The following is a 72,089-nucleotide window of genomic DNA, read 5'->3' as shown; positions in this document are numbered from 1 at the left end:
TCTCCATAACCGCGGAGGTACGGCGATCCGAATCGATTATACTCAGCTGAGGATCTCCGATCACACGACATATGTAGCACTTAACCCTTGCATATGTCAACCCGCCACCGGGGTTCTTAAGACCAGATCAGGTTCACGCAAACCGAGAGCACAGATACACCACCGTCCAGCCTCTTGCCACGGAGGGTACACGCTACTCTCGCCACCGCTCCACGCCCATTTCGTGTTATCTTATTCTGGCCTTAGTCCACCCGAGGCAAGGCTTACCCATGACGAGGCATGTGACCAGTTAAAGGGTCCTCGGTCATCAAGCCTACATCGACAAGGTCCTTAATCGACTCAGACGGAGACACTACACCGAGACTCTCTTCTCGTGCAAGTCACCCGCCCGGTCTCAGCTTAATCATTTCAACCCAAAAACTTAGTACCTGGCAGAGCTACATCTTTTCTGATGTTGAATCCATCATGGCCATGATGGATCCACCATCAAGTTTTATTTTTGAAAACAACCCTCCCACTTTGCCAAACATCTTTTGTAAAACAAATCCTTTTGTTTTTCTAAAGCAATACTAAGCATAGGAAAACCTTTTTGTAAAATCAGGGTTTCAAGGAAGGTAATCAAGTTCAAGGAAGGTAATGCAGGAATTGTTTAACCAATCAACTCCTATCACCTAATGCAGCAAGCAAGTGAGAAAGATTTTAAACACATCAAGGGAGGTGGCAAATGCACCGGGGCTTGCCTTCGTTCACAGGTGAGTCTGGCTCGGATCCACAAATATCAAAGTAGAAGTAGTTTCCTGCCTGAGAATCCGAGGGTGGTGGTGTCCTTTCTTCAGTGACTTCCACTTCTTCTTCGCGTTCTAACATAACCATATATATACATATATAAGAATGAATGCCATGTAATGCTCATGAGAGTGTGAAGATAATAAAGATTTATTATCTAAGTCTTGAATATAACTTTCCTTCACGGAACTCCGAGAACTTAGGGTTTCCGGAGTCGGTAAAGGAGTTCAAAGGGCAGGGGGGTTTTGGGTTCTAGTTATCAAACATGGTCCAAATCAATTCAAATTCTACCTAAGGCTTCTAAATAATGTGGGGAGTTCATATAAAAATTTTGAACATTTTTGGGATTACCATTTATCTTTTAAAAATTCAGAACTATTTCTTTAAGCTATTTTAAATGCCCTAAAATTTCTTATTTAATCTAAAAATCATGAAACTATTTTTATTAAATTCTAGGGAAAATAAGAAACCTAGGAAAATTGGTTTCACAATTTTAGGATTTTTCTACATTTTTCCATGGATTTCTAAAGTCATTCTAAAAAAGAAAAGGAGAAAGAGTGAATAGTGTTGGGCTGATTCTAGCCCAATCAGCCCAGACCCAGGCAGAAACGCGCCCGCGCGCGCGCCCGCGCTGGCCGTTTTGCACAGAGGACCCCGCTGTTTTGAATAATCTGAAGCGGGTCACAATACTATTCCACGGAGTCACTGACGCTTTGTAAATAAACCCTCCATGTTTTATTTCTTCGCAGTGGGAGGTCCACAACGGCGACGCGCGCGACCGAGCTCCGGCGAGCACCAAGACCGGCCAAACGGGGCAACGACTGGTTCCTAACTTCGGCCGAAACCAAATCCGAGTCCGTATGAATGTTTCCCCCAATTAAATTTCAAGAATAGTCAACTGGTTAGCTCTGGCCACGGCGACAGTGTGGCTGACCAAAGGAATAGCATGTTCCCGATTATCTAAGGCAGCTCGGTTCAAATGGGCGGGTCAAGGAGCATGAGGAGGGCCTAGGGACGCTAGGACAAGAGACGGAGAGCCTTGGACTAACCTGAGTTAGGCTGGCCGCGGTGAGGGTGTTCTTGCGGTGGCGCAAACCGAATTTGGGGAAACTGTGAAATTCAAGCTCGCTGGCGATCAACTAGGGGGCAATACTGGGTGTTGGGGTACTTGACTACCCTACGGAGCTTGCGGTGGCTTCAATTTATAGAGAAGTTAAGCGGTGGCGTCCAATTTTGCGCAGAGAGACCGGCGGCCGAGACGAAGGGTGAGTCACTGGTGGCCGCGCAACGTGGCTTTTACCGTGGCGGCACCTCCGGCGATCACCGGATATGCGTAGCACGGTTAGCCGCGACGTGGTAAAGTGTCTGGACACGCGGCGGGCAACAGTGATGGCTCAACAGCGGCGGAAATCTATCCGAGTGACCGATGAGCAAGGGGAGGGAGGTACGGTGGCTAGCTGGAATAGTTTACTGACCGGGCTTATCCACGGCGGCGTGTCATTGAGTGCTATCCGATCAACCCGAGCATGAATCGAAACAGCGGTGGCACGAATCACGGCGGAGGTCGTCGGTGGTGAAATGCGCTGGCGTTCTGATCCGATCGGCTACTGTACCATGGCGAGTTCTTTTCAGATGAACTGATAGAGAGATTTGAGGCTCGATTTTCCCTTAATTTCCAATGACAACACAAGTCCCACTCTACAGCAAACTTGTAGAGCACTATACCAACTACAACTTTGCTATATGGTGTTGTCACAAAAAGTCATTGAATCATGTCTGAAATTGGGCTTGAAGTTGGTGGTAGTTCACTGATAGTCTGAAAATTCAGACCAAATCAGCCTGACAGCCAAAGTTTGAGCATGATTATCTCTAAATTTCTCACAAGAACATGGCTTGCCCTCTTCAGCAAAATTGTTCTCCTATGATTGGGCTACAATTTTGATGTGGTGACCTAATATGAATTCTCACTATTTTGAAAGCTACACAGCTCTAAAGTTGGGCCTATAACCCTGATTTCAGACTTAGCATAGGAATCACAATTGGGGTCCTTTTGCAAATAGGTCCAAAACTTAGGGTTTGGCTTGTAAATTCAAATATTTGTGACCCAAATGACTTAAGATACTTATTTAACTTGGTTTTTGCACTTTAGTCCAAAAGTGGACTAATTTTGCACATAAGCCCCTAGGGTTTGGTTTTAGGGTTTTCCAGGGTTCCAATTAGGGTTTCTGGTATCCCAGGGGTATAAATGTGATTCAACTTTATTTTTGGGGATATTTTACAACTATTTCCCTAAAGCCTTTAGGTTTTCTCAATTTGGGTTATGTTTTACCCCTTTAATCCCTATTTAGGGTTGAGTTTCCTATTCCAGGGTCTTGTTTGCAAAACACCAAAACAGTACAACTTGTTTGATTTTTTTTGCCTAGTGAATGCACTCTAGGTGTGTCAAACATATGCAATGCCAATGCTTATGATGCCATGCTCAAGTTTTAAATAAAATAACACCAGGGGTGTTACATCCTTTCCCCCATAAAAGAATCTCGTCCCGAGATTAAAAGTCCTAGGGTAAGTAATGGAAAAGGAAACGCGACATACTCTTATTTCCTTATTTCTGATACAAGGCAGGGGTGGTTTGGGAATCACTCCTTTATTACAACAGCTATACAGGCTTTACAATTTACAAGAGGCTAAAAAGCCTGGGAAATTCTTATCTAAAAAGTCTTGAGTTTCCCATGTAGCCTCATCTTCAGAATGTTGGTTCCACTGTATCTTATAGAACTTGATAGTTTTTCTTCGGGTAACCCTGTCCTTTTGATCCAAGACTCGAATAGGGTGCTCAGAGTATGTCAAGTCCGGTTCAAGGACAACATCTGTTACTTCAATGGTTCGATCGGGAACTCGAAGACACTTCTTCAATTGTGACACATGGAACACATTATGTACAGCAGACAAAGTTTCGGGGAGCTGTAGTCGATACGCCACTGGTCCACATTGCTCAAGTACCAGGAATGGACCAATGTACCTAGGTGCAAGCTTCCCTTTAACCCCGAAACGCGATACTCCCTTCATTGGTGAAACTTTCAGGTAGACATAGTCCCCTTCATGAAAATACAAGGGCATTCGCCGTTTGTCTGCATAACCCTTCTGACGAGCTTGTGCTTTCTTCATATTATGAATAATTTTCTGAACCTTTTCCTCGGCCTCCTTCACCATATCAGGCCTAAAGAAGTACCTTTCTCCAGGTTCAGACCAATTTAGCGGAGTTCGACATCGTCGCCCATATAAAGCTTCAAAAGGTGCCATCTTGATACTTTCTTGATAGCTATTATTATATGAAAACTCCGCCAAGGGCAAACATTCATCCCATTTCTGTGAGAAGTCCAGAACACATGCTCGCAACATATCTTCGAGTACTTGATTAATCCTCTCAGTCTGTCCACTCGTTTGGGGATGATAGGCCGAACTGTGGAGCAACTTAGTACCCAAGGATTTGTGAAGTGCTTCCCAAAACTTGGCTACAAATTGAGGTCCACGATCCGACACTATGGTCTTCGGAATACCGTGCAAACTGAGGATGCGGGCAATGTACAACTCTGCATAGGTAAGTACCGGGTAATATGTCTTGACCGGCAGAAAGTGAGCAATCTTTGTAAGTCGATCAACAATCACCCAGATAGAGTCATACCCTTTTGCGGTCCTAGGCAATCCCACGATAAAGTCCATACTGATGTCTTCCCATTTCCATGTTGGGATCGGTAGTGACTGTAATGGACCGGCAGCTTTCAAATGTATGGCTTTGACACGTCTGCAGGTGTCACATCTAGCCACATAGCGTGCAATTTCGATCTTCATCTTTGTCCACCAGTAATGTTGCTTCAGGTCTTGGTACATCTTAGTGCTTCCGGGATGAATAGAGTAGCGGCTAAGATGTGCTTCATCAAGAATTTGCTGGCGAAGCTCTTCATTCTTTGGCACCACTATGCGGTTATTAAACCATACAACGCCTTGATTATCTTCTTTGAAACATTTGGCTTTTGCAGCCCTTAACTTCTCACGAATGTGTCTCATGCCCTCATTATCCTTTTGGGCATCAATTATCCTTTTCAAGAGGACTGACTCAAGTTTTAGCTGATTCAAAGTTCCTTGTCGGACAATTCCCAGGTTTAGCTTCTCCATCTCTTGACATAAAGTGTTGTCAGAGGTCTTCACCGTAAGACAGTGACAGGAAACCTTACGGCTTAGTGCATCTGCCACAACATTGGCTTTGCCTGGGTGATAATGAATTTCCAGTTCATAGTCCTTAATAAGCTCAAGCCATCGCCTCTGCCTCATATTCAATTTTGACTGGGTGAAGATATACTTCAAGCTTTTATGATCTGTATAAATGTGACAGATATTTCCCAGCAGATAGTGACGCCAAATTTTCAAGGCATGAACCACAGCAGCTAGCTCCAGATCATGAGTTGGGTAATGCTCTTCATGTCGGCGCAACTGCCTTGAAGCATATGCAATTACTCGGCCCTCTTGCATTAATACACAGCCGAGTCCACTGCCTGATGCATCACAATATACATCAAAAGGCTTGGTGATGTCCGGTTGAGCCAATACCGGAGCAGTGGTTAATAATGTCTTCAATTGTTCAAAGGTTTCATCACACTTCAAAGACCAATTGAATTTAACATAATTCTTCAATAAACTTGTGATTGGCTTCACAAGCTTAGAAAAGTCTGGTATAAATCTGCGGTAATATCCAGCCAGTCCAAGGAAACTTCGGACCTGATGAACAGTGGCCGGGGGTTTCCACTCTAAAATGTCCTTGACTTTGCTGGGGTCTACCGCAATCCCTCTGGCAGATAGAACATGTCCTAGAAATTGAATTTCCTCCAGCCAAAATGCGCATTTGCTGAACTTGGCATATAACTGATGTTCCCTCAGGCGCGTTAACACGATCCGTAAATGTTGGGCGTGCTCCTCTTCATTCTTGGAATATATCAAAATGTCATCAATGAAGACCACCACAAACTTGTCTAGCTCGGGCATGAACATCGAGTTCATCAAATATGTGAAGTGGGCCGGAGCATTGGTTAACCCAAAAGACATTACCAGATATTCAAACAACCCATACCGCATAGTGAAGGCGGTCTTTGGTATATCTTTGGGCCGAATACGGATCTGGTGATAGCCCGATCGGAGATCAATCTTTGAAAATACCCTAGCTCCAGTCAATTGATCAAATAGAATGTCAATCCTTGGAAGAGGGTACTTGTTTTTGATGGTGACCTCATTCAGGGGCCGATAATCCACGCACATTCGTAAGGTTTGATCCTTCTTTTTGACAAATATGGCTGGACAACCCCACGGCGATGAGCTTGGCCGGATAAATCCTTTCTCCAAGAGATATTGTAATTGAATCTTCAATTCTGCCAACTCATTAGGAGGCATCCGGTACGATCTTCTAGATATTGGAGCCGTACCGGGCTTCAACTCTATTAAAAACTCTACCTCCCGCTCAGGTGGCAATCCCGGCAAATCCTCGGGAAAGACATCAGGGAACTCGCATACTACCGGGATATCCTTGATTTCCGGTACCATAGCTTCGTAAACTCTGCCAGTAATTTTGTTTGGAATAGGGATGGGCAAAAGAATTTCTTCTTGATTATGACTCAACCTGATGGTTCTTTGATCAGTATTGAGTGTTGCTTTATGCTTGGCCAACCAATTCATACCCAAAATAACATCTATGTCTTGACCTTTCAGGACGATCATATTGGTAGGAAAGTCCTGTCCGGCCAATGATACGGGCACTTGATAGGTCACTTCTCTAGTAAAGATTTGTCCCCCAGGTGAGTGTATTTTAAATCGCTCTTTTGATTCATGGCATGCAATGTGATGTTGCTCCACAAACTTCTTGCTAATAAACATATGCGAAGCACCAGAATCAAAAAGAATAATTGCAGGGTGACTGGCCACGAGAAACGTACCCATCATCACCGGTTCACCTTCCGGTGTAGTGGCCACTTGGGTATAGTATACGCGTCCCGTCTTCTTGAAATTTTTGCCCTTAACATTTCCCTTGCTTTGTGATGAATTCCCCGATCCTTGCTGATTATTTGCTTGATTCTGCTTGGGATATGGGCAATCCTTGATGAAATGTCCAGACTTGCCACAATTAAAACACCCGGTTGAGGAGCTGGGCAAAGCAGGGAATCGAGTGCCTGGGGCACCCGGCTGACTTGGGGCAGTGGGGGCTTTATTGGGACGAATAATTATCGGCTGCTTGAAAGGGAAGGTTGGTGCACGTGGAGGAGTCTGGTTAGAAGGCCGGAGAATAAACCGTTGCCTTTTTGCCTGGCCCTGATTAGACTTTTCACCACCAAATCCCTTGTTCTTTCCGGAACCTGCATATTTTGCTTCAACAGATAGGGTTGTGCTGACAGCCTTTCCATACGTGAGATCTATGCAGGTGGCCATTTTTCTCTGCAATCGATCATTTAATCCTCTCATAAAGCAATTTTTCTTTTTCAGATCAGTGTTCACCTGATCGATTGCATATTGTGATAGATGATTGAACTTGTTGAGATACTGATTAATAGTATCTCCTCCTTGCTTTAGCTTCATGAACTCTTCTTGCTTCATATGCAGAACACCTTCGGGTATATAATGCTCGCGGAAGGCTACTTTGAATTCTTCCCAGGTTACTTGATGATTGGCCGGCTGAACGGCCACAAAATTACCCCACCAAGTGTTGGCAGGTCCGCGTAGTTGTTGCGCTGCGAATAAAGGCTTCTGTGTCTCTGAACAGCGCAGAAGACCAAATTTTTGCTCAATAACCCGTATCCATTCATCGACTTCCAGTGGATTTTCAGCTTTAACAAACAAGGGTGGACGTGTCTCCGAGAAGTCCAGATAAGAAGTTTCACGGGGGCCCTGTTGATAGCCCCGCCCACCAGGCTGCTGGAACTGTTGGCCCGCCATTTCTCTCAGAAAGCGGGTATTGTCAGCAGTTGCGTTCACTAAGGCAGCAATTGCCTCAGCCAATGTGGGAGGAACAGGAGGTGGATTGGGTGTAGATTCCCTTCCCCGGGAGGTACCAGCTCCGTCCTGAGCTCGAGTCTTGGAAGGCATCTGTGGCAACAACATTTGAAAACAATATGATATGCCAAAGAAAAAGCCATTCCATTTACATTACCAAAAGTAATGTTACAGACTCAAGACTCTTACAACAAGATACAATACCTAGTATACAATAGCACTACCTATTATACACTAGTACAACCTACAATACACTACACTACTTCTATACCACTAGTCCTACTTCCCATTGCTCTTGGCGGCCTCGTCGTCGGGTGTGGGAGTCCATACGTCGACCAGCCTCATGGAAGGAGGGGGCTCAAAAAGGTCTAACTCCCCACCAAGTGTGTGTCCCGCAACATGGGAGGGTCCGGCTTCCGCCTCAACAGGGTGCGCAGGTGCACTAGGGTGTAATTGCGAATACAGTACATGGACTTCCTCATGTAACGTATTGCAATAGACCTGCAGGTCATCGACAGCTGAGCTAAGTTCCTTGATTCGGGCTTGAGCCCTTGCTTCCTTAGCACACGCCAGCAAACGGGACTGGACTGCCCAGTCGAGCGCCAAGTCCCGATCAGCAAGCTGATCCCGCAGGTGGCGGATGTCCCTTCTTAATTCGTTTATTCTATCTCCATTCGCAACCCATGCATTGGTCCTGTGTTGCAACTCTACTTGAAGTCGACTTACTCGGGCTTCAAGATCTCCTATTGGATCATTACTCCCGCTGCTACTGTTCTCATGTCGAGGGGCCAGTTGATGTCGAGGCACACCGATTGGTCCAGTTGACTTGTGCGCCGTTTTCCTTGTGCGCGGCGACATCTTTCTAAGGGGGAAAATTTTATTAGTATAATTCTTAGCATGATGCATGTGTAAGTATAGAATCAACCTTAGTTGATTCAACCTTCTATACATTGCACTCTTCCTATTTGGTCTTTAAGATAGACTCTTCAGAATACTAAGGTAAGAAGAGAAGAGAGTTTCTAGGTAAGACTTTTTAGAAAATCCTTTTGAAGATGCCTCATAATATCTGCAAAGAAGGGCTACGCTCCGATACCAGCTGTGATGGAACCTCCCAAGTAATTAGGCCCACCTACAGTTGTCCTTGTCCAACGGACCTCAGACACCCTGTAGATGTTCCTAAGTCACTTGACAAGTTCGGTATCTTTCCTTACCTTTCCAGGAACGTTTCACCCGTCTTGCAGACATTACAGAACATCGGAGATAAAGAAATGCGGAAGCGATTACATAAACTTACATTTATTAAAAAGTAAGATCAAGTTGTTTATTACAGACCAGAAATATAAGCGAGTGCAGAGTAGTATTATTACATAACTAAGGGAGGCAAAAACTCCTCCCGATAAGTTTTTCACAAAAGTTCTATATGGAGGACCAAGTCCTCCCGCACTTCAGTCTTGTTTCTCCTCCTTAGGAACCACCTTGGTACAGAAGCAACAGAAATCTGCTACTTCCTCACCTAAAAACAACGAAGGGATAAACCCTGAGTATGGAATTACTCAGCAAGTCTTACCCGACTAAGGAAAAGACTCTCAAGGGTATGCTGGCTTAAGGGAGTCAAGGTAAGGCTTTTCAATAATCAAAGACTCTGTTTTGTAGAAATGCTTACTAAAGTGGATCCTTAAAAATCCAATTTTATGTGTCAAGTTAAGTACAATTACCTGCAACTAGAGTTGTTTCTACCCTAGTTCAATCACTGGTCCTGCACTAGCCAATTTCTTAACAAAAACCCATCATCTTTAGTGGAATGCTACGTGTAAGTCAGTGGCCAAGTCTCCATAACCGCGGAGGTACGGCGATCCAAATCGATTATACTCAGCTGAGGATCTCCGATCACACGACATATGTAGCACTTAACCCTTGCATATGTCAACCCGCCACCGGGGTTCTTAAGACCAGATCAGGTTCACGCAAACCGAGAGCACAGATACACCACCGTCCAGCCTCTTGCCATGGAGGGTACACGCTACTCTCGCCACCGCTCCACGCCCATTTCGTGTTATCTTATTCTGGCCTTAGTCCACCCGAGGCAAGGCTTACCCATGACGAGGCATGTGACCAGTTAAAGGGTCCTCGGTCATCAAGCCTACATCGACAAGGTCCTTAATCGACTCAGATGGAGACACTACACCGAGACTCTCTTCTCGTGCAAGTCACCCGCCCGGTCTCAGCTTAATCATTTCAACCCAAAAACTTGGTACCTGGCAGAGGTACATCTTTTCCGATGTTGAATCCATCATGGCCATGATGGATCCACCATCAAGTTTTATTTTTGAAAACAACCCTCCCACTTTGCCAAACATCTTTTGTAAAACAAATCCTTTTGTTTTTCTAAAGCAATACTAAGCATAGGAAAACCTTTTTGTAAAATCAGGGTTTCAAGGAAGGTAAACAAGTTCAAGGAAGGTAATGCAGGAATTGTTTAACCAATCAACTCTTATCACCTAATGCAGCAAGCAAGTGAGAAAGATTTTAAACACATCAAGGGAGGTGGCAAATGCACCGGGGCTTGCCTTCGTTCACAGGTGAGTCTGGCTCGGATCCACAAATATCAAAGTAGAAGTAGTTTCCTGCCTGAGAATCCGAGGGTGGTGGTGTCCTTTCTTCAGTGACTTCCACTTCTTCGCGTTCTAACATAACCATATATATACATATATAAGAATGAATGCCATGTAATGCTCATGAGAGTGCGAAGATAATAAAGATTTATTATCTAAGTCTTGAATATAACTTTCCTTCACGGAACTCCGAGAACTTAGGGTTTCCGGAGTCGGTAAAGGAGTTCAAAGGGCAGGGGGGTTTTGGGTTCTAGTTATCAAACATGGTCCAAATCAATTCAAATTCTACCCAAGGCTTCTAAATAATGTGGGGAGTTCATATAAAAATTTTGAACATTTTTGGGATTACCATTTATCTTTTAAAAATCCAGAACTATTTCTTTAAGCTATTTTAAATGCCCTAAAATTCCTTATTTGATCTAAAAATCATGAAACTATTTTTATTAAATTCTAGGGAAAATAAGAAACTTAGGAAAATTGGTTTCACAATTTTAGGATTTTTTTACATTTTTCCATGGATTTCTAAAGTCATTCTGAAAAAGAAAAGGAGAAAGAGTGAATAGTGTTGGGCTGATTCTAGCCCAATCAGCCCAGACCCAGGCAGAAACGCGCCCGCGCGCGCCCGCGCTGGTCGTTTTGCACAGAGGACCCCGCTGTTTTGAATAATCTGAAGCGGGTCACAATACTATTCCACGGAGTCACTGACGCTTTGCAAATAAACCCTCCATGTTTTATTTCTTTGCAGTGAGAGGTCCACGACGGCGACGCGCGCGGCCGAGCTCCGGCAAGCACCAAGACCGACCAAACGGGGCAACGACCGGTTCCTAACTTCGGCCGAAACCAAATCCGAGTCCGTATGAATGTTTCCCCCAATTAAATTTCAAGAATAGTCAACTGGTTAGCTCTGGCCACGGCGACAGTGCGGCTGACCAAAGGAATAGCACGTTCCCGATTATCTAAGGCAGCTCGGTTCAAATGGGCGGGTCAAGGAGCATGAGGAGGGCCTAGGGACGCTAGGATAAGAGACGGAGAGCCTTGGACTAACCTGAGTTAGGCTGGCCGCGGTGAGGGTGTTCTTGCGGTGGCGCAAACCGAATTTGGGGAAACTGTGAAATTCAAGCTCGTTGGCGATCAACTGGGGGCAATACTGGGTGTCGGGGTACTTGACTACCCTACGGAGCTTGCGGTGGCTTCAATTTATAGAGAAGTTAAGCGATGGCGTCCAATTTTGCGCAGAGAGACCGGCGGCCGAGACGAAGGGTGAGTCACTGGTGGCCGCGCAACGTGGCTTTTACCATGGCGGCACCTCCGGCGATCACCGGATATGCGTAGCACGGTTAGCCGCAACGTGGTAAAGTGTCTGGACACGCGGCGGGCGACAGTGATGGCTCAACGGCGGCGGAAATCTATCCGAGTGACCGATGAGCAAGGGGAGGGAGGTACGGCGGCTAGCCGGAATAGTTTACTGACCGGGCTTATCCACGGCGGCGTGTCACCGAGTGCTATCCGATCAACCCGAGCACGAATCGAAACGGCGGCGACACGAATCGCGGTAGAGGTCGTCGACGGTGAAATGCGCTGGCGTTCTGATCCGATCGGCTACTGTACCATGGCGAGTTCTTTTCAGATGAACTGACAGAGAGATTTGAGGCTTGATTTTCCCTTAATTTCCAATGACAACACAAGTCCCACTCTGCAGCAAACTTGTAGAGCACTATACCAACTACAACTTTGCTATATGGTGTTGTTACAAAAAGTCATTGAATCATGTCTGAAATTGGGCTTGAAGTTGGTGGTAGTTCACTGATAGTCTGAAAATTCAGACCAAATCAGCTTGACAGCCAAAGTTTGAGCATGATTATCTCTAAATTTCTCACAAGAACATGGCTTGCCCTCTTCAGCAAAATTGTTCTCCTATGATTGGGCTACAATTTTGATGTGGTGACCTAATATGAATTCTCACTATTTTGAAAGCTACACAGCTCTAAAGTTGGGCCTATAACCCTGATTTCAGACTTAGCATAGGAATCACAATTGGGGTCCTTTTGCAAATAGGTCCAAAACTTAGGGTTTGGCTTGTAAATTCAAATATTTGTGACCCAAATGACTTAAGATACTTATTTAACTTGGTTTTTGCACTTTAGTCCAAAAGTGGACTAATTTTGCACATAAGCCCCTAGGGTTTGGTTTTAGGGTTTTTCGAGGGTTCCAATTAGGGTTTCTGGTATCCCAGGGGTATAAATGTGATTCAACTTTATTTTTGGGGATATTTTACAACTATTTCCCTAAAGCCTTTAGGTTTTCTCAATTTGGGTTATGTTTTACCCCTTTAATCCCTATTTAGGGTTGAGTTTCCTATTCCAGGGTCTTGTTTGCAAAACACCAAAACAGTACAACTTGTTTGAATTTTTTTTTTGCCTAGTGAATGCACTCTAGGTGTGTCAAACATATGCAATGCCAATGCTTATGATGCCATGCTCAAGTTTTAATTACAGTAACACCAGGGGTGTTACAGCGTCGTGTGCCTATAAATAGATGAACAGTAACATCGTACTGTTCACACTGTCTGATATTCACTCGCACGTCACTCTTGGATTCTTACCTTCTGTCAGACCGAAGGTACAAATGTAATTCAATATCATTAATATTTGTATTTGATCATATAATGAGAAGATAAATAATCCAATGACTTGACATGATCATGTTCTCCATATGTCTCTTATATTCCTGCTTTTTATTATTATATATTGATATTATGAGGGTTTATCCTTCATAACCTTCGTCTGAAGATCATTATATCCTAAGGGAGATAATGATTAGGAGGACGAAGGTCTTTAACCATTAACATTCGTATTGTCTTGTTCTTAACTCATAGCATTTGAGAACAAGTGACCAACAATATGGCTTTGAAGTAGTTCCTCTTCTTGACCCATTTTCCGCGACATCTCAAATGCCATAATTTTTCCAATAACAATCGTCGGGGTCATTTGTCTCAAGTCTTCAAGATTGTGAAGGATGGTAATGATGCTCCCATATCTTTGTTGTGGTAGAAGGGAGATGATCTTCCTCATAATATCCGCATCACCTAGCTTATTAATTCCAATAGAGTTGAGCTCATTAATCACAAGATTTAATCAGGCATACATGTCTCTAACAATCTCATTTTCTTTCATAGCAAAAGAATTATACTCATTTAAAACTAGGCAATATTTGTGCTCACGGACATTAGATGTGGCATCATGGAGCTCATGCATTTTTAGCCAAATCTCATTAGCAATTTTCAAGGTGAATACTTGATTGAAAATTTTCATGCTAAGAGATTCATACAAGCAATTTTTTACTCTAGCATTCAAATGAATTTCCTTTTTGTCACTTGTGGTGAGCTTCTTAGGATTCTTAGGTGGTTTCATCATGTCACGAGTGACTCTCCAAACACCTACATCAACCGCTTCTAGGTAACAAGCCATTCTAGCACTATAATATGGGAAGTTAGTGTCGTCTAAGTGTGGTGGCCTATGTGTATCCATCCCCTTCCTCTAAAAAGTGTCGACTCGATTAGCGGTGAAGCTAAAACATTTCAAATGAGCCAAACCAGGCTTTGATACCACTTATAGGAAACGGTGACGCCTAAGAGGGGGTAAATTAGGACTTTTAAAAACTTCTTTCTAAACTAGGCCACAAATAAATCCCTAAAACAAAACCTATGAAAATAAGCAATCTAGAATTTGTAAATAGGTTTTGTCTATGTGTTGCTATCTTTACAACAAAAGGAGTTATGCAATCTAAGTTTCAATCCTATATATTCTATACTAAGAATAGTAAAGATTGCAACTTAACTAGAGAGAGTAAATGCGAAAGATTAAAGAGCTAGTAGAGAAAGCAAACTCTCGTGAATGACGCTGGTCCAAGGTATCTGGAACCACGCAAGGTCCCGTCTAATCCTCGTTGGTGTCCCTACGCAAAGGGTAGCCCACGCGAGGGCCAAGCACCACGGCCGAGTAACTCCATAGAGAGCCACGGGCCTTCTCCATGCGCAAGTGGTGCTCCGCTTCCGGCTCCTCTTGGACACTCTCCGCCATCTCCACTATCGAGCTTTCGACCGAATCACCGTGGGCCTCGTTCCCTCCAGTACACAGTGGCGGTCGTGACACAAACTCGGTTGTCACGGTCTCACAAGACTCTCACCCCACTTGGTACAATATTACAACGTCTCACACAAGAGCTGAGGGATTTTGTAGGTTTTTCTAAACTCACTCAACTAACTAGGAATCATCTAGAGCAAGCGCATAAGTGGTCTAACTAACCTAAGCACTTCACAAAGCACCTACGCTAATCATAGAGTGATTCTATTAAGCACTTGGGTGTATGAGCACTTGCAAATGTCTATAACATGTGTTGGCATGTTACTTAGCCTCCCACACCTTCAAATGGCCTGTTGGAGGGGTATAAATAGCCTCCCCCTCAATTATAGCTGTTGGACAGAAAGCTGATTGTTCTGTCGTTGGTCGCACCGGATAGTCCGGTACACACCAGACATGTCCCGTGCCCTGTCCACGTCACCCGACCGTTGAGGGCTGCAATAGTTGACCATTGGAAGATCTGTTGCTGACCATTGGCCAGACTGCCTGATGCACATTAGACAGTCCATTGCTACAGCTCCCGAGAGTCCATTTTGCGGAGCTCTCTGTGCAGACTGTCCAGTGCACACCGGACATGTCCAGGGCGCCACCAGAGCGCTAGCTGACTACCCACCTCTTGGATTTCTTCACTATTTTCTTGGGCTTCTTTTGGTCTTGAGTCTTGGACTTGTGCCTAATATTTATTGACCTTCTAAACATCTTTTAGGTTTTCTTTTATGGTGTTGCATCCTCAGAGCCTCAGTCTGATCCTCTTCGCATCCTGTGAAATACAAACACAAGCATTAGCAAAAACATTAGTCCATGGGTTATGTTGATCAACAAACACCAAAATCAATTAGTCATATGGGTCGAGGTCCATTTTCCTTACACATGCCTCGCCCACCGTCCCGGAGCCACGCCAAAAACTGTGCCACCACCGCCATCGCGCCACCACCGCTGTCGCCACCTCGCGTCGGTGTCATAACTGTCGAGGCCCCGCTCGACGAGGTCTCGCTCGCGGTAGCCGCCCGATGAGGTCCCACCTTTGTTCATTTAGATTTCCAGTTTGATTTTCAGTTAGATTTTTAGTTACAATCTTTAGTATTGTTGTCACATTATTTATGTGTATGATACATTCAATGGTGGGTACACTTACAATTACAATTAGAATTAGAATTGTAAGTTAGAAATCTTTAGCGTAATTGTAACTTACATTTGATTTCTAACTTAAATTGTAGTGTCTTGCCACTGTAAGTTAAAAACTGTAACTTACAATTGTAGTATAAGTTAAAATTGAAAGCCATCATAACTAACACTTGGTTGTAACTTTCGATTGTAATTTACAATTGTAGTGTAACTTATACTTGATTACTAAGTTACATTTGTAACTTACAATTTTGATTATAATGGCTTTCAATTTCTAACTTACACTCGGTTGTAACTTACAATTACAATTAAATTTCAAACAAACTCAGATGTTCTAAACTTTTTTATCATACTTCTATCATCAATATATTTGTTCATGTTAAATTCTGGAATTTGTTTGACCATATTTACATATTCTTTTAAAATTTCTATAAATAGGTATCTAGTAATACATTTAATTGGTATAAAATAGTAAATATGTCAAAAAATTAATTTGTCATTCCAAAATGAAATGAATACCCTATACGAATGTGTGCACTAAGGCTCTGTTTGGAAGTGTAGTATTTTTGTAGTTTTGAAACAATACTATAGTATTTGATGATACTATAGCATTGAAACTCAAAAGGTGTTTGATTTGTATATGCAAAACAAAGTTTTAAATACTATGGTTTACCCAAAACCATGGCATTTTTGGAGTTTTTGAAACTCCACTCAGGACCTCAATTTTTTTCTCTTCTCTCTACATATACTTTGTTTTTCCAATGGAACCAAACAGATCTCAGTTTTGAGAAATATTGTGGTTTTACTGTGGTAAAGTAATACCGTAGTATTTGTGTCATGTACAATTGTAAATTATGGTATCTCAAAACTACAATCTTTCAAAATTGCATTCCCAAACAGGTCCTAAAATGTAAATGAAAATAATGAATAATTTAATCTATATATTGTAAAGTAGAGAATTATAATTAAATGTTCATGGGACTTAGTTTAAATGTGTTCTAATTGGGAACACTTTGACACAAAAAATTGCAAAATCTTTTAAAACTTTTGTGTCATACTTCTATCACCAAAGTATATGTTCATTCTAAATTTCAAAATTTTATGACCACATTTACATAATATTTTACAATTTATATAAATGTGTGTGGTAATTTATTTAATTAACATAAAATAGTAAATGTGTTAATAAAAATCAATTTGCCATTAAAAAATGGATGAATAACCTATATGAATATGTTTGCCAAAATGTAAATGAAAAAATGAAGAAATTAATCTATACAGTGCAAAGTCAAGAGTTGTAGTTGAATGTTTATCATACTTAGTTGAGATGTGTTCTATTTGTGAACGCTTTGACCAAAATGTTGTAAAAGCTTCTACAACTATTATGTCATGCTTTTATCATTAAAATATGTGTTCATGCCAAATTTTGGAGTTTTTTGATCATGTTTACATATTTTTTACAATTTATATAAAAAGTGTATGACAATTTATTTAATTGATATAAAATATTAAATATTCCAATAAAAATCAATTTGACATTTTAAAATGGAAGAATACCCTATATGAATGTGTGTACCAAAATGTAAATGAAAATAACGAAAAAATATTTTATATATATATACACCGTAAAGTGGAGAGTAGTAGTTGAATATTTATAATACTTAGTTGAGATGTGTTCAATTTGTGAACACTTTGATAAAAAAGTTGCAAAACCTTTTGAAACTTTTATGTCAAACTTTAATCATCAAAACATATGTCCATGCTTTATTTTGGAATTTTTAACCACATTTACATATTATTAATAATAAAAATATATTTAAAATAGTTTTATCGAATACTTTTTCACAGATACAGATAATATCGAATATTATAGGATATTTTACTGTTTTATCGAATACGGATAAAAAAACCGAATCAGATATATCCATTTAACATCCATATTAAAATCGAATACGAATACAGATATTCATATTAGCATTTTATTCGAATACGAATACAGATAATTTGGATCTTCAAATATCCGAATCCATCCCTAACTTTTTGCATGCCATAATAGCGAGAGGCTGGAGTTGGTTTAGCGGAACCAAACCAAACCCTGTATATCACGTTTGTCTGAATCTAAGAACGAATGTGAGCGAACTTCCCCCATCCGCCTTGTCTTCCTCTCGACTCTCGTCTCTCCATTTTCTCGCCCAACTCTAAAAAACCTCGTGAGAAGAGGCGAGACAACACTTACTACCTGTTCGCCGATTTCGCCCCATATCTAGTGATGACAGTGGGTAAGGCACATAAAGCCATATCCATACCCACTAGAGAAAAAAGTCCAATATACATATCCACTATTGTCATGGGTACAAAATTACGTTATACCCACCATGGGTAATGGGTACCCATCGAGTACTCATACCACTAACATTATAATAGACATGATCACTTGAATCACAAAAGTAAGTACCAAATACAAAATGTTAAAATCTCATACCTCATCAATATTGAAAGATGCTAAATAACATATTTTCTTTATGCTAGCATGACAAATTCATCGAACCCAACATAAATTTATCAATGTTCACCATTAAATATTAACATCATACAAGCCCATGCATGATAGAGATCAAGCTCTTTAATTCGAACCCACATATCATATGTTAGCGGGTTTCATATCGGGTACCAATTTCAACGATCGTTCTACGTCCCCTCACATCTATTTCAAATTAACCCGCTACACGTCTGTCCCCTCCGCGCAACCAACCTCCACTCCTAAACCACACATCTGCATATAGATGGCCAAACGGGCAGCCCGGGCCCGCTACCACTAGGCCCGATGCCCGGGCCGCAGCTCCAGCCCAAGCACGGCATGCCGGCCTACTGACCGTGCCGGGCCGGTCGTTAGCCCGTCGGGCATTTGGTTAAATCAGCGTAAAATGTTAAAAAAATCATTGCAGAAGGTGGGGTTTGAACCCACGCCCTGATAGAAGAAGGGCAGGAGACACTAGGTGAAGCCATCTAACTAGTAGAACATCATGCTCATGTGTTTTAATATTGAATATAAATTGTATAATTGTGCCGGGCTGATACAGCATTACGACCCGAGGCTATGGCCCAAGCACGGTGCTCATGCCGGGCTAGCCCAGACACTATTAAATGGGTCGTGCCCCATGTCGACCCGCTAGACATAGCCCATTTGGCCATCTATACCTCTGCACGATAATGATGGTCCTCGTCTCAGTTGCCGCCACCTCGTTCGTCATCCTGCTTTTTTTTCTCTCTCCCCTCATGCCTCCGCCTCCACGCCTCCCCATTCTCGGCAAAGGGCATGGGAGCAGACGCCTCCTCGTATTCGCCTGACACTAGCCCTGACATCGACCCACGCAGTGGCTATTGCACGTCCACGAGGACGTTTCACAGCATGTGTGCACCATCATTTTCGCCGTCGTCAAACATCCCATTCGTATTTCCGGCCTTCACCCTGTTCTTCCTCCCCAACCTGCTGCCCCCTCCCACGGCCACAGCCACGAGCCGACCGACACTCGTCGACACGGGTACGTGCGAGTCGGTCTTGCTTCTGGCCTTTCTCCGTGCGTGCCACCGAGGAGGACATGGTGGCGCCTGCCACACTTAGGTTATCTTGGCGATGAGGAGTCTAGGTCTGAAATATTGGACAACCAAGGCCCGTAGCGCGCAACAGTCGACATATGCTACAGAGTTGGTGGTGGTGTTTTATCGCCTTGGCGAGTACAAGACTGAGAAGGCACTCGCATTCTCTCGCCCTTCTCGGGCTGATGCTTGGTGTGGGTGCCTCTCGGTTTGGAGCTGCTCCGGCTGAGCTTCTTTCTCCGTTTGCATGCTCCCTCCCTATATATATCCAGTGGTGTACTACCTATGTCGCCTTCAGATGTCCAGGTCTTCGTCGTGTCCTTCTCTGGCAACAAACATATATGTCCGCCTCTTCCCTTCTCTTCGTGCTCTACAAAATCTTGGAAGTGGGGGAGGCGAGGGATGGGGTCCCTGATTTGCTGCCTATGGTACCCATTCGATAGCTTGACATCGCCTGTCTACATGGCCTTTCCCTTACCACGGTGTCAACTCGGCATACTTGCACCACTTCTATGTCCCTGTCACCCATCCTTCTGTCATTGCAAAAATTATTATGTTGTTCCTCTGTTGTTTTGTGTGTTAGTTTTTTGTTGTGCTAAGATTTAAACATAATTTGGGCGTGTTAATACTTTATTTATTGTCTGCACGTGGTTTGTGTTCTTCTGATGATGACTCATGGATCCTGCAAAATATGTGTTAGAATTTGGAGATTCATGCGGGCACTAACACATGATGCTCGTTCCTTGTGTTCTTAGCTCTTGCATGCATTAGATCGTTCTGAGACCACATTGATGCAATAGACTACATGGTGTTTAAGGTTGTTGAATTGAATGGAGCAGCAATGATTTGTCACGCTAACAGTAAAATGAAAGGTTATTTGTTGGTTTTAAACGTTAGTGATTGCTATGAAGTACTATAATTTGTATGGAGCATATCCAGTTTTTATTGATGCCCGACTTTAGTAACTACTCCATATTTTGATCTATCTTTTTTTATAAGTTTGATTTCACGTGACTTATTTTAGAAACTTGAGCTCACAAACTTTCTCTTATTAATCTTTATATGATGGAATTATGTCATCGTATAATCTTTATTCGTACAGTTAGTCAACTCTCTTCTAATCGCTTCTTTGATTGACCGTGTTATACCAAAATATATTAAATAGAGTTAACAACAACATCAATTAGTTAAATAAAAAAATTATATGTAAAGCGGAGGCAATCAATAAAAAAATCTTAAAATCTTTTTGTTCGATAGTTTATGTGAGTATTATTATGAACCGTCACAACACACGATCAGCCGACTTTTTACCCATTAGTATCGAGTTCCAATACCCATTGCCATTGCACCCACATCTATAGATGGCCAATAAGCACGAGGCCCGCGAGCACGACACGAAGCCCGCTATTTGGGTCCGGTCCGAGCCCGACACGGCCCGGTTCTATGCGGCCCAGACCGGCCCAGCACGAATAAGCGGGCCGGGCTTGGACAGGAAACTAGGCACGGTGGACTAGCCCGACACGACCCGTTTACTTCTAAGCACGTTAAGCCCGTTTTTTGTACTAAAACGTGCTTTTCGACCCACTTAGCCCGCTTTTGGCCCGCTTTTTTCGTGCTAAACGGGCCGGCCCGTTTAGGCCCGTTGCGAGCCGGGCTCTGACAGAAAATTAAGCCTACGAGCTTAGAAGGCCCAACCTAGTTTTCTAACCGTGCCTGACGGGCCAGGCCTAAAACGTGGCGGGCTTCACCGGGCCCGGGCCGGGCTGCCGGTTTGGCCATCTCTACCCACATCTGCTGCAGACTCGAGGCGATCGAAGCGTCATTGGCGGCGGCTGCGGCAATGGCGGGGCTGTCGCTACTGTGCGGTGACTGCGGCGCGCAGCTGCGTAGTGTGGAGGAGGCGCAGGCGCACGCCGAGGCCACCAACCACGCCAACTTCGTCGAGTCCACCGAGGCCGTCCTCAACTTCGTCTGCTCCGACTGCGGCAAGCCATGCCGCTCCCAGACCGTAAGATCCCACCATCCTTCCCTCTCTTCCTCTCCTCAATTTGCCTGTCGAATTTTGGTGCCTCGTAGATTCACTTCGGTGAGCGTGGCGCGATTCTTGATCCGATTCCGATAGCTTGGTCTCGATGCTTACTGTTTCCGTGGCGGTGCCCAGGAGGTGGACCTGCACACCAAGCGCACGGGCCATACGGAGTTCGCGGACAAGACCGCGGAGGCAGCCAAACCCATCGATCTCGAGGCGCCGCTTAAGCCGGCCTCCGAGGATGTCATGGACGTAGACACGTCGGCTTCGGCGAGTGGGGAGCCACAAGGTTTGGTGGTTGTTTCCATTGTCTCGGCCTCATGAGCTTTGATGCTGTTACTTACTGACTAACTATTGTGCTGTATTATGGTTGGGCAGAGATGGTTGTCCCGGAGGTGAACAAGGAGATGCTCACGGACCTTGAGGGCATGGGTTTCTCGACAGCGCGCGCCACCAGGGTGCTTCACTTCTCCGGTATGTTAAGTGATGATAGTTCTCTTGCTGTAATGTCTTGAGTTCTTTACTGAAACCAGAAAGTCTTAGGCTTGCGATTTTAGAGCCTAGGTCAGTATTGTTTTCTTCATATATAAGAAGCATGATAAGTGTAATCTGTGAAGAATCATCCAAGATGGCCTATTTTATTTAGTTGGTTATGGTCTTCTCCCTAGTTGATCCTTTGCAAAGTTGAAAAGTGTTTTTGCATTACTTGGGAACATATGCTGCCACAAGGGAATAACTTGCATCTAAGGCTCACTCGTGAGGCATGCAAATCGGGCAGCCATCTGTACTTTTGGCTGGTGTATTTAGTTTACCTGCCCAGCCATACGCTAGATCTTTCCAACAGCACAGCTATCCATACGTTCAGCTAGAATGGAGTAGACGCTGGGGCCCAGTGGTCAGTCAAGAACGAAGAATTTAGCTTCCGGTCACAGAACCAGGCAATATGGCTTTTCTCGCTCCTGCCTTCCATTTTACCTGGCCCGTTTAGCTGCTCCGTTGGATGAAGGATTGCACTGCTACAGTGGCTCCAGGGCAGCTATTTTAGCTTTCCCTGGCCGGATGGCTGCTCCGTTGGAGTGAGCCTAACCAATGATACTGTCCTTTAGACAAGATCTAGGATGATGAAACAGTAGCGGTCTATGGAGCCGATTAGGCTATTTACCTCATATTTTAGTCAGGATAATGTTTCTCACACTTGGAAGAATAAAAAAAATAATTTCTGTTAAGAATATCTGACATATTCTTTCTCCAACTTGGAGTTATAAGATTTTGTAGCAACTGACATGCTAGACCGCAAGGAGAGTAGAATGCATGAATCGTTGAATTTATTTTTTGTCACTAAGATACTTGTAAGTCAAGACTTTAGATATCTGAGTCAAAGTTCTATTATGACATGAATGAGGGGGGCAAATTGGAAGTACATTTTTTTGGCCACTAAGATATTTTAGACATGCTACTTGTAAGTCAAGACTCAAGACTTTAGATATCTGACTTAAAGTTCTATCAGGAGATGAATGAGGGGGCTAAATTGGAAGTACATGGTTCACAATGGAATTATTTACCAGGATGAATTCCAACCATTTTCACATTTAACTGCTTTTGCATGCTCGAACTGATCTGCTATGAATGTACTCCCTCCGTCCCAAAATATAATTCGTTTTAGGCTAAATACACATTCATTAATTAACCTATGAATGTAGTTTGTATGTATGTCTACATTTATTATTATTCATCTGAATGTGGACATAAAAAAGAGGGCTAGAAAGAACTATATTTTGGGACGGAGGGAGTATTTGACATTTTTTATGTGTCAATGCATGTAGACTGAATTTGTAATATGACTGACCAAAAGAAATGCATGGATGCTGATATGTGTGTTATGCTTTTGACAGATAATCTTAAAGTTGATTCATCGTATTCTTATCTAGTAACTTTTGTTGATTATAATGAAATAGAAATTACTTCAGCGTCTGAATGTGTCAATGTGTTGCCGACTATGTGGTGCTTCTATTGATATTACCTTGTCTAATTGTAAGGCAGAACTAGTGAACTACATTGAAATTCGTCCTTTCATGACCCATGTACTTCTACTATAGGTAATAGCACCATTGAAGGTGCTATTAACTGGCTTTCTGAGCACCAAGAGGACATAGATATTGATGAGATGCCTCTGGTATGATGATATTCTTCATTCACTTGATTTTCTCAGTTGGTTTGTTCCTTTGATACTCTGGTGGTGCTTATCTGATCCCCTATTTAGAAAGTAGGACGTTCTTGATGTAACAATATGTCTCGCTAGTACGCTGTTTTGGCAATCTTTTTCAAGTTTTCACTGTAGTTTCTGTGCCTATCATATTCTTGAAATCTCTGCAAGCAGCTATTTTGGTTCATATTGAGGATATTGTGCATGTTCCAAATGCAATATATTTATTGTGCTGTGCTTCACATGTTCCAAATACAACATTTTTAATGTCTTCACATTTTCTAAGATATGACAACAACATATGATCAATTGATCATGCCACATTTTATATTTTTGTTTAAAAACAACATTTATCTAGTTCGAAGCTAACTTTACGTACATATTGTTATGCCACATTGCGTTTCCAAAGTTTGCCCATTTATACTTTGCTTCCACATGCATGATTAGGATGAACATTGACAATGCAAATGTTCCACTGCCACGGACCTTACACACTAGGTTTCATGTTTTCCACAGAGCTTTGACTAGTTATTCTCACCGGGCAATATTATATATTTTTTCTATGTCATACCAATACTTCATCATCAAGAAAATATTTCTCGAACTTCTACAAGTTGTCTTCTTCCACCTCTTAGGTACCAGCCAACTCAAAAACGGAGGATAACAAGCCCAGCCTGACTCCTGAGGAAATGAAGATTAAAGCACAGGAGCTAAGGTGCTTTTATGAACCTTTCTTATGTACAGCATGGGCTGTATTTTTGTTGTTGATGTTACTAGTTCTGAATTAGTTTACTAGTGTTTGAATATTTTATTTTATTTTGTTGGTGTGTTCCAGTTATCTGGTACACTCTCTTCGTCTTATGCATAGTTGTTGAACAGTAAAAATTTATTCATTTTATTTTCATTTGAGAACATAACTAGTATATTCGTGTATGATGAATAAAATCGTTTTTCACTTGTGTGTAATGATGACATATGCTCCAAACCAGTGGTGGTCTTGTCGCATTATGGCCCTGCCGAAGGGTTCTTAAGTGTGCCTTTTTGCAGTGCTTGGATGATACAAGATCCTGATATAAGTTACGCATGGAACCCGTAAAGTTTCAGTTACAGATGATGCTGGGAAATCATAATTCCTTAAAAGCAAACATACATTTTTAACACTGCTATTAAAAGAATTTTTTCCCCAATGTTTGTCCTAGTTGTTGATTTAGCTTGTGGTGTTTGTAAGGGTTCTTTCCCCTTTTGCTTATTAATTGTAATGATACACAACTCTCCTTCATGTTTGAATTTTTTTAACATTGCTATTAAAAGAAACTTTTTTTTTCTATGTTTGCTCCTGGTTGTTGATTTAGGAAGTCAGAGTGGTTGGGCAGACCATATGATTTGGCCATGGTTTTCAGTTTTTCACTCTGTATAACTGTTTATTCTTTGGTGCATGTGGAATATTTTTTCTTTGGGGACACCTTATGCTATTTTCCCTGTCCATTTGTAGGGATCGTGCTCGTAAAAAGAAAGAGGAAGAAGAGAGAAGAATGGAAAGAGAAAGGGAGAAGGTATTGTTTGAACTCTCGTCTTTACCTTACTGCTACTTGGGTGCCCGTCTGTTGCACTTGTTCTCTAATACACAAATATTGAAGTTTGATACTATTTACAATTTACATTGATTGCGGTTCATGAGTATTATATTTAAAGATGTTAAGTAGTGTGATGTGCGGCCGCACATACACCAGGCGCGCGCTTGATGTGCGCAGGGGAGCAGAGCGCGCAGCCAGGACACAGGAAGGGAAGGCAAGTGGCTAGAAGGAAAGTTATCCACCTAATTAGTTGTTTCCTGTGTTAGTTATTTCCTTATTAGTCGTTTCCTTGTTAGTTATTTCCTTGTGAGTTGTTACCTTGTTAGTTATTTCCTTACTAGTTGTTTCCTTGTTAGTTATTTCCTTATTAAGGTTAGCTTACAATGGAGGACAGCTGCCCCCTCTGTGGCTATATAAGCATGTATGTGAGATCATTTGGAATAAGCAATAAGTCAGTCCTAATCTCCCTCTCTTCTCTACAACCGACGGCTGAGGGGTATAACCTCGCCGGCGTGACGGACAACGGCTATGAGTTACGTAGCCGGGGTCCGGCCAGTCGGGGATTTGGTGTCCTTGACAACCTGGTATCACGGTCTCGTCGATCCTCGCCCACCCGCTCCAACCACGCCCAGCAGCCGCCAACGCCACCACCTTCCCCAGCCTCCACCATAGCCATGGCCGAGCCCACCATTGCCGACGTCCTCGCTGAGTTGCGGGCACTCCGCACGGACGTCAACACGCTGCAGTCCGACATGGCGGCCATGAAGGACAAGTCCGCGTCGGCCTCGGACAACGGGGGCCACGGTCGGCGACCCGAGGGGCAGCGCGACCACGATCCGTACATCCAGCACCGCAAGTGGGACTTCCCCCGCTTTGACGGCTCCGTCGATCCGATGCTGTTCATCAACAAATGTGAGTCATACTTCCGGCATCACCGCACCTTGGGGGAGGAACGTGTTCGGATGGCATCATACCATCTGGACGACGTCGCGCAGCTATGGTACAGCCAGCTTGAAGAAGAAGATGGCGCCCCGTCATGGGGTCGATTCAAAGACTTCCTGAATGAGAGGTTCGGACCTCCACTCCGTTCCGCGCCGCTGTTCGAACTTTCGGAGTGCCGGCGCATCGGATCTGTGGAGGAGTACTCAAATCGTTTCCAGACGCTCCTGCCCCATGCCGGTCGGCTAGACGAAGCTCAACGAGTGCAACTCTTCACCGGAGGCCTCCTCCCGCCTCTCAGTCATGCGGTGCGCATCCATAATCCGACCACGCTCGCCGCTGCGATGAGCCTGGCGCGGCAAGTGGAGCTCATGGAGCTCGAGCGACCGCCGGTACGACAGGGAGCGCGCGGTCTACTTCCGCCATCGCCGCCTCGACCCGCTCTGGCCGCGCCACCCCAGCAGCTGGCTCTTCCAAACCCGCCGGCGGGTAACGACCAGGGACGACGCGAGGGCAACCAGCGGCGCCTCTCTACGGCGGAGCAGGCGGAACGACGTCGCCTCGGCCTTTGTTTTAACTGTGACGAAAAGTATTCTCGTGGCCATAACAGGTTTTGCAAGCGGATTTTCTTTGTGGACGGGGTTGAGATTGATGACACCGAACCCGTCACCGACGACGGGGACAGGGACGCCCCCTGCTTCTCGCTGCAGGCGGTGGTTGGTGTGTCCATGACGAACACCACGCAGCTCGCGGTCACACTAGGGGCCGCCCAGCTCGTAGCCCTCTTCGACTCCGGCAGCACCCACAATTTCATCTCCGAAGAGGCCGCTCGGCGATCGGGTCTTCCGCTCCAACAATGTCCCCGCCTAACGGCCATGGTGGCCAATGGTGAGAAGATCACCTGCGCCGGCGTCATCCGCAAAGCCCCACTATTCATCGCTGGTGCTGCGTTCCCGGCGGAGCTGTTCGTCATGCCCTTGGCTGGGTACGACATCGTCCTCGGCACCAAATGGCTCGGCGCGTTGGGGCCCATTGTCTGGGACCTGGCCAACCGGCGCATGTCCTTCCAGCGTGGGGGCCGCACCATCGCATGGGCGGGCCTATCCACGACGTCGGGCCCGGCGGTGTGCGCCTTGTCCGCTGAAGAATCGCTTTTGGATGCTCTCCTCGGAGCGTTTGCAAGGGTCTTCGCCACTCCAACGGGACTGCCCCCCAAGCGCGCACATGATCACCGCATCCTGCTAAAGCTCGATGCATAGCCGGTCGCCGTGCGCCCCTATCGGTACCCAGCTGCCCACAAAGATGAGTTGGAGCGGCAGTGTGCAGCCATGATGGAACAAGGGATCGTCCGACGCAGTGACTCCTCGTTTTCGTCGCCGGTCCTCGTCAAGAAGGCCGATGGAGCCTGGCGCTTTTGCGTCGACTACCGGGCCCTAAACGCTATGACGGTCAAGGATGCCTTCCCGATCCCGGTGGTGGACGAGCTATTGGATGAGCTCAACGGCGCCAAATTTTTCTCCAAGCTCGACCTACGGTCGGGATACCACCAGGTCCGCATGCGACCCGAGGACATCCACAAGACGGCGTTCCGCACACATGACGGCCTATATGAGTTCCTGGTCATGGCGTTCGGACTCTGCAACGCGCCGGCCACATTCCAAGCCCTCATGAACGACGTCCTGAGGCCATTCCTCCGTCGCTTCGTCCTCGTATTTTTTGACGATATTTTGATCTACAGCAGGACGTGGGCATATCACCTTCGGCACCTGCGTGCTGTCCTGGAAGAACTGCGCCGTCACCAGCTCTTCGTCAAGCGCACCAAATGCTCCTTAGGGGTCTCCGCCGTCGCCTACCTCGGCCACGTTATCTCTGCGGCGGGCGTCGCCACGGATCCCGTCAAGGTGCAAGCCATCCATGATTGGCCGACGCCGCGATCCGCCCGTGCCGTCCGTGGCTTCCTCGGTCTCGCTGGGTACTACCGCAAGTTCGTACATAACTATGGCACGGTGGCCGCGCCCCTAACGGCGTTGCTCAAGAAGGACAGTTTCACATGGGATGACGCAGCGGCCACGGCGTTCCCCGCGCTCAAAGCGGCAGTCACATCGGCACCAGTCCTCGCCATGCCCGACTTCGCCAAGCTGTTCGTCGTCGAATGTGACGCGTCAACCATCGGCTTTGGGGCGGTCCTGGTCCAGGAGGGACACCCGGTGGCATACTTCAGCCGGCCAGTCGCGCCGCGCCACCGCGCGCTGGCCGCCTACGAGCGAGAGCTCATTGGTATGGTCCTGGCGGTTCGGCATTGGAGGCTCTACCTGTGGGGGCGCCGCTTCCTCGTCAAGACGGACCACTACAGCTTGAAATACCTCCTCGACCAGCGCCTCGCCACGATTCCGCAGCACCACTGGGTCGGCAAGCTCTTGGGCTTTGATTTCACAGTGGAGTACCGCTTCGGGGTCACGAATACTGTCGCCGACGCCTATCCCGCCGCGACGAGGAAGGAGAGCTGCTGGCCATCTCAGCGCCCCGGTTCGACTTCATCGAGCGCCTCCGCCATGCCCAGGCCACCGACCCGGCGCTGGTAGCCGTCCACGATGAGCTCCGGGCGGGGACCCGCACGGCGCCATGGACCATCACCGACGGCATGGTCGCCCTGGAGGGGCGCCTCTACATCCCGCCAGCATCGCCACTACTTCAGGAAATCCTGGCCGCGGTCCACGACGACGGCCATGAAGGCGTTCATCGCACGCTGCACCGCCTGCGGCGTGATTTTCATTTCCCCAACATGCGTCATGTGGTGCAGGACTTTGTGAAGGCGTGCGCCACATGTCAGAGGTACAAGACTGACCACCTGAGGCCGGCCGGGCTGCTCCAGCCACTGCCCATTCCGTCCAGCGTGTGGGCCAACATCGGCATCGATTTCATTGAAGCACTGCCCCGGGTGCAGGGCAAGACAGTAATCCTCTCCGTCGTCGACCGCTTCAGCAAGTACTGCCACTTCATCCCGTTGGCACACCCCTACACCGCCGAGTTCGTCGCCCAAGCGTTCTTCAGCGACATCGTCCGCCTTCATGGTGTGCCGCAATCCATCGTCTCGGACCGCGACCCGGTGTTCACGTCGACATTTTGGACCGAGCTCATGCGGCTCACTGGCACCAAACTCTTCATGTCGTCGGCTTTTCACCCGCAAACGGATGGACAGACGGAGGCCGCCAACAGGGTAATCGTCATGTACCTCCGTTGTTTCACAGGCGATCGTCCTCGGCAGTGGCTTCGTTGGCTTCCGTGGGCCGAATACACCTACAACACGGCTTTCCAATCGTCGCTCCGGGAGACGCCGTTCCGCTTGGTCTATGGCCGCGACCCGCCCTCCATCCGCTCTTATGAGCCTGGTGAGACACGTGTGGCAGCTGTGGCACAGGAGATGGAGGACCGCACGACTTTTCTCGCCGACGTCCGCTACCGCCTCGAACAGGCCTAGGCGGTCCAAAAGCGTGTCTATGATCAGCACCATCGTCCGGTGGAGTACCAAGTTGGGGACTGGGCACTACTACGACTCCGGCAGCGCCCGACAGCATCACTACCACGGACCTCTACCGGCAAGCTCAAGCCTCGGTTCGTTGGACTGTATCGCGTCCTGGAGATCATCAACGCCGTGGCTGTCCGGCTCGAGCTTCCGCCAGGGGCCCGCCTCCATGATGTGTTCCATGTTGGAGTGCTCAAGAAGTTCGTCGGCACTCCACCGGCAACAACCCCGGCATTACCCCCCACGCACAACGGCGCTGTGGTACCCGTGCCAGCGGCGGTCACAGCCGGGCGCCTGGCTCGTGGGATTCACCAGCTATTGGTCCAGTGGCAAGGTGAGCCAGCTGCGTCAGCAAGCTGGGAGGATTACGACGACTTTCGCGCTTGCTTCCCTGATTTCCAGCTCGAGGACGAGCTGGTCTTTGACGGCGGGAGAGATGTGATGTGCGGCCGCACATACACCAGGCGCGCGCGTGATGTGCGCAGGGGAGCAGAGCGCGCAGCCAGGACACAGGAAGGGAAGGCAAGTGGCTAGAAGGAAAGTTAGCCACCTAATTAGTTGTTTCCTGTGTTAGTTATTTCCTTATTAGTCGTTTCCTTGTTAGTTATTTCCTTGTGAGTTGTTACCTTGTTAGTTATTTCCTTACTAGTTGTTTCCTTGTTAGTTATTTCCTTATTAAGGTTAGCCTACAATGGAGGACAGCTGCCCCCTCTATGGCTATATAAGCATGTACGTGAGATCATTTGGAATAAGCAATAAGTCAGTCCTAATCTCCCTCTCTTCTCTACAACCGACGGCTGAGGGGTATAACCTCGCCGGCGTGACGGACAGCGGCTACGAGTTACGTAGCCGGGGTCCGGCCAGTCGGGGATTTGGTGTCCTTGACAAGTAGTATGCCATAGCAATCTCCTTGTAAATATTTGTATACACAAATCTGTGCACAGAAGCTAAAGTGTAGAACCAACCCCACCCCCTGTCAACATTTTAAGTAGTAGAGATTGACATGTGATGTGGCTATACATGCATTTAGAATGGCACTGAAAAATGTATATTAAAGTAATATGATAATTGATAAAAATTAACAGGCATTTCTACCCTCTAATGTGCTAGACCCCTTGGTCTTTGCTTAATATTCCTGGTCAAACCTTGAGGGGCTCCATTGAGCTGTACTTTCTCCGATCACATATGAGTGTCTTAGGTTTGTCCTGGGCCCAAACTTTTTATAATTTTTTTGACCATCAATAGCTAAATATAAATAGTATTGCAGCCTAAGGTGATGATACTAGTTTTTTCATGAAAATGAATAACATGACATATGATTTTGATATATGAAAAAATAGTTTTTCCACAGGAATTATAGGTCAAAGTTTCACCTTGTAGACCATGTTTGTGATCAGACATCAGAGGGATTACTGTTTATGGATCAACCTTGTAGTGTTTTTAAGGCATCGCCTAGGCGACGAGGCACCATGGTTATTAAGGCGTCGCTAAAGCGATGCATAAGCGGTAAGGCTAGCCTGGCCATGCAAGGCGTTCTATCGCCTTGCTCGCGAGAGTAAGGCGCGGGCAAAAACAGAGGCGGCAGCGGCAGCGCGGTGGCACGCAAGTCGCAGCGGCGGCGACGCGTAAGTTGGGAGGGAGAGGTGTGGGAGAGGGAGAGAGTTGCTAGCAGCTGCAACTGGGAGAGGTTTCTGTTGTGTGAGGTTTTAACCCTAAAACTGGTGTGTTGGGCTGGGTTGGTTAGGTTGTCTGGTTGTGGGCTATTAACTACTTTTTTTGTCTTCTCCTATTTCTCTCTTCTACTAGGCTGAAATGGGCCTACTAGGCCTTACAATGTGCTAGGTTACTTATTAATTTCGAATAAGTGATATATAAATAATATTATGCCGCCTTAACAACTACCAACACTAGTGAGAGAGTCGAGGAGATTGGAGGCGGAACAGAGGAAAATGATAGGTTACCAACCAGAAAGGTGAAAGGTCATGGTGTCACCTCTCTTCGCTGCCAAATCTGGCGCTGACTGGGTCATCTGCGGCAGCAGTGGCTGATCCAGAAGGGGGGCCATGAGAGATCGGTCTGAGGGAGTGGAGTAGCGAGGGGCAGCAGTGAGAGGGAGGGGAGTAGCTGAGGACAGGCCGCGTGAGCGCGAGCGAGAGAGGGAGATGCGGGGGCGTCGCATCTGTGATTCTGCCTGAAAGAGAAGCAGAGAGCCTGGTGGTCTGTGTGGACATGAGCCATTCATCTGTGCCTCCATGAGAGAAGTACAGGGTGTGGGGATGGGGTAATCTTGGGCTGCCTAGTGGGCTGGGCCATCCAATACTCTTTTCATTTGACATTTTGTTGTTTTTCGTTTTTCTATCCTGCTCCTATTTTCTTAGGATGGTAAGGCATCGCCTCACCTTGCCTTATGAATACCTAGGTGTTGTGTGTGTGTGTGTGTTGGGGTAGCTTGCCCGTTACCATGCCTCAGCGCCTTTAAGAGCACACAACCTTGTAGATCAGTAGGCTCTGCAGATCATTTATTTATTGAGTCACTGAAATATGCTATAGCTTGAAGTCCTGAACAATACGAACTGAACAGAAAGACATTTGGTCATTTAATCATTATTAACATTTCCAGGAAAGAATACGAATTGGAAAAGAACTTCTGGAAGCCAAAAGAATTGAGGAGCAAAATGAAAGGAAACGGTTGGTCTTCTTCTCTGTGATTTGTTTCTTTCCCTTTCTTTTTGATTTATTTTGATTTACTGTACTCACTCCCTGTTGACTAATTTCTTTTCCACCATTTGAAGCATGATAGAACTGCGAAAACTTGAGAAAGAGGAGGAGAAAAGAGCTAGAGAAAAAATCCGCCAGAAGTTAGAAGAAGATAAGGTTTCTAGTTTGTCCACTTCATCAATAACCTTTCTTGCTTTGTCATTCAGTTTTTAACAGATACAGAAAATACTAGTAATTGAGCCTTAAAATGTTTTCTTGGGTTCTCAGGCTGAAAGGAGAAGGAAACTAGGACTGCCACCAGAAGACCCAGCAGCTGCCAAACCAAGTGCACCGCTTCCTGTTGAAGAGAAGAAGGCATTTTCTTTTGAATCTGGATTCTCCTTTACTATGATGGCTATAGCTATACTTTAAACGTCACTTTGTTCTATTTTTAAGATCTTGACCTATTGGACCGCTGAGATGAAAATTGTTGAGTGCTATACTTCCTAGGAGAACATATTTCATCTATTAGTCTTAGTATAGGTTAATCTTTATTCACTTCTTGTTTTTTTATTTTACTCACTGTGGTATATGAATCTGCAGAGTGCATTGCCTGTCCGGCCAGCTACAAAGGCTGAGAGGATGAGGGATTGCCTAAGAAATCTTAAGCAACAGAACAAGGTACTATATGTAGTTTGACCATTGAGATCTGCTTATTCTTTTTTTCGACACATTTGCCTTGGAAATCTTTCCACTTACTGTCATGTTTTGGTTATTTAATAGAGCAGCTGCTAGTTGGGCACTATACTATTTCATTAGGTATCTCTACGATATTAAAGCACCAGTTTTTCCGGTCACACGGTTTCCACTGTCATTGTGCTCCCTCACATTTATAAATAGTAAAAAATGCTAAAATTATGCACAAATTGGGATTCGAACCATGGTTGTTGGCTTTAAACCCCACATTCACACCCCACCTATCCAACAGAACACACACGTCTGTGTGTTTTATATTCTATACTTAAGCATAAATAGAAATCATAACAACGTACGAGCACTTTGCTATAGCACTCTGTCCAACTAAACACTCCTATGCTTGTCAAGTTGGACAGAGTGCTATGTACAACAGATTGGGAGCAATTATTTCCAAACTGTGTTTTTACAAAGCACTAGTTCTGATGGTTCAGATCACTGCCCCTTACTATTGGGACTTAAGGATATAAAGCCTGGTTGTAGAAGGTTTCATTTTGAATCCCACTGGACAAAACTACAAGGTTTTCAGAAGTGGTTGAAGCTGCATGGAATTCTGTAGTTTCTTCTTCCTGCCGTTTCAGTCCCTTTCAGAAAAATTGGGCGCCACTGTCAAGCATCTACAAAGTTGGAGCCAAAAAAGAGTAGGGCACATCAACTCTCCGCTAGGGATGGCAAGAGAAATACTTCATATATTGGAGATCAGGATATCAGACGGACCTCCTTTTGGGTTAGAAAAGTGGTTGCTTGATCAACTTAAAGGCCATATTGTGGCCCTCACATCCCTGCAGCGATCCATGATTCCATGGCTAGAAGTCGCTCTAGGATCACCTCGATTGCTGAAGGAGACACCAACACATCCTTCTTCCACTTGCATGCTAGACAAAGGAAACATAAGAATTTTATTAGCAGTTTGAGGTCTGAGGAGGGGCTGGTCTTGACCAAGCATCAGGATAAATAGGAGATTGTTGATGTTTTTACCATAATCTCCTAGGGATTTCCAGTGACAGAGAACATACCATTAATCTAGAAGAACTAGAACTTCAATTTCCCTCCCATGATCTCTCTGAGCTGAATAGTCCAATCACAGAGGAGGAAGTTTGGAAAACCATTTTATCATTACCATGAAACAAAGCCCCAGGCCCTGATGGGTTCACTGGTAAATTTTACAAATCATGTTGGCAAATCATAAAAGAGGATATCATGACAGCAGTTTCTGCAGTCTGGAGCAGAAGAATGGAAAATTTTGAACAACTCAACTCAGCCTATATCTCTCTCCTGCCTAAGGAGGAAGCTACTCATTTGAAAGAATTTCGACCTATAAGTTTGGTACATGTTGAGCCCGCTTTTGGCAGGCGGACGGTCCGCGTGTGCGCAGAATCAATTAGGATTCCGAGTTTATTGCGGGATTTGTTAGCTAATTCTGCGGGATTAACTCGGAAAACGTCTTGTAACGGGTCTAGACCTCCCCCTTTATATAGATGAAGGGCTACGGTCGATTGAACCCCCCACAATCGATCAAATCAAATCAACTTCTCGTTTTTACCTTATGCATTAGGAGTAGTTCTAGTTTAGCCCTAGTTTAACCTCCCTCTACCTCAAATCTGCTCTACGTCGACTACATGCGTCTTGGGTGGTCTGCCGACGCCAAGACACACCCTAGGATCTCTCCTCCCAGACGGGGTCCCTCATGGGAGGCGAGGTCTTGGTCTACTGCGAAGAAGACCCTCTCGCCATCGCGGACCGTCTGAGCCCAGGCGTGGACCGTTCGGACGTACGGAGAGGAGACGTTCCTGCGCCAGGCCGCGGACCGTCCGGCCCTGTGCCACGAACCGTCCACGCCTTCGCAGAGAGCACCGCCAGGTGGTCCGTTCCAGTGTTTGGTGCCCGGATCGGCGCCAACACACTTTTTGGCGACTTCGCTGGGAAAGGTGTCTATATCTACTAAAAACCAGGCCCTCAAATGGCCGGTTCTAAAGATCACACCGATATCTCCCCAGACAATATCCTGAAGCCGGCTGTTGAAAGTCTGACGGCTGATGAGCAACAACAATACACAGACTTCATGCGTCAAGCGAAGGAGAGATTCTTGTCACAATTCACGGTGGATCGTCACCAGAAGGTTGTGAAACATGGAGAGATCGAGGTCACATCTCTTCTACCTTCGCTTCAAATATCCAATGTAAGTAAAACCGACGACATCAAATCTATTAAACAGTATGTAGATCAACAACAAGATCAAATGAAACAACATATTAGAGGGTTAGAGGAATCAATTAGAAAATTAACGCGTTCGTTGGAGAAATCTGTTGCTCCTAGTTTTCCATCATATGAAACTAGTAATAGGATATCTATGTCTAATACATCGACAACAAATGGGGATTCGCAGCCCCAACCATTATATGATATGCCGATGAACACATATCTAGGGTAAATACCACCACCGCCGTCCCTGCTTGGTAGATCGGCGCCCCTAGACACGGTCGGACCGTCCGACTTTCCATGCCGGACAGTTCCAAGGTAATTAGCTCTAATAAGACGCAGTTCTTGCATGAACATGAGCTTCCTATCGTTACCCTGGGGCCCGTACACACAGGTCAACCACCACTCATCACCAATCGTTGGACAGAATTTGACAGAGACACTGAAGACATCAACCCGGGAGTCGACAATAGCTCCCAATTTAGATCTTCAGGCCAACAGTACACCACCGCTAGCACCAACAGAATTAAGAGTCACGAAATTGTTATCGAAGTCAGGACCCAATAACGAGAGAACAAGGCGACGACTACAGCTCTGCATCTTGGTTTCTTGTAAACAAATTATGTCTGCACGGACCGACTCTACTAGACTCCTTACAGAATCTTGCCTCGCGACGGAGTTTAAGCCGCGGACATTCCAGAACAGAATTATGGAAGGATCCATTAGTAAACACTTAGAAGACAACACACATCCACCAAATTAGCAGACCATGGTGGCCGCTCCACCCAAGTCATCTGGGACTGCCCAACCGAAAAGTGCTGCAAGGGCTTGAACCTGTGGATAGGAAAGAGGATGGCAGAACAGCTTGGCAGGGTCCGGTGACCCACTCTGACGTAGGGCCGCTGGGGCAGGTCACATTAATTTCCCCCAACATTCTGTTGGGCCGCTGGAAACTGATAGGCCTGTCTCGCCCCAGTGTCAGGTAGCAGCTCACTTCTCCACCCTCCCGCCCATTTCTCCCAGGTCGCTGGAGTTAAGTGAGCCGCTAGAATCAGCTAACTTAAACTCTCCCATGGTCCAGAGCTACAGAATGCATCCAAATGTTTACGGGACATCACTTAAAGTCTACAGTAGAAGAAGACAGCGTGATTCAGTTGGACAGGTTGACGCACCAGAGGACGAATCTCCTTCCAAACAGCAGTTCTTTGAGATGGTGTCCAAGAAAATTGGTTGTTTACTTCCTACTCCAAAAGCTAAGAAGAGGAGAAAACCTGCCATCCCTTCGCAGGGACTCCGTCGTAGTCGACGGGTGGCTGGTCTAGGCGCTGAGCACATTCCACAGATCCCCAGGGCCAAGATTTTGGTGATGAAGGCTATCCATAATACTTCAGACACGAATCAGCTCAACCGTGAGGATCTGGAGACATATCTTGATTCTTGATTAGCATCTCTTTGACACATAGCACATATCAACCAAAACTTTATGTGTTGGGCATCTAATCACCAAAACATTTATAGAAATGGCCCAAGGGCACATTTCCCTTTCAATCTCCCCCTTTTGGTGATTTATGCCAACACATTAAAAGCAACTCAAAATGCAACAACGTTTTCAACAATAAGCTAAAGAGTGCAAATTGAAGACAAATTCATCTCACATAGGATTTGGCATATTTGGATCACTTTTGCCACTACTTGGTTTATTTTCACAAAACAAATTCTTTTTCCTATATACATGTCAAAAACACTTGTTTTGGCAAATCAAGAGATCTTTCAAGAATAATTTTGATCAAATGCCAAAAACTCCCCCTTTTTCCCATAATTAAATTTCTCCCTCATAAGAGAACAATTTTTGCGGTAAGAGGGTTTTGATCAAATACCAAGAATCTAACACTAAAATTTTGAAATTCACAAGTGGTTGGCTGATCCAGTTGCTTTGGCCTTAATTTCTCCCCCTTTGGCATTAAGCACCAAAACAGGAGAACTAGTTGGCCCTTTAACCCCATTGCCTCACCAAAATGTCAAATAAGATCACAAGGCAATGAGAACACAAATAAGAACTTGGGACAACATACATTGATACCGGAATGCAGTGGAAGCCCTTTCTTTGCCCAAGTTCACCTTTTCCCTTTCAATTCAACTTTGAGACTATATCAAAAGTACTCAAACAACCATGTTAGTCTCAAAGGGTCAAGTTGTAGTACATCCTCTCCCTAAACATGTGCATCATGTGCATAGGGAATTGTGAGGTCTGGGGATGAGTTGTACAACTTGAACACCGAAAGTAAGCAATTAAAGACATTAATGCTTAAAGTAACATGATCAAAGGCATAAAAACATATGTATGCTATAGATCAATCCAAGTTTCGCGAATCTAAGACATTTAGCTCACTACGCAACCTGCAAAACCTTTTCTCATCTAGAAGCTTAGTGAAGATATTGGCTAGTTGGTTCTCGGTGCTAATATGGTAAATATCGATATGTCACCTTTGCTGGTGGTCTCTCAAAAAGTGATGCCAGATGTCTATGTGTTTAGTGCGGCTGTGTTCAACAAGATTATCCGCCAAGCGGATTGCACTCTCATTATTACATAGGAGTGGGACTTTGCTCGGATTGTAGCCAAAGTATAATCGGCCTCAGCGGTGGATATGGCAACAAATGTTTGTTTCTTAGAGCTCCAAGACACCAGGGACCTTCCTAGAAGCTGACAAGTCCTCGATGTGCTCTTCCTATCAACCTTGCACCCGACATAGTCAGAATCTGAATATCCAATTAAGTCAAAGGTAGACCCCTTTGGATACCAGATCCCGAAGCAAGGCGTAGAAACCAAATATCTAAGAATTCGCTTAACGGCCACAAGGTGACATTCCTTGGTGTCGGATTGAAATCTAGCACACATGCATACGCTTAGCATATATCTGGTCTACTAGCACAAAGATAAAGTAAAGAACCTATCATTGACGGGTATGCCTTTTGATCAACGGACTTACCTTCTTTGTTGAGGTCCAAGTGTTCGTCCGTTCCCATCGGTGTCTTTGCGGACTTTGCATACTTCATCCCAAACCTCTTGAGCAAGTCTTGAGTGTACTTCGTTTGGGAGATGAAGGTCCCTTCCTTGAGTTGCTTCACTTGGAATCCAAGAAAGTAGTTCAACTTGCCCATCATAGACATCTCGAATTTCTGCATATCACCCTGCTAAACTCCTCACAAGACTTTTGATTAGTAGAACCAAATATTATGTCATCGACATATATTTGGCATACAGATAGATCACCATTACAAGTCTTAGTAAAGAGAGTAGGATCAACTTTCCCAACCTTGAAAGCATTAGAAATAATAAAATCTCTAAGGCATTCATACCATGTTATTGGGGCTTGCTTAAGTCCATAGAGCGCCTTATAGAGCCTATATACGTGGTCGGGATACTTCCTCCTTGATTGGTCCATTGAGGAAGGCACTCTTCACGTCCATTTGAAACAACTTAAACGAGTGTTGAGCAGCATAGGCCAATAATATGCGAATTGATTCATGCCTAGCTATAGGAGCAAGTCTCCTCAAAATCCAAACCTGCGACTTGGGCATAACCTTTTGCCACAAGTCGAGCCTTGTTCCTTGTCACCACACCGTGTTCATCTTGCTTGTTGCGGAACACCACTTGGTTCCCACAACGTTTTGTTTCGGACGTGGCACCAGGCTCCACACTTCATTTCTCTTGAAGTTGTTGAGCTCTTCCTGCATGGCCAACACCCAATCCGGATCCTGCAAGGCTTCTTCTACCCTGAAAGGCTCAATAGAAGAAACAAACGAGTAATGCTCACAGAAATTAGCTAAGCGTGAGGGAGTAGTTACTCCATTGCTGATATCACTCAGAATCTAATCCACTGGATGATTCTTTTGAATTGTCGCCCGGACTTGAGTTGGATGAGCTTGTTGTGCTTCTTCCTCCTTATCATGTTCTCCATGTGCTCCCCCTTGATTCAAGCCTTCATCTTGAGGTACCTGTTCCTCATCTTGAGTTGGGGGATGCACCAACGTAGAGGAAGAAGGTTGATCTTGTTCTTCTTGTTCCTGCGGTCGCACATCACCTATTGCCATTGTTCTTATGGCGACCGTTGGAACTTCATCCTCATCTACATCATCAAGATCAACTTGCTCTCTTGTAGAGCCATTAGTCTCATCAAATACAACGTCGCTAGAGACTTCAACTAAACCTGATGATTTGTTGAAGACCCTATACGCCTTTGTATTTGAATCATAACCTAGTAAAAACCCTTCTACATATTTGGGAGCAAACTTCGAATGTCTACCTTTCTTTACCAAGATGTAGCATTTGCTCCCAAATATACGGAATTAAGAAACATTGGGCTTGTTACCAGTTAGGAGTTCGTATGATGTTTTCTTGAGGAGGCGATGGAGATAGAGCCGGTTTATGCCATGACTGTAAGTAGAGGGACTCTAACTCTCATCAAGAGGATGACACTATGAGTTGGGACAATTTTTCTGTTTATTTGCTCAAACACTACACAATGTCATACCCATCTAAGGGTTGGAGACACATATTTATAGCCCTAGAGGCTGCACTACCACACTACCACACCTCACACACACTACACAACAGGATTGTCCTCTAGATGCTAAATAGACTACAGAGGACAGTCAAAAGCAACTGCTGTCCTCTAGATGCTAAAGAGACTACAGAGGACAGTCAAAAGCGACTGTTGTCCTCTAGATGCTAAAGAGACTATAGAGGACAGTCAAAAAGCGACTGCTGTCCTCTAGATGCTAAAGAGACTATAAAGGACAGTCAAAAAGCGACTGCTGTCCTCTAGATGCTCAAGATTATTCCATCAATGGCAGGCTGTATTCATAGCTTCCGACCAAAACCGCTCAGGCGTTTTGTACTCTCCAAGCATTGTGCTCGCCGTATCAATTAGCGTCCTGTTCTTACTCTCTACTACATCATTTTGCTGTGGTGTGTAGGTAGCGGAGAACTCATGCTTGATGCCTTCCTCCTCAAGATATTCTTCTACTTGAAGGTTCTTGAACTCAGATCCGTTATCGCTCCTTATTTTCTTCACCTTGAGCTTAAATTCATTTTGAGCTCTCCTTAGGAAGTACTTCAAAGTTTAGCATCGGGTTTTAGATTTATCCTGCAAAAAGGACACCCAAGTGAAGCGGGAAAAATCATCAACAATTATAAGACCATACTTACTTCCCCGATGCTAAGATAAGCAACGGGCCCGAAGAGATCCATATGTAGGAGTTCCATTGGTCTTGATGTCTGAAAGGATCACGATGCCCAAGAGGAGGGGGGTGAATTGGGCTTTTCTAAAAATCAACAATAATTAAACCCTAAGCAAGAGCCCAACTTCACCCCAACAACTAGCAATAAGAGAATACTACTAGAAATACAACAATGCTAAGACAATACTTCAACTACTTGCTAAACAAATGCACAAGATAAAATATTTGAATTAAGTGCGGAATGTAAAGCAAAGTTTAGAAGACTCCTCCAATTTTTCCCGAGGTATCGAAGAGTCGGCACTCTCCCCTAGTCCTCGTTGGAGCACACGCGCAAGGGTATCGCTCCCCCTTGGTCCTCGCAAGAACCAAATGCTCACTATGAGATGATCCTTTGCCACTCCGTCGCGGTGGATCTCTCACGACCGCTTACAATCACGAGCCGGGTCACCAACAAGTCCTCCAAGGTGATCACCGAGCTCCCAACGCCACCAAGCCGTATAGGTGATGCCGATCACCAAGAGTAACAAGCCGTAGACTTTCACTTGACCAAGAGAAGCCTAATGCATGTGGTGTGTGCTCTAGGTGGCTCTCGCTAGCACTAATGAGGTCCAAATGCGGGATTATGATTTTCTAATCACCTCACTAAGCTTTGTGGTGCTTGCAATGTTCTAGCAATGTGTAGGAGTAAATGTGTGCAACAAGACAATCAATATGGTGGGTGGAGGGGGTATAAATCGTCCTCACCCACCAACTAGCCGTTACCAAAGCCTGGCTGCGCATGGGCGCACCGAACAGTCCGGTGCGCCACCGGTGCGCCAACGGTAACCTCCAACGGCTAGTTCTGACAGCTAGCTGTCAAGCGATGGTACACTGGACAGTCCAGTGTGCCGGCTATAATTCAATTTTTCAAACTATGCGCTCTCGGGTTTCTGCGCAGGGAATAGGTCTTCCCCGGGCCAGGGTGGCCCCACTGACAGAGGGCGCACCGGACAGTCCGGTGCCCCTTGGCCAGAAACCCTAGGTTCTGTTTTCTTCTGATTTTCAAATCGGTTTTCGTTCTAACTCGTGAGTATGTTTTAAAGTGACACCTAGCACTATATGTGAGTGTGAATATGCACCAACACTACACTAGAACTCTCTTGGTCAAACTACTCATCGACAACCACTCTTTATAGTACGGCTAAAGCAAAATAAAAGTCCTAACTCTATACCAAGTGTCCGCAACTCCTTGACACTCGGAATACGAAGACCTTCATCTTTTGTTTTGTCGTTATAGCCGTCGCTTCAAGTTCTTATCTCAGGGATTGTTTTCGCCGTTGTAGTACATCTTCATGTAATGCGACCTAACTTACCATTTGTCTCTGCAAAACACACGTTAGTCACATATAATATTACGTTGTCATTAATCACTAAAACCAACCAGAGGCCTAGATGCTTTCAATCTCCCCCTTTTTAGTGATTGATAACAACCCTACAAGAGTGTGAGAGTAGTTTGTTTGAAATTTCTGTCAATAGAGAAGATGGTTAGTTATACTCAATAATCTTTGACAGAAAGTGCGTGTAAAATAATAATAAGAATGAGCGCATACACAACGTAAGTTTCTTGTTCATATAAGAACGAAATGAAATCGATGAGCAAGAACTAGAAGACTGGTGATAACATATTAGGTGAAAACACAATACACACACAGTCAACATAAGCATCAAGAGCACATAATAGAGTTTGTGAGTAAAATTGTCATACAAAAGTGGAGCTAGTACAGAGAGTATCAAGCACATATATTACATCAAAATACACAAGACAATCTCAACTAACTCTCTAACTCTCCCTAGCTCTCACAACTCTCATATCTCTCCCCCTTTGGCGTCAAACACCAAAAGGGTAACCCAAACCTACAACCCAGAAGAGGAGGCGGGGGCGCATCCGGTCGCGGTCGTGGCAGAAGAGCGAACGCCAGCTGGGGTCAGAGTCAGTCTCGGATCCAGGACCTGCCGTAGAAGCTGGAGCTGGTACTGACTCGGACTGAGGCTGCGCTGCAGGAGCTACCGGAGCTAAAGTGGTCACAGACACTTCCACAATAGCAGTAACAACAGGCGCTGGTGGCACTGGCGGCTGAGCACTGACGGAGCTGATAACCGGCGACGAGAAATCCAGGGTGACCGACTGGAGCGGAGAGGGAGAAGGACCGAACGAAGGTAGTGGGGGTCCTGCCTGAATGGCTGACACAATCACTGCCTGAAGAGTTGGAGGGGGTGCAGACTGAACAGGAGGAAGCTGAACACCGGTATGCTGAAGAATGTGAGTCATGAAGGCGCCCGGTGCTTAGCACTGTCTGCCAAAAGCTGCTGCTGCAGAGTGTCCTGCCTGTCCTGAATCGTCTGAAACATAGAGAGCATCCTCTCGGACATCTGCTGCTGGATCGCTGCCTGACGAGCCTACTCGGCTGCCTGTCGAGCCTGCTCGGATGCTATAAGAGTCTGCTGCTGCGAAAGAGACTGAAGGATCGCAGCCAGAGCAGGGTCAACAGCAGGAGGGGCAACACTGGAACTCTCGGCCTCATGATCATGTGAGCGAGGAGGCACATGAGGTGGTGGCGGGATCCCAAAATCATCATCATCATCAGGAACGACTGTGCCCTGAGTCTCGAACTGATGGAATGCCGCATCCTCAGCCTGAGTGTCTGGCACTGGATCTGGTACTGGCACTGGGTCCTCAGGGGCTGGACGATAGGATCCAAATTGGAGGCGTGAGGCCTCGAGGGTGCCCTGGAACTGAGGTGGCCGGATCAGCTGCGCGAAGATGTAGCAGAGATAGTGCGCATATGGCAGCTGTCGGCGAGCACGAAGACCATCCAATACCGTGTCCTCGATCTCACAGATAAGGAAATCAACCACATCAAACTTTGAATGTGAGATCAAGGCACCAAGGCTGGAGTGAAATCTGCTGGAGAGCGTCGCGACCCATCTGTGAAAGGCGGTCGGAACAAGGCCGCGACGTGAGCTGTGGCTGGAGCGACTCCGCCGTGAGGGCGTCGAGGAGGATCAGAAGTACCATAGCACAGGCTGTGAAGGCGAGTCGACAACTTGGGAAATCCAAACAGCTGGCGAATCTGGCTGGCATGAATAGTGAATCCTCTCGCTCAAAACGGAACCTCATCCACTGGTGAGGGCGTCAACTTCAAAAACCCGAACTTATTTCGGGTACCACCCTCGGGTACGCGAACCCGAACTGCTCAACCCAGTACAGCAGTACGCTAGTACCCACACATCCCCACCGTCCTACGGGCCATGGCCCATGATGCCAGCCATGACTCCGAGCCCGAAGGCAAGCAAGTAGCAACAACTCAGCGTCTCAGCTAAACCCTATCCGACCTATCTGGCATTCCTGGTTTCGACTTCCGCTTCCACCCACCGGATGCCGCCCGGTGCCTCCATCTCTCCCGGAGACCCTGATGCCCTGGCCTCCGCGAGCTGCGACTGCCGGAGCTGGACTGTGTGCACGTCGACGCGCTGTTACCTGCCGGCCTGCCCTAGCCCCCATACTCGACCATCTTCGTTCCGCAAGCTCACTGTAGACCCATCTGAGTTTGCTTATTTCATTGTTTTTATGTGTTCAGGGTAGTATTCAATGGACTGGTTTTGGCGTTGCTTGTACGCTCTACTTGTATGGATGTATGTAGACCGCAATGGGCTAGCCGCTAGTGGCTGTTGCCTGTTGGCTGGTGCGCCTAAGCCAGGGGGCATCAAACAGAACATTTCAGGTACTTGGGGAAAATCCGATACCTGAACCTGAATTTTCGGGTAACCTAAAACCCGGTATGATTTTAGGTATCAATTCTCAAAACCAAAAATTTATATTACCTGAATTACCCGACCCAAAATTTTCGGGTATCTCGAATGACCATGACTTTGGTTAGGACGCTGGCTAATAGATGGAGGTGGCTCTAACTACTAGAAAAAAACATAGCACTAGAATATTAAATCGAACCTCTAGGATCGATGGGGCTGTATATTATATAAGTAGGAGTCCTCTGTCACAAGAGGAATCCTGGATTACAACATCTCAACCGACTTCAACTCTAAACGATCTGCTCTATTTGTCTCTAACCTCTAATAAGAGTCGGATTCTAATCTAGCTCAAGAGGATCCTGGACAACTAAGACCATATCCTATATATAGCATATTCTAACACATTGTGCCTTTAACTTTAAGTAGGCAATCAGATCCTAAACCTGCACTAGATGACGAAATTAGTCTTTCCATACATGGTGCTTATAAGAAAAAAATATAACAAAACTATAGGTGTCATGCTGCACTTGACCTAGTACTGCTAATTTAGACAGTAAATATGGACTGCGCAGTTTCTTAAATACAAAAGAGGACTTTAGCTGTAAATTGTGAAGTGAGTTAGGCATCCCAGACTTGGAATTGTTTAATTATAGTCCTGCCCTCTTTGTTTTGATGCTTAATATGAATTTCCTAGCATAACATCTTGAAAAGCTGTAGGAGCCAATTTCATGATGTTCAGCCATTGACGTTGAGATTTTTGTAACCACATGCTTATTTTTTGCGACAGGATGATGATGCCAAAGTGAAGAGGGCATTTCAAACACTCCTTACTTACATTGGAAACGTTGCTAAAAATCCTGACGAGGAGAAATTTAGAAAGATCAGGCTAACCAATGCTACATTTCAGGTGAAAAAAAATCTTGATCTTTTTTGGTGACTGCTTGCTTTGCTGTTGAGCTTGTTCAAGAATAATGAGATCGATAAATTCTTTGTTTATGAACCCACCTTGCAGGAGAGGGTTGGAAATTTGCATGTGGGCATAGAGTTCCTGGAGCTCTGCGGATTTGAGAAACTTGAAGGGAACGAGTACTTGTTTTTGGCAAGGGAAAAAGTCGACAAGGCTATCCTGAACACAGCTGGAGCCGAGCTGAATTCTGCCATCACCAATCCTTTCTTTGGGGTCCTTTGAGTCGTAAAAAACCAGTACAATGTATACTCAAAACTCTTGGTTTCTCACTTTGTTTGACATCAACTGGGCGCCAACTGTAGATTTGTAAGTCTGTGGTCGGTATCTGATTTCATGAATTATTATTGTTGCATACAGACTAGTACTTGCGTGCATCGCTGAGGCAATATATCTTCCATTCTGTTTTCATCGCTCTCCCGGCCTCCCTGCATTTTACAATGCTCTAGCACCAAAAACAAGAGCGGATGTACTTTGATGCATTTTACAGCAACTTCAATCAATTCTTAGTTATATGCTAGTACAGTACAACATATCATCTGAGGACGGAGAGAGTCGGCGAATCCCCCAGTCATCATCTTTAATCAAAGCTGAACCTGGCGCCCGTGAATCCAGCTGAATGGCGCGAACTCCGGATCCTTGGCCTTGTTGTCGTGCGCCCTCTCCTCCAGCCTCCTGAACCGGGGCCCCAGCTCGCACACGAACTCCTGCGCGCGGCGGCCTTCCCCGGACAGCCCCGTGAGTTCCTGGACGCCCCACCGGCGGACCAGGAACTCGAGGATGTCGACGTAGTCCCTGGCCGTGTAGACACCGATGCGCTGCGCGACAGCGCTGAAGCGCGCGAACAGCCCGTCGTCCTGGCCGTCGTACATGAGGTGGGCGGGCATGGCCACCTTCTTCCTCATGGTGTCCGCGAAGGCGCGCACCGTGTAGTCCGGGTCCACCTCGAACAGCTTCTCGACGATCCGCTCGTACGCCGACTCGTGGCGCTTCTCGTCGGCGGCGATTGTGCCGCAGATCTGCGCCAGCTTGGTGTCGCCGTACCGCCTGGCGTGGCGCGCCGTGTTGCCGTGGGAGATGAAGGTGGCGCGCTCCTGGAACGACGTGTAGACGAAGCCCATGTACGGGTTCGTCTCCGTCTTGGGATCCTGCATTTGTTTGTACGTACGTCATGCGTGCGTACGTTCATGCATCAACCACCCATCATTTAAAGGTAAATAATTACTCACCATCCCTGAGGCGATGAGGTACTGGACGGTCTTCTCGATCTGCCTCATGTCCACCCTCCCCGTCAGGAAGAGGTATTTGTTCATGAGGTCGCCGTGCCTGTTCTCCTCGGCGGCCCACGCCCTGGTCCACACCGCCCAGCTGGTCGAGCTGGCGCCGGTCTCGTCGCGGACGCCGCCGTCCAGGGTGTTGAGCATGGTCTGGTACGTCGGCAGCGCCTCCTCGGTGACCATGTCGCCCACGAAGCAGACGAAGTAGTCGTCGGGGATCTCCCGGGCGCGCTCTCGCAGCTCCCGGACCTCGTCGTCGAAGGACTCGGAGGCGGCGTCCGGCAGGTAGTCCTGCGGCTGCCAGGACCTCTCCACGGGCTTGAGGAGCACCAGGATGTTGTCCGCCGCCCACGACTCGAGCGACTCGAAGATCTCCCGCTTCTGCGGGGGCAGCGAGTGCGCCACGGGGCGGTGTACCTCGCGAGGAGGGGCGAAGGGCTTCCTGCTGGGAGCTCTCACCCTTCATTCATCATCAGCATCATCGCAAGATTATCACAAAGCTAAAGGAAATTCAATTGAGGCACCGCAAGATTCAGAGGAGGACAAGGCAGAGCTCACGGGGCTGCGGAAGCCATGGCCACCACCGAGGAGAAGGCTCTCCTTGTACTCACTAGGCAAGGAGGGGCGAAGGCGCCGCAGGAAGGGAACGCCGCCACCGCCATGCCCGCCGCCACTTGTAATCTCCGCGATGCTCTAGCTAGCTACAGTACATAACAATGCAATGAGCGAGCGACCGGCAATTCAAACTCCAATGCCGTATGTAATCGGTAAGTAAAGTACCTGATCATTAAGTAGCTGACTACTACGAGAACTGGCCGCCGGCCGGGCAGTATAGCGTGGCCCGTGTCTGCAGCTGCCTGAGAAGCTCAAACTGGTCACCGTCGCCATGAAGAATGCATGATACGCATGCTGTCGTGTCCGCTATCCTTCTGTACGCCCGGGGAAAAGAACGAACAAGAGGATCTGCAAACTTGCTTCTGCTTACAGGGCCGCCCGTTACTCCAGCCCAGATACCAGCGCCATTTACAGGCCTGATGCACATTATATTCTGCATCGTGCAAACATTTAACAGACAACCAAATACAGAATCTTAGTAAGCTGCAAAATAAGAAAAGACAACTTGATCGTGTCCAACAACATAAACCTTTCTACCGAGCATCGTCAGTTGGCAACACGGCGGCGCTTAAGCGCCAGCAAAAAACCAGATCAACTCAAGACCCAAAACGAATACAACATCTCAATACAGGTGAAATGAGAATACAACTCAATGAACTAAAATTCAAGCAAACAAAGCGGGATTCCATCCAATGGCGCAGCTATATAAAATTAATGTCCCGGACCACTTATAAAATTTGAAGGTTACTTTAAACAACCCATAATATATTGTGCGGCTAAATATACCGCTAAAACAAAATATACCACAAACATAGACTAAGATATTATTCACTTCAATTCAGCATCTAAAAATACAATAAACTTGATAACAAATTTAAAAGTACCTAATTAGAGACGATTTGGTCCTTCCCCGCCTCTAATAACTTCATCAACATTAGCACGTGAATTTGAACCTACACATTGCAAATTAAATATTTGTATAAAATGAGAGATACAACATGACAATATAACTAATGAATGCAAAAATGTCTAAGTGAGCACAAAAATATACCACTTGAACTTTGCGGAGGTAGCTTTTTCATACGACTCTTCAATTCTTGAAAATGATATAAAATATCATCACTTTGAATTCTTGCAAAGATATCTCTTTCTATATAGCATACCATTCTATGATTTAACCAATCATTTCCCATCTTATTTCTCAATTTTGTCTTGATGATGTTCATAGCTAAGAAGGCTCTTTCAACCGTGGCAGTTGCAACAGGCAAAATTAAGTCTAATTCAATGAGACAATAAACCAATACAAAAACTAGGTGTCTCTCGGTTTGCACCATCTTAATAGCCAGATTACCAAGGTCTTCACAATTTGAAAAATCAGAATTACCCCTCACATCAACAATAAATATATCGAGTTGGTCTCTAAGGATCAAGAGGTCATATTGAGTGAAGTCTGCAGAATAAATCTTAGCCAATTCTATCAGCTGAGCTTTGTCATAGCTGGCAAATGAATTTCTTGGATCTAGACATGAAATGCATCTCAATAATTGAGTAGATCTTTCAGTGAAACGATTGTTTAATTCCACAATAACTTGATCATACACAACAATAAATATCTCATTTTTGAAATGATGATAGTAAGTCACTAATTGACCTCCACGACCCCTTGAGCGACCTCGGACAGTAATTGTATCATCCATCTTTGGTACAATAATGTTATGTTGGTTACAAAAGGTCTTTACCTCCTCAAACAATTCTTCCCATCCACTATCACGTACTTTACTAATATTCCGCAATGTGGCTCCAATCAATCCAACAGCAAGGACAATATTCTGATCTTTTCTTTGCAAACATTGTGACAAATCATTAGTCTTGCCTAATAACCTCATCATGAGATGCAGAATAAGCACAAATTCAAAGCTCTCCATTTGTTTCAACAAACCAGAAGCCATATATTTCTTATCCCCATTAGAGCCATCATCAGCCACAATCTCTAGTACCTCTAGAATAGAATCCCACATGAGAACAATACGACATAAAGTTTTATGATGTGAACCCCATCGAGTATCCCTAGGTCGTGCTAGGTTGGTTTCTTGATTTTGCCCTCTACCTGAAAAAATCCCCCCCTTTCCAACATGTTCACAAGTTTGGCATGGTTTTGTTGAGCCAATTGATCCCTTCTCTTACAAGAAGCATTAACACTATTCACAATCAAGTTGCACGTTTGGAAGAAATCAAATACAGAAGCACAACACTTAGCAACTGAAACAACCACTAATTGCAATTGGTGTGCAAAGCAATGTATGTAAAAAGCATAAGGACTCTCATCTAATATTCTTCTTTGCAACCCATGAAATTCACCCCTCATGTTTGATGCCCCATCATAACCTTGTCCTCGTAATCTATTCATTGACAATCCATAGAAAGAAAACATACCATCCAAAGCAATTTTTAGAGCGGATGTAGTGTCGGGTACCTCTTGTAACCCAATAAATCTCTCAATCACTTCACCTCGTTCGTTGACATACCTAAAGAAAAGAATAGATGCATGGTTAAAAATTTGGCATTGACAAAAAAATAGAAACCATTCAATTATAAACTAACCTCAAAACAACTGCCATTTGCTCCTTGATAGAAGCATCTCGAGCCTCATCAACGAGAATGAAAAAAATTTCTATTCCCAATAACCGAAATAATAGCTTTGGTGGTTTGCTCTGCACAAGCTCTATAAATGTCTTTTTGGATATCAGGTGAAGTCATCTGATTAGTACGAAGCAAATTTGCTACATTTTTATCCTTGTCTTTGTAACACTGTAGCAACTCTAAAAAGTTTCCCTTATTGCTTGAGGTAGAGGATTCATCATGTCCACAAAAAGCAAGTGCTTGCAATAAAAGGAATCTTACAACTCCTAGTATAACAAGCAAACGACCTTTATATTCCTCTTCCATCTTTTTACCCCCTCGATTCATCACATGAGACACACATTGACTCTCATTTTTGTAGTCCTCATTGGACCTTCTAGACTTATTGTGATCTATGCCATTACCATGAGCTCCAATGGTTTCACGTCCATCTTTCCATCGACGAAACCCAACAACCGTGAAGGCATCAACACCATAATTTTCAGCTCTTGGTTGTTTGAAAAGGTAGCAATAAAAACAAAAGGCCGCATCCTTAGCAATGCTATACTCCAACCATGGATTATTTACATACCATTCATCATGAAAAGACCTATTGAGATTGCCTATCATTCTTTTAGGATACTTATGAACTTTTGTTTGGCATGGACCCTTCGCAACAAATGCTCTTCTGACAGCATCCCTAATGTTTGCATCAATTTGCTCAATTGGCATGCGAAGACCAGGACCGACTATAACTTGATCGACATTATTGATATTGCTATCTCTTAAACCCACCGATTCATTTGCATTGCTACCTTCTATCTCTAATGATGCTTGTCCCTCCTCAACACCTAATGTTTCTGATTCTATAACAGGTTCTTCTTGGGAAGGTTAGTTTGGTGTTGATGAATCAGTTCGTATCAAAGGTGTAGGAGCCGGACAATAAAACGATCTCAATGTTTTGTCCTCTTCATTCTTTGATTTTGAATTTTAATGTCAATTTACCATCAGTCACAGAAACATTTAAGTATTTAATAATCTAGTATTTAGCTGGTTGTTCAATTATTAAAAAAATCTGAGAAAATGAGACGCACCAGGGACCTGGCAGGCTGGCCGCTGGCACGCAGACGCGCAGTGCTACCGCAGTACCGCCCTAGCCCCTACCACAGTACCGCCCTAGCCCCTACCGCAGTACCACCTTGGCGCCCTATGCCCTGCGCTGCAGCCTGCAGTGCTGGCCAGTGGCCGCTGGGCATGGGCTGGCTAGCGTGCGTGCTGCAACTGCTACTACTCTCGCACAGAGCTCGCGTGCCGGCGTGCGGTGCGGCGTGCTGCTGATGGCCTGATGCTCTATGCGGCTACGCCTCTGCTACTACTCTCGCGGGTCGCGGCGCGGCTGGGCGGATGGCAGCTTGGCACATGGACACACTGTTAGGGTTTATTTTCCAAAATCTCTACTGTATATATTAAAAAAATTTGGGCTACGACCCGAGCCATGGCCCAGGTGGCCCAGGCCCAATATCCGCCCCTGATTCCATCCTATGAGGATAGTAGAACTGTTGCATGCATCAGGATTTGATGGTCACACGGCTTTAGCTTCGATGTGCACCACTCAGACGCCATCAGAGCCGCAGGATCATATATCAGCGTCTCATACCCGGGCTCATCCTCCAGAGAGAAGAGTAGCAGCTTGTCCTCATGAACCCCAAAGGAAAAACAAGTGCTTGAGCTACCAGTAAGCGGCACAGGGACCTTCTACCAGGCCAAGCTGAGTAGTTGGAATATGAGGAATTTCTCGGTGGCGGACCGTTTGACTCTTGTTAAAACGGTGATCACCTCGCAAGTAATCTACATGCTATCCGTCCTTAACGCGCCCAAGGAAATTCTAAATCTCCTAGCTTGACTCCAAAAGAAGACAGTTCCTTTGGGTGGATTCAGACAGGCTCACTGGAGGAAAATGCAAAGTTAATTGGAAGCGTGTGGCAAGACCAAAAGCCCTCAGGGGCTTGGGGGTCCTGCATTTGGGTGCTTTTGCGCGTGCCTTGCGCTTAAGGTGGTTATGGCAAATTTGCACATCTCCTTATAATGCCCGAGGAAATTTGGAAACGCCTTGCACTAATGTTGATAGTCTGCTTTTTGCGGCATCAACAGATATTAAGATTGGAGATGGCTCCAATATATCATTTTGGGACAGCGCTTAGGCAGGGGGAAGGAGGCCTAAAGACTTGGCACCTAGTATATTCTCCATATCAAGAAAATAAGGGCAAATCACTAGCAGGGACAGTTAGGGACAATGCTTGGATCGCAGATCTCGCACTGCTACACAGTGTAATTACGACCCACCACCTTCATGAGTTCTTTATTCTTTGGTCCGAGGTTCAAAAGATCCAGCTTGACCCAGGGGCTGAGGATATCATCACCTGGAAATTCACTGCAGACCATTGCTACTCAGTGAAATCAGCATATTTGGCGCAGTTTTTAGGCTCAGTTCGCACTAATTTAGACCTCATCATTTGGAAGAATTGGGCGCCCCAAAGTGCAAGTTTTTTAGCTGGTTAGCGATTCAAAATCGCATTTGGACTGTTGTCAGTGTTTAGGGTCCGACCGCACACCTAGGGTTACCCCTTGCGGTGCTTTTGGGTAGGACGATGCTGTTGACTGTAGCTCAATGGTTCGTGCTGGACGCACGAGAGAGGGACATGCGATTTTGTGCAGGTTCAGGCCGCTTGGAGAGGCGTAATACCCTACTTCCTGGGGTGGATCTATATGTGGTGGTTACAAGTGAGGTCTCCTGAATGGAGAAAAGTTAATGAAATAGGTAGATGGTCGATGGAAATGATGGGGTACCCCCTGGGCCTTATATACTCGACCGTGGGGCACTCCATGCGTACATGAGGATCATATATCTCCTAAATAATAGTGAACCGATTGAACTGATCTTCCTACACAATTGCCGACTAATCCCTAATCCGCCCCGATATCCGAGGACGCCATGCGCGGGAAAGTCAGGTGGTTGCTGTGGATAGCGCACGAGCTGACGGATTGCTTGGGCTTGAGTCAATTGCCTTCTCAGGTTGGCCCATTCTGCCAGTAACTCTAGCCCGGCCCATGAAGGGATGGCCTTGCGGGGTAACCGGCTCGAGGCCCCGCGTGAGGCCTTCTCGCCTTCTAGTGGACCTAGGGGATATCTGTCCCCCACAAGCCCCCAATCTTTGAGTTGATTTTGAAATAATAAGCCCAAAGATTCTTGGTTTGACTCATGGGTTTGTTACATGGTCTGATTTCTATTCTACCGATGGGTGCACCGAAGGTGCACCCATTGGGTGTAGCCCCCGAGCTTTGAGTGGATTTTGGAAATAATTCATTCAAAGGTCTTCATCTTATGCTTTAGAAATCATAATTTTTGTCTTCATGAGACTAGAAATCTATTGGGTGCACCGAAGGTACACCCAATGGGTGTAGCCCCCGAGCCTTGAGTGAATTTTAGAAATAATCCATTCAAAGGTCTTCATCTTATGCTTTAGAAATTAGCAATTTGTCTTCATGGGACTAAAAATCTATTGGGTAGCCCCTGAGCTTTGAGTGGATTTTAGAAATAATCCATTCAAAGGTCTTCATCTTATGCTTTAGAAATCAACATTTTATCTTCATGGGACTAAAAATCTATTGGGTGCACCGAAGGTGCACCCAATGGGTGTAGCCCTCGAGCTGAGTGGATTTTAGAAATAATCCATTTAAAGGTCTTCTTCTTGTGCTTTGGGAATTCAAACGATGCTATCTATCCATGCCTTGTTAGGTCTAAAATCAATTTGATCGGTGACAGATTGGACGTCTGGCTGGTTGAGGCAGATGGCTCTCAGCTGGACATCACCCCGCTCTGTGCTTCAATGCTCCTGTTGATTAGACTTGCACCTCAGTAGCCACATTTGGAATTCCTTCCATCTCAGCCGATCTCCTCCTTTTGTCGTGGTACATTAATTGCGTATATTTTTATGGATATGACTTCTTCAGAAAATCTTTGAAAATTCTTGGTGACACACCCAATGGGTGTGCCCAATGGGGTGTCCTGGTACGCAGAGTGTTTACCGCACTGTCCTGGAGTAGTAACTTGATGTGACCGAGGGGTGTAATCATTTGCCTGAGCAGTTGACTTATGTCCAACCGGTGCCGTGTTACGCGAAGCGGCGCTTGTTGCCTGACTCTTTTTCAGATGGCTTGAATTGCTTATTGAATTCTTGCGACTTTTCAGCGAGCGGGGTAGGAAGTGGACGGTCACTCCCGGCCCCTATAAATATCCTGCTTGCCCCGGCCGTTCTCTTCACTCATTCTCCGATCATCTGCTTTCTTCTTCATTTTTTCCTCCCTTTCCAATCAACCATGGGTAGAGGTAGGAGGGGTAGTGGCTGGCCTCGCCGTGCCGATGCCAAGCGCAAGCACGCTCCGAGCCCCCCTCGGAGGACTTCGGTGACTCCAAGTACTCGGAGGAGACCTCCTCCGGGGCTGATCGTTCGCCTGCTCCGGTTTCTCCCCCAGCGTCATCCGAGGACTTGGATGACTCCATGGGGCTGTCCACCGCGGCTCGGGCGTACTGGTGCTCTATCGAGCGCGTCGGGCTCGGTGGGTCGGATGAGTCGGGGGTCTCCTCAGACGAGGCGGACTCCTCCGAGGAGTGGAGCGGCGGCGATGGTGATGACGAGGGCGACAACAGCAGCAGCGGCGACGACGTCGGTAGTGACGGCAGCAAGGGCAATGACAGCGAGGGCGACAGTGAAGGCAGCAATGGCGACAGCGATGGCAGCAGCGACGACGTCGAGGGCGGCAGCAGCAAGGGCGACGGTGACAACGGCAGTGGCAACGACAACGGTGACGGCGGAAGGGGCAACGGCGGCAGCGGGGACGGTGACGGCGGCAGGGGCGACAGCGGCAGTGGCGACGGTGACGACGGCAGGGGCGACGACGGCAACAACAGCAAGGGCGACAGTGGCAGCAGCAAGGCCAGTGGCATAATGACACTGGTTGAAATATTAGTATAGATAGTAGTAATAGTAGTAGTAAGTAGCAGTAGAATAAGGTAGTGTTAGTTAGTAGCGTAGTGTAGTGTAAGTAGTAATGTAATGTAGTGTAGTGTAATGTAGTGGCAAGGGTAGAAGAGGCTGACTCATAATGAGCCTGCTTCGAGTTTGTGTTACTTCCCATATTACGAATGAAGGATGCAGTTGCTCCATATAATCACTGCCGTTTGCCTTTCATCTATGCGTTTGAAAGTTTGTCCGCGCGCTTGACAGTGATGGCATTTTAGAGGTAATGCCCGAGTGACGATTGCGGTCTTTACTTTTCCGAACTGTGATCTAGCATTTTAGAAGTAATGCCCGACCTAAGGAGCCCATTTATACTCATGCCGACATGCCTTTTTGAGTTCCGAGCCCTAACTCTCACTTTTCCCCTGCCGCTTCTCCACTTTTCTGAATTCTTGAGCCCGCTCGTTCCAACCAAGAGATTGCGATGGCTCCCAAGCGGAAGAGACAGAGCGCCGTTGCTCCGATCATTCCACCCATCGATCCCAATAGCCAGCTTCCATTTGCTGGTAATCACATGTCCATAATCTCTGAATGAGATCTTTTTCATCTTATTGAGACTGGGGTTTTGCCACCGAAAGAATTGTGTTCTTGGAGGATCTGGCGCTGGGTCACTGTTCCGACAGAGGACACCCACGAATCTGTTGTTTATGTGCCGTTCCTCATCCACGGACTTGCTCTTCCCGTTTCTCCCTTTTTCTGCGGTCTCCTTGACTTCTACGATTTAAATCTGACACATTTAAACCCTAACTCCATTCTTCAAGTTGCCATTTTCGTACACCTGTGCGAGGCTTTTCTTGGAATTCTCCCCCATTTTGGACTCTGGAGGTATCTTTACCACTGTCGGCCCTGCTTGGCTGGAGGACAACATCAGCTCGTCGGTGATGCAAGTTTGGAACTTAGCCGGGGGAGGAAAGTGGAATACCTTGACATTCGCCTCTAGGACAGCTTTAAGGGATGGCGCCTCGAGTGGTTCACCATGGAGAATCACAACAAATCCCTCCCCCCTCGGTCAGGAAGGCAGCCCGACGTTTGCATGCCCAACTGGGTGGAGTACCCTACTTATTCAGAGGCAGCCGAAGCCAAGGTGTTGCTTGCTAAAATTTGCTCACTAAAGGACAGAGGTCTGACTGCTGAGGTCGTGGTTGTCGACTTTTTCTTCAAGAACCTTTGAAGGACAGAGTTTATCCTGCTTACTTGTATACTGGCATCGATGATTCTACTCGAGTCACAAACAGGCATATCCCCAATGAGGACCTGTTAAGCCGACTGGATATGATACTGAGGGGCAAGGTCTCGAATGCTGGTGCTCCCTTAGCTTACTCTGCATGGAACCTGCCTTTGAATACTCCCTTCTCTGATTTTGTCTCCAATCCTCCTGCTCGAGATGGTAGCCCAGGTCATAGAGTGCGGCACTCCCCAGAGGGCATTGAGGCCTTGATTGCTCCCCTTCGAAATCTTCCTGAGGCTGAGAAGCAAATTCACTTCGAGATGCCATCCAACATTGATGATGCTGAGATGGACGCTATACTTAGCATGCTGGCCGAGGAATCATCTGACTCTACTCGCACTAAGCCGATGGCAATTGCGACTGGGCAAGAGTTTGGCGAAGATGAGGAAATCTAGAAACCCGAAGGTGCCCGCCGGAAGCGTTCACGCCGAGTGAACCACCCAGCTGCACCTGTTGAGAAGCAAAAGAAAAGGCGACTCCGGCGGTTATCATGCCTGGAACAAGACGCTGGCCCTTCCACATTATTCCTTGGAGATGGCCCGTCGAGCACCATCCCCGAGGACAATGCTGGAGGTTGTAGTGATGCTCAGGATGCTGGCGGTGTGCTTGATGAGGAAGAAGAGGAAGAAGAAGAAATTCCGCTAATCCGCAAGAATAGCCGTCACTATAGGGCAGCGACATTCCCATGCAAACCTTGTCAGCACTCGTCAGTCTTCAATGGTTGTCAATATCAGATTTTGACCAAGCGCTGGAAGAGGTCGTCCCCGAAGACATTTCACAGAGCCTCCTGAAGATAACAATCCCACTATCAGTTTAGAGGTCCCAGATGATGGTCTTCTGCCGCATGACTCTGCTGGGCAAGAGGTAACCCGGGTGGTTTCTCGTGCCTCGTCGACCTTAGAGGGCGGTCTTCCTTGCGAAAATGCTGATCTGAGTCACTCGGTTCCTATTGGCATGGCTGAGGGATCTTCAGCCCTAAAGGTGGCTGACGTGGAGGGCCCAGCCCCCAAGGGTGGTGCTGGTAGCGACCCAGCCCCCGAGGGTGCTAGGGCGGGCTCCCTCTCTACTGCTTCTATGGACGTTCACGTTGGATCGCCCCCAGTCCGGTCCGAGGATGCTGCGGTGACGCATCTTTCTACGACTCTTGCTGGTCTGGTCACTTTAGAAGGCAGTGAACCAGACGCCAGGAGCCTGCCGCCTGCTGATGGGGTCGAAATTCCTCTGACTCATGCCTTTGATATTATTCCCGCTGATCTCCCCTCGTCAAGCAATGCACCAACTCTTCCTACTTTGGGTCTTCCCCTGTTCCTCTCCAATCTTCAGGTGAGTCAACCTTTGCTTTTTACTGTTCTTACTGCAAACTAGCTTTTTTGCTTATCTTTCCACGATCATAGGATTTTCTTGGCGGTGTATCTGCCCAACTGAGATCCTGTGATGCTCCTGTCCCCGATCAAGCTTCATCTCTGATGCAGTAGAACCCTCTGCTACTCCAAAAACAAATAGATGACCTGAAGGCGTCAGATATTGGTTAGTGACCCCACAATTTCCTTATTCGCTTTCATTACTTAGTTTATTCTAAGTCATGCGCTCTTCTTCTGCTGCTTTATCAGATTTGGCTCGGCGGTGCTCTGACATTGAAGAGAAGTATTCTCAGAGCCAGGCCAACTTAATCTAGACTTCTGCTTTCCTGGACGGTGCTCGCTTCCTGAACTCCTCTTTGAATGCGCAGCTCGACTCTAAGAAGATGGCATATGAGGTAAACTTCCTTGGCTGATCATGCTTTGCTCTCCTCGCTTCAGTGCTTAGTGTCGTTCTTGCTTGCAGGAGGAGAAACGAGCACTCGTTGCACCTCATGATAATTTGGACAAGCTGTATCGTGATGCTAGTAACTCCTTGACCATCTTGGAGAGGAGCCATCACTTTACTATGTCTGACTTAGACCATCATCGCAACAAGCGGTGGGCATCTCAGGATGAAGTCTCTTGTCTTGGCAAGTTGCTGTCCACCAAGGATTCCACCATCAAGGAGATGTAGATTTTGGGCACAAACTAATGTACTAGGCTATAGAGTTGGATCTCCTAATATGTTGTAACCCAGAAAACCTGTATGAGTAATGCAAGATGAATGATTATCTTCCTTTTGGTTCAATATGAGCTTGTGTCGCTATATCCTCACAATGTTAAGTCATTGCTTAGAATTTGGGCTTAAGTATAACAACAACAAATTCCTATTTTTCAGATGACAGCAAGACCGTGCCGTGGGCAAAATGAGCAGGTTCCCCCGCCACCGCCCCAAGCTCCAACAATACAGGAGTTGATGACTCAACAGAATGAAATTTTGTGGAAGAAGGTGCAACGTCAGCTCCACCCCCAGCAATTTGGTGGTGGGCAACAACAGCGCCCGCAAGCAGCGGCTACCTATCAGGAGTTTCTCAGCACCCAGCCACCACTATTCACAAAGGAAGAAGATCCATTGGATGCCGACGTATGGTTCAGGGTTGTGGAGTCAAAGTTCCCCCTTCTCACGGGAGTTTGCCCTGATGCCACCAAAGCTCGCTTCACCGCACATCTGCTCTATGGATCTGCAAGGACATGGTGGGATCACTTCCTTGCCATGCTCCCCGCTGACCACGTGGTGACATGGGAAGAATTCAAGACTACATTCAGGGACATCACATTCCCGCAGGCATCTTGGACCGCAAGTTGAATGAGTTCCTAGCACTAACCTAGGGGACTTGCACGGAGCTACAGTATGCCCAGGCCTTCAACGACCTGTGCCAATACGCGGGATATCATGCAGACCCTGATGAGAAGAAGATGGACCACTTTCGGAGGGGACTCAACACAAAGCTCTGTGAGCGCCTTAACACTGTCCGAGCCAATAGCTACAATGAATTGGTCAACCTGGCCATTTTTCAGGAAGACTGCATCTTAGCCCATCGAGCGGAGAAGAAAAGGAAGGCACTAATGATAGGAACCTCGACCCAACCTTAGAGGTTCCGCATTCTTTCTAGCAACCAAAGCAGGGGATTTCAGCACCAGGCAGGAAGATGGGTGATCAGGCCACCTCAACAGCAGCAAGCGCCCAACCGTCTCCCCGCCCCGCTCCGAGAAACAATCCACCTTTGCAACAACAACAACAACAACAGTTTCAACAGGGAAACGGAAACCGATGCTTCACGTGAGGTAACACTGGCCACTATGCTAAGGATTGTCTACGAACTCAACCAAGACTTGTGCCAGCTGCAACTCTAGGTAAAGGGAAGAAACAAAAGGTACAAGTCCAGCAAGGAAGGCTAAATTTCACCACCCTGGAGGAATTACCCGAGGGAGCACCCATTATGACTGGTACTTTCTCAGTTTTAAATCAACCATCATTAATTCTTTTTGACTCCAGTGCATCACATAGCTTGATTAGTCCAAAATTCAGTGTCAAATGCCAACTGCCCTTCTATCACACCCAAGGGGCTTTTATGATTGCAACGCTAGGGGGCAAGGTTGCTACAAATCAACTAAACTGTAACATACCTATTCAGCTGGGAAGCAAGGTTTGCAAGACCACCTTCTCATTTTGGCGATGCATAATGTGGATATCATTTTGGGAACTGACTGGATGATCCAACACCAAGTAGTAATGGATGTTGCAAACCGTGTCATCGAAATCGGTTCCCCGACTTGCGGGAAATTTACATTATACTTACCCAGCCAAGGAAACGCTCGTCATGTGCCTTTTCCATGATAGAGCTACCCTTGAAGAAAATCCCAGTGGTCTGTGAGTATGCAGATGTCTTTCCAGACGAGTTGTTGGGAATGCCACCAGATTGGGATATTGAGTTTGCCATAGAATTGTAGCCGGGAACTGCACCTATCTCCAAGAGACCCTACAGAATGCAGCCAGCCGAGCTGGCAGAATTGAAGAAATAGTTACAAGAACTACTGGACAAAGGATTTATCTGCCCAAGTACTTCACCTTGGGGATGTCCAGCCTTGTTCGTAAAGAAGAAGGACGAGAGCTTGAGGTTGTGCATAGATTACCGGCCACTCAATGCAGTAACTATATAAAACAAGTATCCTTTGCCTCGTATTGATGTTCTTTTTGACCAACTAGTTGGAGCTAAGGTGTTTTCCGAAATAGATCTTTGCTCAGGCTATCATCAAATCAAGATCCGGATAAGTGATATTCCGAAGACGGCTTTCTTAAACCAGATATAGGCTTTACGAGTATCTGGTAATGTCGTTCGGGTTGACCAATGCGCCCGCGTACTTTATGTACCTGATGAACTTGGTATTCATGCATGAACTGAACAAGTTCATGGTGGTCTTCATCAATGATATCTTAATATATTCAAGAAATGAAGAGGAACATGCTCGTCACCTACTTTTAGTACTCCAACACCTAAGAGAGCACCACCTTTATGCCAAATTGTCTAAATGTGATTTTTGGCTAAAGGAGATTAAATTCTTGGGACACACCATCTCCTAAGAGGGAATTTCTGTTAATCCAGATAAGGTACAAGAGGTAATGAATTGGAAGCCTCCTACCACCGTCCATCAAGTTTGGAGTTTTCTAGGACTAGCTGGATATTACCGTTGATTCATTCCTAATTTCTCGAGAATCGTGAAAAACATGACGGAGCTATTAAACAAGGGGGTAAACTTTGAGTGGGGTCAGAAATGCAAAGAGGCTTTTCATACCCTGAGACAACACCTGACTATTGCACCAGTGTTAGCACAGCTGGATAATGTCAAGCCATTCGAGGTGTATTGTGATGCTTTAGGTACTGGATTAGGTTGTGTTCTGATACAAAACAACTGTGTCATCGCCTATGCATCCCGAGCACTGCGACCACATGAGCAGAATTATCCTACACATGATTCAGAATTGGCAGTTGTAGTCCATGCCTTAAAAATCGGGAGGCATTAATTGATGGGAGCTCGCTGCAACATCTATACCGATCACAAGAGCCTCAAGTATATTTTCACCCAGGCCGACCTCAATATGAAATAAAGAAGATGGCTAGAATTGATCAAAGATTATGACTTAGAGCCACACTACCACCCTGGAAAGGCCAACGTAGTAGCGGATGCCCTAGTCGAAAGCCACAATGCAATTGTCTAACTATGGATTCTCGCGTCAATACCTTGTGTGACGAGATGGAGAAAATGAAGATTGAAGTGGTTCTTTCTAGTACCTTGGATTACATCTCCGTTGAACCGACTTTGCTAGACCAAATTATTATGGCCCAACTCAGTGATAAGGGAGTGCAAATCATAAAGGAAATGCTTAACCAGAAGATTGAAAACTATAAGTGTTTTCGCTAAGACCGTAAGGGAATATTGAGGTTCAAAAGTTGATTGGTAGTTCCTAAAAATGAAGACTACAGAAGGAAAATTCTGAACAAGGCTCACCTCTCCAAATTCTCCATGCATCCAGGGAGCAACAATATGTACCACGATCTAAAACCCTTGTATTGGTGGACAAGGATGAAGAGGGAAATAGCCAAGTATGTTTCCAAGTGTGATACATGTCAAAGGATAAAGGCAAGTCACCTAAAGTCGGTTGGTGCCTTGCAACCCCTCTTAATACCTTCGTGGAAATGTGATGACATCAGCATGGACTTCATTGTGGGTTTACCCAATACCTCTCGACGCCACGATTGAATTTGGGTTATTGTGGACCGATTGACAAAAGTGGCTCATTTTCTTCCAGTGCATTCCATCGATAAAGCACAAAAGTATGTGGAATTATATATCGACCGAATTGTATGTTTACATGGAATACCCTCGGACAATTGTCTCTGACCGAGGAACCCAATTCATAGCCAAATTTTGGGAACAACTACAAGAATCCTTGGGAACCAAGCTGATAAGAAGTTCCGCGTACCATCCTCAGGCCGATGGTCAAACAGAAAGAGTGAACCAGATCCTTGAAGATATGCTAGGAGCTTGTGCAATCCATCATGGTAAGAATTGGGACAAGTGTCTCTCCTTAGCAGAGTTCACATACAACAATAGCTACCAATCCAATCTAAAGATGGCACCCTTCGAGGCCTTATATGGAAGAAGGTGCCGAACACCCCTAAATTGGTCACAAGCTAGCGAGAGGGAAATTTTTGGACCCGACCTAGTACTGGAAGCCGAAAGAAAGGTCAGGATAATCAGAAAGAAGCTAGAGGCTGCTCAAGCCAGGCAAAAGAGTTATCACGACAAAAGAAGAAAACCCCTCCAGTTTAAAGTAGGAGATCATGTATATCTAAAGGTTTCACCCACAAAGGTTCAGGATTAAGGGTAAACTAGCCCCTCACTACATTGGACCCTATGAGATCGCCGAGGCTTGTGGACCAGTGGCTTACCAATTGAAATTACCACAAAAATGTCCACCATACACAATGTGTTCCATGTGTATCAATTGAAAAAGTGTATTTGGGTACCAACAGAAGTCTTGTTCGAGCCGGAAGTGGAAATAGAACCCGACCAATCCTACCAAGGTTACCCGTCCAAGATTTTGGACTACAAGGAAAGATCCACCCGTGCAAAGACAATCAAAATGTATAAGATCCAGTGGAGCAACCATATAGAGGAAGAGGCTACAAGGGAGATTGAGGATTATCTGCACAAAAACTACCCCGATTTTCTACTTAAAGAAGTTGGTACATAGCCATACCCCAGCCCCCTGCCCTCTGATTCCAAATATAGAAAGGATACTTTTAACGAAAACAGAATTAAGATGTGAAACTAAGTGAAAAAGAACTTCCTTCTGAAGTTGCAAAGAGGATGACATTCGAAGAGCAGGTTTCCTTGTGAACCTTAAAATGATAACCCACACTACTCAAGCAAGCAGTTACCTGCCTCCTCACCCCTGAAGGGCCCAACTCAAATCTCGGGACGAGATTCTTTTAAGGGGGAGGGTTGTAACACCCCGGGTGTTACTAGAGTTTCTGCTTGGCACCATCACTAGCCTTATCCTCACAAGTAGAGTAAGAATACAACAAGTAAAGTCATACTCAGGAACCAAGATCTTAAGTAAATACCAAGTTGTCATGAGCCCTCACCAAAATCTTCTTATGATCATCAGAAAGGTAAGGTGACCCAAAAACCCTAAAATGCCATACAAAGAAAATCAAGTGAGGGAAACTAAATGAGCCTTACTATCATGACATGGACCAGTGACATAAAAAGTGTTGGGGGCCTTCGTCCTCCGAAGGTCCTCAAAAACGTGATTTAACAATATCTTCCAAGTGTGACATATGAACAGGTACCTTCGGACTCAGGCTAAAAGCATGTACGATGTAAAAAGCATGATCGTGACGAAGCTTGGAGTTGCTCCGAAGCTACGCGCAGGGGAGCTTCGGCTAAATGGCGAAAAAAGGAACCGACTTAAAGGGGAAAAGGCTATCTAGTCCTCATAGAATTGTCTATAAGTCAATAATAAATGTAAAGGGCATGAATGTAATTTCTCACAGGCTGCGTCCTGTGCCTATAAATAGATGAACAGTACCCCCGTACTGTTCACGCTGATTGGTATTCACTTTTGCATCACGCTTGTACTTTCACCTTCCAACAAGCCGAAGGTACCTTTTGTAATTCAATATTGTTTATGTCTTTCCAGAATAATATAATGATAATGAATTAATAATGTTATATGATCATATATGTTGCCTCTTATATTCCATATACTTCTACTTATATTAACATATATCACATTTATGAAGGTATGTCCCTTCATAACCTTCGTCTAAAGATCATTATATCCTAAGGGAAATAATGCTTCGAAGGACGAAGGACATTAACATTTAATATTTTGTGTTGCCTTGTTCTTAACTCATAGCATTTGAGAATAAGTCCCCAACATTGGCGCCCACCTTCGGTGAACTCATTCGACCACCTTCGGCAAGAACTGACCTTCGTCATGCCGCTGAAGAAAGCTTTAGCAACAGGGACTGCTGCACTGCAGCCACTGGACCCAAACCAGGAAACTCTTTCTCTCCGAGAAGCTCGAAGCTAGAAGAGGAAATCCACCAGTCCAACACTCCAAGAGGAGGAGTTGGACCAAGAAATCTGGGACATGGAAATCATCCATCAACAAGTACAAAGGAAGAAGGAGAAGATGGTGCAACTAGCTGATCTTCAAAAGAAGATCGACGAAGCTTCTGAAGAGGTGCGTCATCTTGCTCAAGATGAACAAGATCGAAGGCCCCAACACAGGGAGCTTCGTCAAGAAGGCTTATTCAACGAAGATGGATGGTATGATGACTTTAATCATGATGCCTTTACTTTTGATGATGTTTCTCCCTTGGCAGCAGAACTGCAGGCTACCCCATGGCCCCCGTCATACAAGCCACCTCAGCTTCCCATGTATGATGGGCACTCAGATCCAAAGCAGTTTCTGATGAGCTATGAAGCAAGTATATTTTCGTATGGGGGCAATACTGCAGTCATGGCAAAGTCCTTCGTCATGGCAGTCCGAAATGTAGCCTAAACATGGTATTCTTCTCTTCGGCCAGGGACTATCACGTCTTGGCAGAAGCTTAAGGACATGCTGGTGACCAGTTTCCAAGGCTTTCAGACGAAGCCAGTCACAGCTCAAGCCCTATTCCAATGCACACAAGACCATGAGGAATACCTCCAGGCGTATGTTTGAAGGTTATTGCGACTAAGGGCACAAGCACCTACAGTGCCCAATGGATTGTCATTGAGGCCATGATCAATGGTCTTCGGCCAGGACCTACTGCTTAATATTTCACCAGAAAACCCCCACAGACTCTGGAGAAGCTGCTTCAAAAAATGGATGAGTACATCCGGGCTGACAATGACTTCCGCCAAAGAAGGGAGGAAGCTTATAGATTCTCTGAGATGACCAGGGGCTTCGGAGGACGAATTCATCCGAGGCATGTCAGGTCGATCCACAGCTCTAGCCAGAGCGATGACAAGGGAAGCCAGCCCCAGAGGTCACAGTACACCTCACAATCTTCGGGGCAACAACAAAGCTCCTTCAGGCCGCCGGCTCCAAGGGGCAGAGGCACCAGGGGCTTCGGAGGAAGATTTGGGGATCAGCCCAGAAAAATTTATTGCTTATTCTGTAGTGAAGACAAGGGCCACACTACAAGAATGTGTCGAATCACCATTTAGAAGCAAAAGGAGATAGCAGAAGCCGAAGCTCGGCAGAACCAGCCGAAGCAGGTCTTGCACACTGCTTCGTGCCACTCTCCCTACATACCAGAATATGTGGGTAATCATCCTGCAGCTTCTGTTGCTTCAGCTAGCCATTCACAGGTTTCCTGGCCACAACTCCCACCCCCACCACCACTACAGCCGACCTACTCTCGAAGCCATCCAGAAGGGCGCCAGTATTCTCATCAGCAACGTGAAGTCAGGGAGGAATCCAAAGCTCGCACAGTCAATAGTACTATGCCAGAATCAAAGCACATTTATTGAGCGATATCCTACCCCTGAAGTACTTTTATGTTCTATGTCATTTTGTTTTTCAATAAGGAACAAACAATGCACAACTAGTTTTAATTTCTTGTAATAGTTTCACTTTTATCAGAATGAAATATATCTTCTTCAAATATTTACGAAGCTCAAAAATTGCTGAAGCTCAAAAGACGTTCCTAAGGGAATGCAGAGCTAAAAATCGCAGCCAAAGTTTCGCTGAAGCTACAAAAAGCCGTTCCTAAAGGAGCGCAGCGTAAGTTTTGCCGAAGCTACAAAAAGTCATTCCTAAGGGAGCGCAATGTAAGTTTTCTGTTCAAAAGTCGTTCCAAAGGGAATACAGAGCCAAATACCGCCGAAATATAAGGCGAAGAAGTTCAAAAGACGTTCCTTAGGGAATACAGAACTTACACCGAAAAGTCAATGGTGATACCGCCGAAATAGAAGGCGAAGAAGTTCAAAAGACGTTCCTAAGGGATGCAGAACTTACACCGAAAAACAAGCGGTGAAGCCAAAAAAATAAACGGCAAAGAGATTTCGACCGTTCCTAAGGGGACGCAGAGATGGTGTGTTCCAGTGTGGGCGTGTGGGTGCGTATCTTCAGCATTAGCATCATCCTTCGCATCATATCATCACATCATCCCGCATAGCATCACATCATACATCATATTGCATCGATGACACAAATTGAATACGAAGTCGACCTTCAGAGACTGCTTTATAAAAAATAAAAATGTGCTAAGGCACAAGGATAGCTGAGAAATACAGCTTCGTCAGCTCTATTGCAAAAGAAGGGATCCTTTGTTTACAAAGCTGGGATGTTTTTTACGAAGCACGGTTATTTTCACGAAGCACGGATTTTCTTCTTTGCAAAGCATGAAAAGAAGGGAAGGTGTTTTTTCGCCGAAGGCTCAAAAACGGTATGTATATAAAGTTTCATGCATCGCAAAGAACTGAACTACAAATAATTTACATATTAGATTAAAAAATATGCACATCGAATATTACAGTCTTGATACAGCAAAGCTACATTGATCATCTAAAAATGTTTTTACAATAAGTATCACTCCTCTTTCAGGACCTTTTCCGCAATTTCATTTAACAACTTGTTAACAACTTCGTCAACAATAGATTCGGCTATATTGATGATCTCTATTGCTTTCTTCGTTTCTAGGCCAGCCAGGGGGTCTAATGGTTTCGGTGGAGGAGACAGTTCAGCTGCAGTAGAAAAAATTAATCAGTTCGAAGTCACGAAAACAAACGATGAAGCTAAAGGTCATAAAACGATACATATCCGTCTCTCGCGTTCTGCAGCTTCCTTAGCTTTTTTCGCTGCTTCTCGAGCGTCATGAATATCTTTTTCACTTTTCTTCATTATTTCGTGAGCCATTTCTCGGCCGCCATTTGCCCAGATGTCAGTGTAAAATTTTCCGCCCATTAAACTTGCTTCGGCTGAGGGATCCTTTGTGTCATCCACGGAGAAGGCAGCTTCGGCCTGGGCCAGGGTCTTGACATGATCGCAACCGCCTTCTCCAAGATGGCTAAAATTCCTCTCGCACCAGAGAACGCGCAGACATCCCCGCGATCACTTAAAATTTCTTCAAAAGCTTCAGCCTCTTCGCTTATCCATTCGATAACGCCTTCAGGGTCGCCCCGTATAAAGTTGTCTTCGTTGGAATAGGCGCCCACGTTGGTGAAGCTAGCCTTTATCTTCTCCACGCAGCCCAGGGATTTTTCGAAGCATCTTTCTTTGGATGCGCGAAGTTCTTCAACTGTTTTTTCTAAATAATTTCTCCAATATTCAGTAATATCTCGATTGGCCTCTGCGAGACCACATTTTTCTTTGGCTTCGGCCAGCTGTTTCCGAAGGTCTTCGATCTCATTCTTTTGAATTTCAGCTTGAGCCTTGAAACTAGTTTCATCATCTTTTACTTTGTCCACTAATGAAAGTAGAATTTTGTCTTTTTCCGTGGCTTCGTTTCTCAGGTTGATAACCTCTGTTTGAAGGTTGTTGAGAGCTATAGTGCAGCTCTCGTCTTCAGCATTCTTTTGTGCCCTTAGGGCGTTGCTAAGTATTAAGCCCTGCAAGAAAGAATAAAAGGATTAACATGAGAATATAAGGCTTCATTCCAGAGTGCATAAACTTCAAAATTCACAATTTCTGTACCTTCAGACTGTTGTTTGCAAGACTATCTGCGAGATCGGCCTTCGTCATGGCGCAAAGGCCAGCTTCGAGCTTTGGGAAACCCATACTTCTGCCCATCTCCCGGCAGACAGATAATTCTTTGTTGTCTAGGAGGCAGTACAAAAAGTCATCCTCGGTTGTACCATTAAATACTAGGGCTCCCTTCGGATACTGCAATTCCTGGGCATAATGTTTGGCTTCAGAAATTTCTTCTTCGGATAGTCTTTTTCCCAAAGCATGTCTAACAATATAATCAAAACTTTGGAGGGTGCTTCGGGAGTAAGGGATTCGGTTTCTTTGGCCACACTTTTCTCAAAAGTTATATTAGTATCTGGAGTTATTCCTTCAGCCCCCTGCTCGGTTGGGGCAAGCTTCATATCGGCAGGCACTGTGGGCCTAGCCTCGGTTTCTGAGAGCACCTAGAGGGGGGGGGGGTGAATAGGTGATCCTGTAAAAACTTGAAACTTAAAGCCACAAACTTGATTAAGTGTTAGCACAATGAAATCAAGTGGCTAAGGAGAGCTCTTGTGAACCACAATTGACACAGAGAGAACAAGCACAAGAGATAAAAGGATTTATCCCGTGGTTCGGCCAAGTACAATACTTGCCTAGTCCACGTTGTGGCGTCCCAATGGACGAGAGTTGCACTCAACTCCTTTCAAGTGATCCAATGATCAACTTGAATACCACGGTGTTCTTCTTTCTTTACTCTTTCCCGTTTGCGAGGAATCTCCACAACTTGGAGCCTCTCGCCCTTACAATGAGATGATCACAAAGAAGCACATATGTAAGAGTGGGAAGAGCAACACACACAAGCCTCAAAGCACGGGCACAAACATGCACACAAGTCACAACTTGAGCTCTAAGATCACACACGGAGTTCTCAACTCAAGAGGAGCTCAAATTGCTATCACAACGAATCAAATGCGCTAGAGAGATGTCTTGGTACTAAGAGATGATCAAAGAATGCTTGGTATTCTCCTTCATGCGCCTAGGGGTCCCTTTTATAGCCCCAAGGCAGATAGGAGCCATTGAGAGCAATCCAGAGGAAGGCAATTCTTGCCTTCTGTCGACTGGTGCACCGGACAGTCTGGTGCACCACCGGACACTGTCCGGTGCAGATTTCTTTCCTATTCTGGCGCAGCCGACCGTTGACGTTTTGGAGCCGTTGGCGCACCGGACAGTCCGGTGCTCCCATCAGACCGTTGGCTCGGCCACGCGTCACGCGCAGATTGCGCGGCCGACCGTTGGCTCGCCGGACAGTCCGGTGCACCACCGGACAGTCCGGTGAATTTTAGCCGTACGCCGCCGACGAATTCCCGAGAGCAGCCTTTTCACTAGAGCCAGCCTGGCGCACCGGACAATGTCCGGTGCACCACCGGACAGTCCGGTGCACCCAGACTGAGCAAAGTCTTGGCTGCTCGAGCCAAGTCTTTTCCATTTGACTTTTCTCGGATTCTAGCACTTAGACAAATATGTTAGTACACAAAAACCAATGTACTAAGTCTAGAATCATACCTTTGTATTGATTTGCACTTTGTCCACCATTTGGCATAGTTTAACACATAACCATTTGTGTTGGACACTTAATCACCAAAATACTTAGAAATGGCCTAATTGCATATTTCCTTTTCAATCTCCTCCTTTTTGGTGATTTATGCTAACACAACAAAAAGCAATATATAGAAGTGCAACATTAATGCAAATGAGAACAAGAATTTGTTTTGATTCAAATTTGGCATATTTGGATCATTCTTTGCCACCACTTGGTTTGTTTTTGCAAATCAAACTCAATTTCCTATCTCTAAGTCAAATTCACTTGTTGAGGCATAGATAAAGGTATTCCAAGGGAAATTGATCAAAGATTCAAAAACTCCCCCTTTTTTCCATAATCAAACATTCTCCTCACAAGAGACCAAATTTGACAAAAAGAGACACTTAGAGTATTTTGACAAAACAAAAGTTCTAACTCTACTATTTTCAAAATTCTCAAGTGGTAGCTGATCCATTTGCTTTAGCCTTAATTTCTCCCCCTTTGGCATCAAGCACCAAAACGAGATCATTTTTGGCCCTTAAACCTCATTACCTCACCAAAATCTTCAACTTAGAGTAAAGAGGCAATAAGAGTATGGAGATGAACTTGGAGTAAGTTACCCACTCATCGGAGTGCAGTGGAAGTCTTTCATGGTCCAAGTCCATCTTTCCCTTTCAATCCACCATTGAGACTAAATCAAGCAAGCTCAAACACATGGTTAGTCTCAAAGGGTCAAGTTGTAGCACAGCTCCCCCTAAATATGTGCACCACTTGCAAATGGACTTGTGAGGTCCGGGGAGTGCTTGTACAACTTGAGCACCATAATAAAAAATGCATAAAGAAGCATGATCAAAGGCATAAAACACATGTATGCTATAAATCAATCCAAGTTCCGCGAATCTAAGACATTTAGCTCACTACACAGCCTGCAAAAGGTCTTCTCATCTAAAGGCTTGGTAAAGATATCGGCTAGCTGGTTCTCGGTGCTAACATAAAACACTTCGATATCTCCCTTTTGCTGGTGGTCTCTCAAAAAGTGATGCCGGATGTCTATGTGCTTTGTGCGGCTGTGTTCAACAGGATTATCCGCCATGCGGATTGCACTCTCATTATCACATAGGAGTGGGACTTTGCTCAGATTGTAGCCAAAGTCCCTGAGGGTTTGCCTCATCCAAAGTAGCTGCGCGCAACACTGTCCTGCGGCAACATACTCGGCCTCAGCGGTGGATAGGGCAACGAAAGTTTGTTTCTTAGAACTCCAAGACACCAGGGACCTTCCTAACAATTGGCACGTCCCTGATGTACTCTTCCTATCAACCTTACATCCAGCATAATCAGAGTCTGAATATCCAATCAAGTCAAAGGTAGACCCCTTTGGATACCAGATCCCGAAGCAAGGCGTAGCGACTAAATATCTAAGAATTTGCTTCACGACCACTAAGTGACACTCCCTTGGATCGGATTGAAATCTAGCACACATGCATACACTAAGCATAATATCCGGTCTACTAGCACATAAGTATAGCAAGGAACCTATCATAGACCGGTATGCTTTTTGATCAACGGACTTACCTCCTTTGTTGAGGTCGACGTGTCCGTCAGTTCCCATTGGAGTCTTTGCGGGCTTGGCGTCCTTCATCCCAAACCGCTTGATCAAGTCTTGCGTGTACTTTGTTTGTGAGATGAAAGTGCCGTCCTTGAGTTGCTTCACTTGGAACCCAAGGAAGTAGTTCAACTCGCCCATCATTGACATTTCAAACTTTTGAGTCATCACCCTGCTAAACTCTTCACAAGACTTTTGGTTAGTAGAACCAAATATTATGTCATCAACATAAATTTGGCATACAAATAAGTCACCATCACAAGTCTTAGTGAATAAAGTTGGACCGGCTTTCCCAACATTGAAAGCATTAGCAATTAAAAAGTCTCTAAGGCATTCATTCCATGCTCTTGGGGCTTGCTTAAGTCCATAGAGCGCCTTAGAGAGCTTATACACGTGGTCGGGGTACCGTTCATCCTCAAAGCTAGGGGGTTTCTCTACGTATACCTCCTCCTTGATTGGCCCGTTGAGGAAAGCACTCTTCACATCCATTTGGAACAACCTGAAAGAATGGTGAGCGACATAGGCTAACAATATGCGAATTGACTCTAGCCTAGCTACATGAGCAAAAGTCTCCTCAAAGTCCAAACCTGCGACTTGGGCATAACCTTTTGCCACAAGTCATGCCTTGTTCCTTGTCACCACCCCGTGCTCGTCCTGTTTGTTGCAGAACACCCACTTGGTTCCCACAACGTTTTGCTTGGGACGTGGCACCAGTGTCCAAACTTCATTTCTCTTGAAATTGTTGAGCTCGTCCTGCATGGCCAACACCCAGTCCGGATCTAGCAAGGCCTCTTCTACCCGGTTAGGAGTTTGTACGACGTCTTCTTGAGGAGGCGATGAAGGTAGACCCGGTTTATGGCGTGGCAAGCCGTGTTCACGGCTTCCAACCAAAACCGCTCGAGGGTCTTGAACTCTCCAAGCATCGTCCTTGCCATGTCAATGAGCGTCCTGTTCTTCCTTTCTACCACACCATTTTGCTGTGGTGTGTAGGGAGCGGAGAACTCGTGCTTGATTCCTTCCTCCTCAAGGTACTCCTCCACTTGAAGGTTCTTGAACTCGGACCCGTTGTCGCTCCTTATTTTCTCCACCTTGAGCTCAAACTCATTTTGAGCTCTCCTTAGGAAGCGCTTGAGGGTCCCTTGGGTTTCTGTTTTATCCTGCAAGAAGAATACCCAAGTGAAGCGGGAAAAATCATCAACTATAACAAGACCATACTTACTTCCTCCTATGCTTAGGTAGGCGATGGGTCCGAAGAGGTCCATATGAAGTAACTCCAGAGATCTTGATGTGGTCATTACATTCTTGCTGTGATGAGCACTT

At 45.7% G+C, this 72,089-nt stretch overlaps 2 protein-coding genes across 2 annotated transcripts; one reads left to right on the top strand and one right to left on the bottom strand.

Annotated features, from left to right (window-relative positions):
• The first annotated feature begins 21,108 nt into the window (after positions 1–21,108).
• Positions 21,109–45,608, top strand: LOC100274362 (ubiquitin-associated (UBA)/TS-N domain-containing protein). The gene is made up of 12 exons (NM_001148722.1): positions 21,109–21,296; positions 21,450–21,606; positions 21,696–21,791; positions 23,414–23,490; positions 24,156–24,235; positions 25,013–25,073; positions 32,177–32,244; positions 32,349–32,430; positions 32,542–32,628; positions 32,857–32,934; positions 45,023–45,142; positions 45,248–45,608. Exons 1-12 carry the CDS (start codon positions 21,129–21,131, stop codon positions 45,422–45,424), a joined length of 1,251 nt encoding a protein of 416 aa, NP_001142194.1. The 5' UTR covers positions 21,109–21,128; the 3' UTR covers positions 45,425–45,608.
• Positions 45,578–47,344, bottom strand: LOC100272745 (acyl-[acyl-carrier-protein] desaturase). Its single transcript, NM_001147198.1, has 4 exons — positions 47,257–47,344; positions 47,035–47,177; positions 46,429–46,936; positions 45,578–46,347 (listed from the first exon to the last, which is right to left on the bottom strand). Exons 2-4 carry the CDS (start codon positions 47,136–47,138, stop codon positions 45,784–45,786), a joined length of 1,176 nt encoding a protein of 391 aa, NP_001140670.1. The 5' UTR covers positions 47,139–47,177; positions 47,257–47,344; the 3' UTR covers positions 45,578–45,783.
• Positions 47,345–72,089: the final 24,745 nt, after the last annotated feature.

Source organism: Zea mays, chromosome 4 (genome assembly GCF_902167145.1).
Source record: "Zea mays cultivar B73 chromosome 4, Zm-B73-REFERENCE-NAM-5.0, whole genome shotgun sequence".
Classification (NCBI taxonomy): domain Eukaryota; kingdom Viridiplantae; phylum Streptophyta; class Magnoliopsida; order Poales; family Poaceae; genus Zea; species Zea mays.
The sequence above is the reverse complement of the archived record's forward strand: the minus strand, read 5'-3'. Positions and strand labels throughout refer to the sequence as shown.

What these genes read in the sequence shown, in the direction of transcription:
- LOC100274362 (NM_001148722.1), top strand. Translation starts at nt 21,129, where the DNA reads ATGGCGGGGCTGTCGCTACTGTGCGGTGACTGCGGCGCGCAGCTGCGT. An exon ending in ATATTGATGAGATGCCTCTG is followed by an intron (nt 23,491 to 24,155) that starts GTATGATGATAT and finishes TCCACCTCTTAG; the next exon opens with GTACCAGCCAACTCAAAAAC. An exon ending in TTCCTGTTGAAGAGAAGAAG is followed by an intron (nt 32,629 to 32,856) that starts GCATTTTCTTTT and finishes ATGAATCTGCAG; the next exon opens with AGTGCATTGCCTGTCCGGCC.
- LOC100272745 (NM_001147198.1), bottom strand. Translation starts at nt 47,138, where the DNA reads ATGGCGGTGGCGGCGTTCCCTTCCTGCGGCGCCTTCGCCCCTCCTTGC. An exon ending in GCCATGGCTTCCGCAGCCCC is followed by an intron (nt 46,937 to 47,034) that starts GTGAGCTCTGCC and finishes TGATGAATGAAG; the next exon opens with GGTGAGAGCTCCCAGCAGGA. An exon ending in ACCTCATCGCCTCAGGGATG is followed by an intron (nt 46,348 to 46,428) that starts GTGAGTAATTAT and finishes AAACAAATGCAG; the next exon opens with GATCCCAAGACGGAGACGAA.